A 72,089-nucleotide genomic window follows, 5' to 3' on the forward strand; every position below is an offset into this window, starting at 1 on the left:
TCTGACATTCTCATGGGTTTAACACTGGGACTCAGACAGCTTTGTAGAGAAAGAATTTTTTTTAAAGTACAGTACAGGAGAGGGGACTATACCCAAGAAGTCCAGAAGGGTGGTTTGGACTAGCCACAGAATTCAGCAACAGGGTCTCATAGGTTGTCAGGGGCCAGTCTCTTATCTAATGTAGGTTCATTCATTTATCTGTTCATTTAACAAACATCTGAGAGCTACTATACTCACAACTTCCCGCATGATCTAGCTACCATGGAAAGTACAGAGTCATAAATTTGGACATGTTTCAGAGTGAAAGGGATGCTATTAAGAATTACTCAGGGTATAGGAACAGCTCCAGCCTCCAGCTCCCAGTGTGAGCGACACAGAAGACAGGTGATTTCTGCATTTTCAACTGAGGTACTGGATTCATCTCACTGGGGCGTGTTGGACAGTTGATGCTGGTGTGTGGGTGCAGCCCGACCAGTGAGAGCTGAAGCAGGGTGAGGCACAAGGGGGAAGGGAATTCCTTTTCCTAGCCAAGGGAAATTGAGACACACAACACCTGGAAAATCGGGTAACTCCCACCCTAATACTGTGCTTTACCAAGGGTCTTAGCAAAGGGCACACCAGGAGATTATATCCCACACCTGGCCTGGAGGGTCCCACGCCCATGGAGCCTCCCCCATTGCTAGCACAGCAGTCTGAGATCTAACTGCAAGGTGGCAGCCAGGCTGGGGGAGGGGAGCCCTCCATTGCTGAGGCTTAAGTAGATAAACAAAGCTGCCAGGAAGCTTGAATTGGGTGGAGCCCACCACAGCTCAAGGAGGCCAGCCTGCCTCTGTAGACTCCACCTCTGGGGACAGGGCATAGCTAAACAAAAAGCAGCAGAAACCTCTGCAGATGTAAAAGTCCCTGTCTGACAGCTTTGAAGAGAGCAGTGGTTCTCACAGCACGGAGGTTGAGATCTGAGAATGGACAGACTGCCTGCTCAAGTGGGTCCCTCAAGTGGGAATTGAACAATGAGATCACTTGGACACAGGAAGGGGAACATCACACACCGGGGCCTATTATGGGGAGGGGGAAGGGGGCAGGGATGGCATTGGGAGTTATAACTGATGTAAATGATGAGTTGATGGGTGCTGACGAGTTGACGGGTGTAGCACACCAACATGGCACAAGTATACATATGTAACAAACCTGCACGTTATGCACATGTACCCGAGAACTTAAAGTATAATAATAATAAAATTAAATTAAAAAAAAAAAGAAGTTCACAAAGTAAGAAATGTTAGTAAGCTGATTGGAGCCTACTTGATATTTGAAGCCTCTTCTATTCTTTAAATTTTATGATTCTGAAAAATGAGATAAAAATACATTATCTTAAATATGTAAATATTTTCTTCACTACCTTGTCTCTTGACTGAATTTCAATTATTTTTTCAGTAAATGTTTATTGAAAAAAATAATAATCACAACACTATATCTTCAGCAGCCGAATCTGCAATCACCTTTTTAAGAGACTCCTGTAATGGAGCTATAAAATCTGCTTATGGTTCTTTTGGTCCCTGTTTTACAGCGCTAAAGGAAGGGTATTGTTCTCCAGCTGAAGTGATTTTTTTCCCAAGCTCTAATGCACACTCCACTAAGCTGTTCTATGGCATCATCCTGCATGACCACATATGTATCTAAACCAGCCCAGCTGCCGACCCCCAAAAGTTGGTCTGCAGTGATATTAATTTGAAGTTGCACCTGGGCATTGCAAGCAGCCTGAATGGAAGCTTCATCTGCTCACCAAGTTTTAAATTGTAAGAACTGAGCAGGAGTCAGACAAGCTCCAGTAAAAGCGTCCCAGTGAATAGGAATCATCTGACTGGAAACAGCAACATTCTTTAACAACCCCATTACAAAAGGAGAACCAGGTCCGTATTGATTAATAGCTTGCTTAAATTCTTTGAGTAATTTAAAAGGAAAAGGCTCAAATGCAGTTGTAATCTCTTCCTGTTGTTTTGGTGGGGGGTATTCTAACAGGGAACTGCCAAGCCTCTGTATCAGCCTCTTGTCTAGCTTGCTGAATTCCTGCCTGAATAGAACTGAGAGCAGTCACTCAAGGCGCGATCAAACAGTCACTGGGGCAACTACTTTCCACCCAGTGTCCTCTGGAAAAGAAAGACCTGGAGAGTCAGGCCATTCTTTTTCTTCAAAATGAGGAGGGGATGCAGAAAGGTAGGGATGAACCTCTTCCTCCTTTGCCACCTTAGCTTTAGCTGGTAAACAAACCTGCTCTGTCATCTTTTCTGTTACTTTGTTATACTTTCCTTCCTCCTCATCATTAGTGAGAAAGGTTCCAAGGTGGAATGATCCAGAGCCCACACTTGTCTCATTGTTACCCTGATGCTTCTGAGCTCCCCTTCTTACTCACCACGGGGATGGCTTATGAGTACTTGGGTGTCCACCAGCTTAGTTGCACATTCTCCAACCGTCACTCTGGGGACTCTTTGACCTTGGTTCGAGCCCCACGTAATAGCACCACTTGCTGAGACCAGCTCAGCCATGGAGACCCTAACCCAGTGCCACTAGAAGAATTAAAGAAACATACACAGAAATACAGAGTGTGGAGTGGGAAATCAGAGGACTCACAGCCTTCAGAACTGAGAGCCTCAGAGTTTGATCCACATATTTATTGACAGCAAGCCAGTGATAAGCATTATTTCTATAGACTATAGATCAACTAAAGGTATTCCTTATGGGAAACAAATGGATGGGCCAAAACAAAGGGATGGGCTCTGGCTAGTTATCTGCAGCAGGAACATGTCGTTAAGGCATAGATCGCTCATGCTATTCTTTGTAGCCCAGGAATGCCTTTAAGCAGTTTTTCACCCTGGGTGGGCAAGGTGTTCCTTGTCCTCATTCTGGTAAACCCACAACCTTCAGCATGGGCATCATGGCCATCAGGAACATGTCACAGTGCTGCAGAGATTTTGTTTATGGCTAGTTTTGGGGCCAGTTTATGGCCAGATTTGCTGGCCTGTTCCCAACAGTGTGTGTGTACCACAGTTTCTTTATCCAGCCTATCATTCATGGGCATTTGGTTTGATTTCATGTCCTTGCTATTGAGAATAGTGCTGAAATGAACGTATGCAAGTGCACATCTGTATAATAGAACGATTGGCATTGCTGGGTTGAATGCTATTTCAGACTTCAGGACTTTGGGGAATTGCCACGCTGTCTTCCACAATGGTTGAAATAATTTACACTCCCCCAAGGACAGTGCATAAGCATCCTTTTCTCTCCACAACCTTGCCAGCATCTGTTATTTTTGGACTTCATCATAGTAGCCATTATGACTGAAGTGAGACAGTATCTTATTGTGGTATTGATTTGCATTTCTCTAATATCAGTGATGTTGACCTTTTTTTATTTGCTTGTTGGCCCCAGGTACGTCTTCTTTGAGAAATGTCTGTTCATGTCCTTTGCCCATTTTTAATGGGGTTGTTGGTTTATTTCTTGTAAATGTGGTTAAGTTCCTTAAGCCAGGGGATGTTATGCTAAGTGATGAAATAAGCCAGGCACAGAAAGAAATATACTAAATGTCTTACTTATAGGTAGAATCTTAAAAAACTGAACTCGCTGAACTCATAGAAGTAGAGAGCAGAATGTTGGTTCCCCAGAGGCTGGGACATGGATGGGGAGGGTGGGTGGAAGAAAATGGGGAGTTGCCGATCAGACGGGGACATGTTCTAGATACACAGGGTAAGTATGTTTTGAGATCTATTGCACAGCAGGATGGCTACAGTCAGTAGTAATGGATTGTGTAAATCAGGACAACCAAGAAAGTACAATTCATATTTCTCAGCACAAAAATCATAGGTAAACGAGGGGATGGACATGTTAATCAGCTTGATGTAATCTTTTCACATTGAATACATATTTCAAAATATCACATTGTACCCCATAAATGCATACAGTTAAGATTTGTCCATTAAAAATAGCATTAATTGAAATACAAAAAGACTGAGCATATCAAGTGTTGGCAGAGATGGGGAACAAGTGGAATTCTCATGCATTGATAATGCTCATGGAGAATGGTACAGCCCTTCAGAAAGTATTTGTCAGTTCCTTGGAAATTAAACAGACACTTACCATGTGACTTGACAATCCAATTCCTGCATATTGACTCAAGAGTAATGAAAGCTTATAAAAACAAAACAAGATATCTGCAAATAAAAACAATTCAGTGAGTATAATAACAAGAGACAAACCTTTCTGTCAGACATCCTGCTCTGTTGAAGTTTGGTAAGCGAAACCCTTGTTTATGCAATTTCATTTGAATTCACGCTCATATGGAGACTGAGTAAGGTGAAGCATATCAGTGATGCATTTCCTTACAGTTTGAGGCATTTCCTGTGAGGTACATTAACCTAAAGAAGCATTACTTCTACTAACTGCTGACAGGTGGACATACTCAAAGGCTAATACCATGTTGGATGGATCAGGCACTGGAGTGACATTCGGGAGATCAACGTGGGTGCCGGTGTCAGATATAATCCAATAACTGTGGAACTCTGGGTAAGGAAGGCCCTACCTATGGAAGCAGTAGCAGGCCCACGAGGAGCAGGACCAGCCTGTCACACACATCAGATAGATGCTGCATGGCAGGGACTGGATTGATAACGAGAGTGAAGAGGATTCAGGCTGCTTTTGTGCTCTGCTAATGCCCTATTCAGGTGCCGGCCCATTTGGCTGGTGACCCCAGATGTTTGGCGACAGTCCTTCATAATAAGGGGAAAGAATAAATGCCACTCTTTCAAGCTTCGTCCTCCCCGCCACGGATTTATTCCCCACTTATCCAGGAGTGAGGGCCACAACCAAAGAGGAGAAAGGCTATGATGGGTCAAGAATGAGGACCAACCCCATTGTACCGGCCACTACATTGGGGTGGGATTCTTATCCTGCCACATAAATGTGGTGGGTTTTTTTTTTTTTTGTCAGGCCCATGAGCTTGGATGTGAAAAAAGCATTTTAGTACCTGAACATTCAAGTAGCTTGGGGACAAAATTGGGGGTGGGAAATGAGGGGAAAGCATTTTATTCTCTCTATTTCCATTTGACTCCCTTTGTTCTCTTATTGATGGAGTAGGCAGGAGACATTTCCACTCATACCTATAAATTCATATTTTGCAACCACCAAGGCTGTGACCAAATGATCAGAAAAATAAGCTCCCGACAAGAATGTAAACACAAATTCCCTCCTCAGTCTTCAAGGATGAACACCCAGAATGATGCTTCTTTGGCTGGGTCCCTTACACACGTGGAACCAAGGGCTGTGGCTCAGTGACTGTGTCCCTCCAGTGATTCAGTATAGAGTGGGATTTCAGCTTCTGTCATCAGATGCTCCCAGGGAAGAAACTGTGAAGTGGCATGGGGGGAAGTGTGCCATTTACAAGCCAAGGAAAGATCCCTGGAAGATTCTCAGTGATGTATAGTTGAAAGTCAAAAGTTTTATTTTTATTTTTTGACAAAATATTATAACTTGGTAAAAAGTTGACTCAGATGCATCGGAACGTGTTGGAATAGTATCTTTTGTTACTTGGACATTTGAAGGGGGTATGCTTTATTTAAAAATTTTTGTTCTGGGTATTTCTATAATATGTTTTGGAGAAAGCAGACTAAACCCTAAATACTTTTTTCAGTTTGTCAGTATAGTGGCCAAGTTTCCCCTGGTCCTCTTAAGTTTTACTGAAACCTCAAGTCACAAAAGGCAGATCCATAGGACATAAAGCATACCAAATTATTTAACGTGTACCCCCGGGAGCCTTTAGTGTTAATAGCCGAAGATAGATGGAAGATTATCTATTTTAACGCCTGGACTCTAAGGACTATGGACAGCTGTGTAGAAATATAATGGGACAAAAAGGCTATGATCAAATTCTAATGGATTGAGTGGGGGAAACCTGGCAAGGCCTCTCCGTCTACACTCTGCTTGGCCTTTCTAAGCACACAGTCCTTCCTCCCGCATATGGGGCAGGACCCTCTCTGGAATGGGAGTCTTGTGACTTCCTTTCAAACAAGATAGGTTAGATCATTTCTTCATGGACAGTTTTTAAATGAAAATGTGGAAAATATTACAATACCATTTCTAGGTTTTGTGACTATCTTTAAAAAATATAGCTTTTGGTTTCTAGGACCCACCTTCGTCAAGAGGGATTCTAGTCTCTGTGTTTAGCTCCCAGGGCTGAATGGGACTGAGAGACAGTAGGACCAAGAACATCAGAGAAAATCTTTTTCATCCAAGACTACTACTGAAGTCCTAATTTTGGGGTATTGTGCCTGGAGCTCCAAAACTAGAAATCAGCTGCATGTGCAAGTTCATCACTTACAATTTCTACTTTCCTCAAAGACACTCAGAACACAATATAGCCCAAAACTTTGCCACTGTAAAACTAGGATCGCCTTTCCTCATGCTTCCAATAACCTCTTCCTAGTCTCCATCTGAAAACACACTACAAGCACCTTTATCATACATAGTTCTGACAACATTTTGGTGATCATGATATATGTTTCCTCCAAAGAAAGAATTATTTCTTTACCCTTGTTTCAATGGCATTTCGTGTTCATATTTCCCCCCACCATTTCCTGAAGGCACTCTAGGCTTCTTGTGTGATGCATGTCACAACGCTTCCAGCCTCTATGCATTACCTAGTTCCAAGGCCTCTTCCAATCTTCCCGATATTCCTTATCGCATCATCCCACTGCTTGGCAAGGTATTCTCTAGTAGTTTGCTAGGGCTATTCTGTAAAAGTACCAAAAACCCGGCAGCATAAACAGCAGATATTTATTGTTCACAGTTCGGCACACTGGAAGTCCAAATCAAAGTACCAGCTGGTTTGGTTCCTTCTGAGTAGTAAGAGTGAAGGATCTCTTCCAGGGATCTTTCCTTGGCTTGTAAATGGCACACTTCCCCCCATGCCACTTCACAGTTTCTTCCCTGGACACACGTCTCTGTGTCTGAATTACGCCTTTTGGTATGCACAATGCATGCTAGTCATTTTGATTAGAGCACACCCTAATGAATGTAATTTAACTTGAGTACTACACTAAAGGACCTCTCTTCAAGTAGAAGAGAGCTGAGGGATCAGGAGTCCAATAGATGTATTGGGGACTGAGGGATCTTAGGTTGCACACTCCTTATGGAAATCTCATGCCTGATATCTGTCATTGTCCCCCCATCACCCCCATATGGGACCGTCTAGTTGCAGGAAAACAAGCTCAGGGCTCTGACTGAATCTACATTATGGTGAGTTGTAAAATTATTTCATTACACATTACAGTATAATAATGATAGAAATAAAGTGCACAATAAGTGTAATGCACTTGAGTCATCCCAAAACCATCCTCCCAATGCTGTTCTGTGGAAAAATTGTCTTTCCTGAAACAGGTCACTGGTGCCAGAAAGGTTGGGGACCCCTGGTCTAGCTAGTGCATGCTGGCAAACTGCAATGCCATGAGTCATTTGTTATCTTAGCCTATGTCTGGGAACACGGGCAATCTTTGAAATTACTTCTTCTCTGAAGAGGGTATGGCATCCAGTTGCTATTGAACTTCAGAATACTACTGAAAATTCCAATTGTCAATGGCCAGTAGATTCGTCCTCTAAATTAACCTGCTAAATTATATTAATAGGTCTTTAGGGATTTCTCATTCTAACCGATTGATAAAATGGTTAAATATATAAAAAGACACATCACGGTGTGATAGCTAGCCTTAAAACTTGGCTTGACAAAAGTGAAGAGCAAAAAATCTGACCAAAACAATGATCACCTCCTGTGTCTGCTCAAACTGCCCCATGTATCAGTAACAACAAAAGCCAATCCACCTTGCACCTTCCGAGTTCAAATTATGTGCTTTCGCCTCAATGCCATGGGTTGCATTGCTGTTCAGGAAACCAGGCCCTGTTGGTTGGATATTGGTACGACTTTTGGGGAGTATCTCTTTCTGATTGACCCTTTTCCCTTCCTTGGATTGCTTTTGAATTCCTGTCTTCCTTCACCTGCAATGGGAGCATATGAGGCCCTTTGGCCTTCATGTGGAGATAGCTGACAATCGAAGACCCTAGAAAATTTGGTAGGACAAATATGTGTGTTGTATGGTGTTAAAAGCTAGCAAAACTTTATTTTCTCTTTGAGCTGTCTCTGGTGTTTGGGCCAGTTCTGGTCTTTGTGAAATCTACTTTCCACCTTTTTGGAGACACCTCATGCATCCTTCGTTGTGTCATAATCTTGGTGAAACTTAACTGGAAAGGTACCTTTACTTTACAGAAAGCAAAACAAACAAGAAAAGGTCAAAACTCAGAAATATCAGCTGCTTGTCTTCTGCTGCCGCTTGTGGGCCACAATGGTATCAGTTGGTATAAGCTCCTTGGTGCTCATGTCTTCATCGGAGGTCGTCTCAGAGGAAGGCTCAGTCATCTCGCATGCAACTGCCAGTGGATGTGAGGAACAGACAATGTTGGTTGACCACTGGCGGGTGTCTTTTGTAGGCACCGCATGTCTGATGTCGTGGGCCACCAACTCTGCATCACACTGAATGAAATGCCACACAGGGAGCCTATCAGCAAGCTTCCCGGCCTTGGGGGCGATTCAATGGTCCCCCTGCTTGGCAATCACAGTGGGTGTCTGTTGACCTACTCCCCGACCCTCACCTGCCACAGAGCAAGTGCTCAACCCTTCCCACTTTCAACTAGGGCGAACTCTGCCTTCCACACATTTTTCCACTGCTGTTCTGCGACCACTCCCATTCCAAATCAGCTGGGTTGTACTAGGAATCCTCTCTAAATCATATTCCCCATCTGTTTATCCCTTATTTCTTCCTCCAGGAGTCCACTCTCTCGGGAGAGCTGCGGATCCTAACTCGGTATGGTGTGTCACGTTTGCCAAAGACCTGATGTGTGAGGTTCTTTACCTTTTCATAGGTAGGGGGAACACATAATTTGTTGTCGAATAAATGTGGGGGCAGCTTTCAGAGTGAATGGGGCACTATGAATCATCAGGCTGGGACAATAGGCAAAATCAGGACGTGTGGCCACCCTTCTGGGGAAGGATCTGGGGATAGAATAAGAACATCCCTTGGGGTTTGGAACACAAAGTTTGGTGGGCAATGAGACGGATTTATTTTGGAGATGGATTTACTTTTACTAGCATCTTTTTCATGATTTTTTCTCTTTGAAGTTCTGGTGCTTTTGTTTCCTGGAGACAACTGGTGTGACTAGGTTGCATTAACATGGGAAAGAGACACAACACCGTGAGAGTGTCTGTTTGGGTCTTAGGACTCATGTGAGCTAGTGGGACTGGACTCGACAGCAAGAGCCATTGAGGGCATGGGTTGGGGATCAGAGGAGACATGGGCTCAGGCCACAGCTGTGCCTCTTATTGGCTGTACTGCATTGGGCAAGTGGCTTGACCTCTCTGAGCCTCAGTTTCCTCCTCTATGGAATACAGGTCTAGAAGGTGCTTGTGAAGATCTGGGGTGATGATGCAGATGGGTGCCAGATACATAGTCAACAACCAATGAATGCCGGCTGTATGTGGTTCCAATTCTGAGATTCTTGTCCTTGGGTAGCTGCTGGTGGTGAGGATGGGAACCAGTGCCTGACAGCTGTAAGAAAACGCTCTCCTGGCTACCTGGGCCCCATCTGTTTGCTTCCGGCCGACAGTGAGATAAGGGAGGATGACTTTTCCGTCCTGAGCCACATGTTAGTGCAGTGGTGGAGATAATGCTGCTCTGAGTCCTGATGGAAAGTTGTTGGGAAGCAAATTTAAAGTGCTCCTGGCTTGGGGCACTACCCCCTCGGGGCTTTGTGACAAGCTATTCCCCCTCACGGCCAAGGAACCTGGCTTCCCATACCACCTCCTTGCCCCCACCCACCGTCTCACTATCTGAATTCTATTCACTTTTCAGGTCTTGGCTCAAATCCTGCCTCCCCTATGAAGATGTCCTGACCCTCCCAGCTTAGAGCAACTGCTCCCTCCTTGAGTCTCAGGATCTCCAACTGTGACATGGGCATACTGTTTGCAACATCCCCGTAGACGAATTGTGATGAGAAAGGAAAGAGAGAGTCGATGTAGCATGCTAGGTGCAGTGTCTGGTGCAGGCCTGTGGTGAGTTCCCTGCCTCTTCCTCTTCCTGTCCTCTGAACCCGCAGCATGCAGGCATAGTGGCCTTGATCACATGCTGCCTTCTCTTGATAGTCATTGGGAATCATGTCTGTGCTAGTTGTCCCCTCAGTTGCAATGTCACAGACGGTGGGGGCCACATCTCATCCTTCCTCACCTTCCAGCATCCAGCACTAAAATAAATGCCATCGTAACCATTTTTTATTGGACACCTTTGAGTACCATGTGGCAGGCACTCAGCTATGTATGTAATGCACGTAAGTATAGTCCTCACTCTTTCCCCTCCTAGCTCTCTTCCAGGATGTGCAGGCATTGATTCTCCTTTGAATTATATCAGAGAGTTTGGGTCAACCGCTACCAAGGTTGCATTATGAGTAAGTGGCCTTGTCATGCATCAAGTCCTATGCTAGATTCAGTTTCTAGTGAATGCCTGCAAATGGGTGGATGGCAGGAGGGACAGACGTAGAGTCCAGAATGGGAGTGCCTTCCCCGTGAATTTTACCTGGGAGAAACAGGCCTGCTTGAGAGAAAGCTGTAGGTAATGAAGACATAGGACTCAGTGGGTCCTCGAGCTTAGGTAAGGGAATATAGTTGCTCTAGGACAGGTGGAGAAATGGAGAGGGGATGGGTCTAGCTAAACCCCAAGGCAGCTGTCCCAGGGAATTCCACAGTGGCTCCAAGATCCCCCAGAATAGTAGCAGATGACCCAAGATGTTTGAATCTCTTGGGAGTCCATGGTGGGCATTTCACTCCCACAGATCCTTGGGAGAGAACGAGGCCACAACATCACCCATGGTACCTATGATGCAATAAGGAGACAGGCTCCACTGTGCTTAAGTGTCCCTCACAAGTAGAAGCCAGAGGAGTCTCACTCAGTGCTATTCAGCCAATGCCTAAGGTCACTGGGGAAGGTCCCAGACACCTTGTACCCGCATGCCTGGTGCCTTGGAGGGGCTGGCTGGAGGGCTTTGCTCAGCTGGGCCTCTGCACGTCTCCAAGGCCCCTCAGAGCATATCACTGTGGCATCTGCAGCGGGAGAAGCAGACTTCTTACGTGGCAGCTCAGAGCTTTCAGACAGCCAGGCAGAGGCCACTCTAGTCCTCTGAAAGGTTACCTGTGGGACAGGCTAACGTCCAGCATTCTTCATGCGTCAAAGCCATCACAGGCCTGTCGGGAGCCCTGAGGGAGGGGCAAACAGACATGACCTATGGGCTAATGGGAGGAGCACTCAGGAATGAGTTGCCTTCCTGAGATGCAGCCTATTCAGCACACACTTCTTGAGATGCTGCTGGGTGGCACACACAGAGCATGTGTACAAGAAGATGTCCTTTACTCTCTGGGTCAAAGTGGTAGGCCGTCGAATGGTTTTCCATTGGACCTATCACTAGCAGGGTGACATCTGCCATTTAGTGGATCCTCCTTCTCCTTGCCACAGTGACTGCTCTTAAGTTACATGAAGTTTCTAACCATTATAGACCCTCTTTCTCCCTTCTGGGTCCCTGGCCATACATTAGCAGACACACATTACGACAGTAAGGAGAATATGGGGAGTCAGTACTTGTTAATAGGAGCTTGACTAGAACCTGGTCTCTATATCTGATCCTCCAGATTTAGGTCCCCCTGATTGTTCTGAATTCCCTCATCAGCCTTCTCTTTCAGGGCTCCCCTAAAATCTGACACTCCAATGACAATCCATCCCTCTCTATGGAGCCTACAACAGCACACATCTAAGCATCCTAGAGAGGACAGGTTTCAGGCCACTGGAGGAATTTAGGGAGTGAGAACTACGGGAGTGACCTTATCCATCACTGTTTGAACAAGCACTGTGGGCCAACGGCCATGACTCAGAAGCTGCAGGGCCTTCATGAACCGAGCCAGTGGATGGTGGGGCTTTGGTTCCTCTGACTGGACGTTTCCATCATCCCAAAGATGCGGTAGTTCCATGGCATGAAGGCGGGCATTTCCAGAAAGAAAAAACTACATCCTGGAAAAGACAGACAAAATCAGAAACATTAGAACTAGTTACAGTAATAACTTCAGTTTCTATGGAGCGTGGAGAAGTATTGGTCCTTGAACTTTGTGATGTACTTATGTCATCAAAAACAAATACATTTTTTGGATGGGTGACTGCTAATATATATTTTTATATATTATATATATTTTGATATGTTTTATATATTTTTATAATATATGTATTTATTTTTATTTTTTCTTATTTTTGGGTGTCACTTTGTCACACGGGCTGGAGTGCAGTGGCGCCATCTCAGCTCACTGCAGTCTGGACCTCCTGGGTTCAACCGATTCTCCTACCTTAGCCCCAGAAGAAGCTGAGATTGCAGGCATGTTTCACTGCGCCTGGCTAATTTTGTTTGTGTGTGTGTGTGTTTTTGTATTTTTGGTAGACCAGGAGTTTCCCTGGTGCTTATCCCATCAGGGTCCTGGGTCTCAAGCACAAAACTGGACGGTCATTTGGGCAGCACCGAACTAGCTCCAGGAGTTTTTGTTTTGTTTTTCCATACCCTAGTGGTGCCTGGAATGCCAGCAAGACAGAACCATTCACTCCCCTGGAATTTAGGAAGGAGATGGGGGAAATGGGGTTTGATGCTGAAGATCCAAGGGAAGGTGAGGACATCTGATTGTTCATTTCAGTGGGTGCATGAGGGAAAAGGACACCTAGGGAGCCTTTGTGATCTGATGGTGAGGTTTATGGAAAAGACAATCTAAAAGGAAATGGCTTTACTGCTTCTGTAATAAGGTATAGCCGTCAACCTAGAAAACAGACATATTAGTACGACAAACGTAACCCACCAGGTTGTTTTTTTACAACAGAACCCATATTATGGAAGTCATTTAAATATCTAGGGCCCGGCCCAGTGCCTGTAATCCTACCTCTTTAAGAGTCAGAAGCGGGTGAATCAATTGAGTTCAGGAATTCGAGATCAGCCTGGGCAACATGGAGAAACCCGTCGCTACCAAAAATACAAAAATACACACACACACACACACACACACACACACACACACACACACACACACACAAATTAGTCAGGTGCAGTGACACATGCTTGCAGTCTCAGCTTATTCTGGGGCTGAGGTAGGAGAATTGCTTGAACCCAGGATGTCCGAGCCAAGATGGCACCACTGTACTCCAGCATGGGTGACAAAGGGAGATGCTACCATTATATATATATATATATATATATATATAAGTTTATATATATGTTTATTTATATATATGTTTATTTTTATATGTATATATTATCTTAGCACTCACCCATCCACAAAATGTATTTGTTTTTGATGACATAAGTACATTACAAAGTTCAAGGACCAATACTTCTCCAATCTCCCTAGAAACTGAAGTTATTACTATAACTAGTTCTAATGTTTCTGATTCTGTCTGTTCTTTTCCAGGTTGCAGTCTTTTCTTTCTAGAAACGCCCATCTTCATGACTTAAAACTACCATATCGTTGGGATGATGGAAAAGTCCAATCAGAGGAGTCCAAGACTCACTCTCCACTGGCTCAGTCCATGAAGGCCCTGTGGCTCCTGGGCCATGGCCATTGGCCCACAGGGCTTGTTCAAACTGTATGGGATAAGGTCGCTCCTGCAGTTCTCGCTCCCTAAATTCCTCCGGTGACCTGAAACCTGTCCTCTGTAGGATGCTGAGATGTGTGCTGTCGTAGGCTCCATAGAGAGGGATGGATTGTCATTGGAGTGTCGGATTTTAGGGGAGCCCTGAAAGAGGAGTTTGATGAGGCAATGTGGAACACTCGTGGACCCCAAATCTGGAGGTTCAGATATTGAGACCAGGTTATAGTCAAGCGCCTATTAACAAGTACTGATTCCCCATATTCTCCTTTCTGTCCTTCTGTGTGTCTGTTTATGTATGGCCAGAGCCCCAGAAGGGAGAAAGAACATCTATAATGGTTAGAAACTTCATGCCACTTAAGGGCAATCACTGCGGCATGGAGAAGGAGGATCCACCAAATGGGAGAGGTCACCCTGCTAGTGATAGGTCCAATGGAAAATCATTCGAGAGCCTACCACTTTGACCCAGAGAGTAAAGGACCTCTTCTTAAACACATGCTTTGTGTGTGCCACCCAGCAGCATTTCAAGAAGTGGGATGGAGTCTGAGGCAGGTGTATCACTTGAGTCCCAGAGTTCAAGATCAGCCTGGGCAACGTGGAGAAACCCGATTCTATGAAAAATACAAGAGTACACAAACATAAAAAATAGCCAAGGGCAGTAACACATGCTTGCAGTCCCAGCTTATTGTGGGGCTGAGGTAGGAGAATCGCTTGAACCCAGGAGGTCCAGGCTGCAGTGAGCTAGATGGCGCCACTGCACTTGGGCCGGGTGACAAAGTGAGACCTTACCATAAAAAAAATATATATATATCTTAAAAGAGTGTTGGGCATTTGCTTTGAGGAGGGTAAGTGTCCGGGAGTAGGTCAACAGACACCCAGTGTGATCCCCAAGCAACAGGACCATCGAATTGCCTCCAAGTCTGGGAGGTTTGCTGATAGGCTCCCTGCATGGCAATTCATTCCGTCAGATGTGGAGTTGGTGGCCCGTGATGTCAGCCATGCGGTGACTACAATAGACCCTCCCGCTGGTGGTCAACCGTCATTATCTTTTCCTCACATCCACTGGCAGTTGCCTCCAAGATGTCTGAGCCTTCCTCTGAGACGACCTCTGAAGAAGGCCTGAGGACTAAGGATCCCAAAGCGGCCGACGCCACTATGGCTCACAAGCAGCAGAAGAAAACAAGCAGCTGATATGTCTGGGTTTTGACCTTTTCTTGTTTGTTTTGTTTCCTGTAAAGTAAAGGAACCTATTCAGTTAAGTTTCACCAAGATTATGACACAACCAAGGATGCATGAGGTGTCTCCAATAAGGAGGACAATAGATTTCACAAAGTGGAGTGGCCTTTGTTGTTATTCCCACATGGGGCAGTTTCAGCAGACAAAGGGGGTTATCTTTGTTTTGGCCAGATGTTTTGCTCTTCACTTGTGTCAAGCCAAGTTTTAAGGCTAGCTGCCACACCATGATGTGTCTTTTTATATATTTAACGTTTTTTATCAATCGGTTAGAGTGAGAAATCTCAAAAATCCTTTTAATATAACATAGACGGTTAATTCAATCTATTGGCCATTGACAGTTAGAATTCTCAACAGTGTACTGAAGTTCAATAGTGACTGGATGCCATACCCTCTTCAAAGAAGAAATAATTTCAAATATTGCCCCTTTTCGCAGACATAGGCTAAGATAACAAATGACTCGTGGGCTTGCCGTTTGCCAGCACACGCTAGCTAGACCAGCGGTCCCCGACCTTTCTGGCACCAGTGACTGGTTTCAGGAAAGACAGTTTTTCCACAGAACGGCATTGGGGGGATGGTTTTGGGATGACTCAAGTACATTGCACTTATTGTGCACTTCATTTCTATTATTATTATATTGCAATGTGTAATGAAATAATTTTACAACTCACCATAACTGGGAATCAGTGGGAGCCTGGAGCCTGTTTTCCTGCAACTAGACGGTCCCATATCGGGGTGATGGGAGACAGTGACAGATCATCAGTCATAAGAATTCCATAAAGAGTGTGCAACCTAAGATCCCTCAGTCCCCAATACATTTATTAGACTCCCGACCCCTCATCTCTCTCCTACTTGAAGGTAGGTCCTTTACTTGGATACTCAAGTTCAATTACATTCATTAGGGTGTGCTCTAACCAAAATGACTTGAATGCATTGTGCATACCAAAAGGGGAAATTCAGACACAGAGACATGCATTCAGGGAAGAAAATGTGAAGTGGCATGGGGAGAAGTGGGCTATTTACAAGCCAAGGAAAGATTCCTGGAAGAGTTCCTTCCCTCTTACTACTCAGAAGGAACCAACCCAGCTGGTGCTTTGATTTGGACTTCCAGCCTGCCAAAACGTGTACAATAAATTTCTGCTGTTTCTGCTGCCAGGTTTTTGTTACTTTGTCAGAATAGCCCTAGCAAACTACTTGAGATTCTGTTGCTAAGCAGTGGCATGATGTGATAGGGAACATCCGAAAGATTGGAAGAGGCCTTGGAACTAGGTAATGCATACAGGCTGGAAGCATTTGACATGCATGACACAAGAAGCCTAGAGTACCTTTAGGAAATGGCGCGGGGAAATATGAACACCAAATGCAATTGAAACGAGGGTTAAGAAAGAATTCTTTGCTGTAGAGAAAGGATCTCTGACTTAGAGAATACACATATCATGATCTCCGAAATGTTGCTAGAACTATGTGTATTAAAGGAACTTGTGGTGTGTTTTCAGACGGAGATGAGGAAGAAGTTATTGGAAGCATGAGGAAAGGCGATCCTAGTTTTACAGTGGCAAAGGTTTGGGCTGTATTGTGTTCTGAGTGTCTTTGAGGAAAGTAGAAATTGTAAGTGATGAACTAGCACATGTAGCTGATTTCTAGTGTTGGAGCTCCGGGCAAAATACCCCAAAATGAGGGCTTCAAAAGTAGTTTCAGGTGAAAAAGATTTTCTCTGTCATTCTTGGTCCTCCTATCTCTCAGTCCCATTCTACCCCTGGGGCTAAACATAGAGACCAGAATCCCTCTTCCCGAAGGTTCTGAGAAACCAGAAGCTCTTTTTTCTAACTTTGTATATTTTCACATTTTCATGTAAAAACTGTCCATAAAGATATGATCTAATCTACCTTGTTTGAATGGAAGTCACAAGACCCCCATTCCAGAGAGGATCCTGCCCCATATCTGGGGGGAATGACTGTGCTCAGATAGGTCAAGCAGAGTCTAGAAGGTCAGGCCTTGCAGGTTTCTCCCACTCCGTCTATTAGCATGAGATCATAGCCTTTTTGTCCCATTATATTTCTACACAACTGTCCATACTCCTCTGAGCCCGGGCATAAAAATAGATAATTTCCTATGTATCTTCCACTATTAACATTAAGGCTCCGGGGGATATGCTTCAAATAAGCTCGTTTGCCTTATGTCCTATGGATCTGCCTTTTGTGACTTGATTCAGCGAAACTTAGGAGGACCAGGGGGCGTCTTGGTCAATACACTGACAAACTGAGAAAAGTGTTTAGGATTTAATTTTTAATCTTCTAGATGCGTATAGTAAATAGGAGAAGAGGGAGAAATTAGCCAAGGAAGCACGGAGGAAAAGGGAGTCAGCATTGGATGATTCAGAAGGTACTCAAAGTATGCAGATACCTGGTCCTGGAAACAGGTGCAAGGGTGTGCCTGGAAAACCATTAGCCTGAGAGGAGAGGCATGTGTCTCACGGATCCAATCAACTGTCTCTGCAGAAGTTAAGAATTGAGATATGGGAGATATGGATATTCAAGGAAGATCTGTAGACAACTTCTTGTCTGATGGCCTGCACTCATGTGAATTCCATGGGAAACCAACAATTTTTTGAGTTTTATATCAGAAAAACGTTGCCAGACTGGACTGAATGGGGATAAAGATGGGACGAAATGAAAAGAGGCTGTTAGAGTTCCGTGATTGTACCAGCAAGAAAGGGACTGACTGAGGTACCCAACTGTGACCATGTCTTCATTTTGGAGACAGGGAAGAAGGACTCCAAAGTTGGGTCAGAGGTTGGAGTGGCCGTCACTTCCCCCAAGAACCAGGGGCACGTTCCTAGGGGACTGGGACATCTCTCTCTTGGTCCCAGAAACAGAGGTCACCTCCTGAGTTCCAGGCATTTGTCCCACCTCCTCGGTTTCAGAGGGATGGATGGGCTGCAACAGTCCAGGCTGGAGGGAGAGCCCCCACCCCGCTGCCCAGGACTTAGGGTATGAAGCTGTTACCTCATTGGGCCTGAAAGACAGAGCATTGAGCCCAAGCAGAATCTTTTCCATCCTTAGAAGATAATGGAATTTGTCCCCACTAGGTTTCCACGGTGCGTAGGGTCCATGAACTTCAGTAGTTTTTCGGATTTCTTGCTTTTGGTATGATAAGCCCTATCCAGTACCAGTCCCACAACTGTCTTTCAGAAGCAGATATCTTGTCTAGCTTCACAGATGCAGTGGTGGAGAGAATTCCTACCTCAGCATGAGTCATACCTGGAGACTCACCCATTCCAGATATAGAAGATTATCAAGTGAGATATTGGAGAATTGACATTGGAGTGAGTTAAGTCTTTGGGGGATATTGTGATGAAATGAATGTATTTTCTATGTGAGGACGTTAATTTGTGCTGCTGAGTGGATGCAGAAGATATACTAGTATGGATGGAGTTGTGTCTCCCTAAAATTCACAGGCAGAAGTCCTGGCTCCTAGTATTTTAGAATGTGACCTTATTTGGAGAGAGTCTCTACACAGGTCATCTGGTTACAGTGAAGTTATGAGGGTTGACTCTACCCAACAGGATTGATCTCCTTACAAAAGGGTGACAATTGGTATCCAGAACTGTGAGATAAAAAAAATACATAGTGTTTATGTCAGCCAGTCTCTGGAATATTTTTCAGCGGCCCTAGAAAACTAAAAGATTACACCTCCATCAACAGTATTAAAAGCATACAACCCATCAAAGAACCAAAGAAGTACACCCATCTAATCACAGGTTTCCCCTTCAACTCCCATTGAACATCCCTGGACAACTAACTCATCCTAGTTCAGACGAGGAAACTTGATCACAAATTGGGCTGTGGCTCCTTGGCTACAGGTGCCTCACTGGATGACCAGATCCGAGTGGAGCTTGTGCTGCTCCATCGGACAGCATTCCATCATCCCCGTGATACATAGAGGCCAGTCATGAAGATTTTCTTAAACAGAAGATTCTAGCCTGAAGAAGAGCAGAATCAAATAAATGTAAACAAGTAAGATTTCATTATGAGGGAACCTAGAATAGGCATTGTTCCTTAAACTTTTTGAGGAGTAGTTTTCTCTGTGCCATGTTTGGGTCCTTGCTTATATTTTCAAATGAACTCCAGCTTACAGGGAAGGCTGATCAAATGTTTGACTGGACTATCTTTATCCCATTCATGCTATTTTCCCTACATTGACACCTCTTATTTGTTGTTTGGGCAGTTAAGCTCTTTCCCGCAGTTTGTGTTTCCCTAAGTCAGAGCATGACATCACGATTGCTCACTAGGTTCCCCCTCTGCTCAGTCACCCACAGAAACGCTATATCAATAGGTTAGCTTCCTCTTCCGATCTTCATATCAATCCACCCCTTTCCTCTTCCTATAATTCACCGGTATCAGTCCCCTTGCCCTATCCCTCTTCACTCCCCACAAGCAAGTCAGATTTCATTGTTGACCCTGTTTTACTAATGGCCTTCTTTGATTTCTGAATTTACAAAGGGAAAACACATATTCCATGGTGAAATATCCCAATGGATTTGGTTTCTCAAAGGACTTGTCTAATTACACACATATGCAAGGGTAACTTCAGAAATTTATTCGTAGGTCTTAATTCACAGAAACATTGGCACTTTACAGCAAAACAATTAGCATATTGAGAAATAAGTCACTGAGTGACATGTGGTGTTTTGGATCAGCTACACAGCTCTGTCTCTGCAAAGAAACAGGGTTCTGCCAAGAATCTTTGGTTTGGCAAGTGTTGTTCTGGACTTGTAGGAACATTTGGCGGCACCATCCAGAGGGATTTACTTGCAGCTGATTTTGTGGGGCTTTTCTTGGTCTCCTTGTGCAGTAAGCACAGCTTCAACTATTTTCATAACATTTCTCTTCAACTATTTTCATAACATTTTTCTAACAATCTGGAAAAACAGAAAGTAACAAATCCCAATGAGGGGACTTCTTGGTTCTACATCCTTTCTCTGTGGATCCCAAATGGGGCTCTGGAGGTGACCTTCCCCCATTCCCATCTGCCCCACTCAGGGAAGCTCTGGCTACTATCCTGCCCTGAACCCATTTCCCTCTTGACCAAGGATTCCTCTTTAAATGGTGGAATAATCTATGTGGCTATGTGTTGGGCCCTCTGGGGTGGTTGTTTCCCACTTCGGATGGGTTCAAGAAAATTTTGATTTTTCGCATTTATCCAGCTTTTTTTTCATGGTTTGACTGAGAATGCCATCCTTTACTGGTTTTTACATATGAAGGAGAAGGGGTGTTTATGAGATGTTTCAAAGTTCACAGGAAACATTTAACAAAAATGGCCATAGATTGAGTTTCAAGGCACAACATAATAAATTCCTGTGGGTTGCAGTCCCAGAGTATGTTCTATTGTCCACATCCTCAGGGACTGGAAATCAATTGAAAAGGAAAGCAATGGGAAAGTCAGCACCTGCTCTGAAATTCAGCAACACACTTATAGAAAAAAATGCTAAAAATACCAAGACTTGGGACCCAGAAGAGAGCACAATGAATGGTAGTCTATGTTAATATTAACAAGAATATTAATATGCCAATCTCTTGAGGAAATAAGCATTATCTGACTTCTGCTAATGGCTGCCAATGCCCTGTATGACTTGATGTTAGGGACAAGGAACATAGATTAATCTTAGCTTTGGATTCATAGCCCTAAAAGACCATGATTACAAACACTGCAAACAAAAACATCAGGTAAAGAATCACACTGCCGTTCCTTTAAACACCAGGTTGAATACCACAGTAAGGCTGCTGTGGGTTGAGCTTGGGTCACTCCCCCCAACATTGGGACAATGACTGTTGCTCATAGACTGCAGGTCACTCATTGGCTGCACCACTGTACACTAAGGCATGAGCTGTTTCTGTGGACACTCAGTAATCCTACTGACACATACCTGGAAGTAAGGAAGGTTTCTGTTCAAAAAGAAATGAAAAAATTATTGTCAGAGCAAACAGAGAATGAATTGCAATAGTGATCTCAGAGTCGGGGAAGCTGAAAAACGAATGGATTCCTGAAAATTTTATTTAGCTATATATACACTGTAACTGGGCCTCGCTTGCTTATTTACATGGATTCACGATGAGGGAGGTGCTGAACACGTTTAGCAGGGTTACCTCTCTTCTTATATCAGCGTATTCACTTTCTCTGTTGCCATATCGCACATAATGAAGTTCTGGAAAGTTCCACCATACAGTCGTAGGAGAATGAGAGTGAAAAAAGTAAACATCAGGACCTTGATAATGTCATCATAAAATAACCGAGAAAGATAACTAATAAAAACGGTCATTTAGGAAACCGAGGAAATGAAACCCGATCACGGAAACACCCCCTACTTTTCCTTGGAGCATATTGCACTACAGATGTATTGGAGTTGACAGTGTTCTGCACAGTGAGAAAAATGCTTGATAAACCACAGGACAGCACATGCCCCCCAAGCCGGCAGGGTGCCACCCACCCTAACCTCCGATGGGGTACCCTCCCTTGGTGAGCCACTGGTCTTTAGGGCCACGTGCAGAGGCCCTGAAGAGAGCCTTTGGGTTTCCCGGGTGCTCAGGTGCTCCTGAGACAGCGCACTTGCTTTTGGTGTACCTGAGGGTGGCATTCGTGCCCTGGGCCTCAGCGAGCCTGCCCATCTTCCCCGGCAGCAGTAGGCGCACGGCCACCTGGATGTCCCGGGAGGTGACGGTCACACGCTTGGCATAGCGGGCCAGGCGACCAGCCTCGGTGGCGATGCGGTCCAATATGTCATGGACCATAGAATCCATGACACTCACGGACTCCGGGGAAAGGCTGAGGCCCTGGTCAACCTGCTTCAGCACCTGGGGGAAATAGGCGGCAAAGCTGTCCCCGAAGCTGTCCCTGCGGCGGTTGGCATGGCGCCTGCGGGAGCCTTGGAACCCTCGCCTCTTCTTCTGGATGGTCGTGGAGTTGGCCCCTTTGGGCTCTTGAATGCTCTGGTCTTCCTCAGAGGTCGTCTTAGAGGAAGCCTCAGCCATGGCGGAGGCAGCGGCCACTAGATGGCAAGACCAGACTGTGCCGGTTGTGGACCAGGGAAGCCGGGCACTTTGGTATGGCCGTGTGGCTCTACGTCACAGTCCAACTCGACATCTGATTGGATGAAGTGTCACCCAGGGAGCCTGTCAAAAATCCTCTCTCCATTGAAGGTGATTGGATGATCCTGTTGCTTGGCATCACATCAGCCAATCACAGAGGGCGTCTGCTGGCCTCAGCGGCCCCTGATACCTACCTCAAAGGAACACAGAGTCTTGCTCTGTCACCCAGGCTGGAGTGCAGTGGTGCAATCTCAGCTCACTGCAACCTCTGCCTCCTGGTTTCAAGCGATGCTCCCTCTTCAGCCACCCAAGTGGCTGCGACTAGAGGCTCGTGCCACCACACCTGGATAAGACATATATATACATACTATATATATATACACAGACACACACACCCACACACGCACATACACACGTATAGTGTACAACGTGGTTTCATCATGTTTCCTCAGGCTGGTCTTGAACTCCTGGACTCCAGCGATTCTCCTGCCTTGACCTCCCAAGTTTCCGGGATTACGGGCATGAGCTATTGTGCCTGGCCGAGAAAACTTATTCCAAGAAAATAAAACATGATGTTGATACCCACTGAAGGATGCACCCTAAAACCAAAAAAAAAAAAAAAAAAAAAAAGTCTGAGACCATTTATAAACGTGGTTACAAAACTCATACCTGAAATATTACTTAAATCATATTACACACACACACATACACACAAAGATAAACAGTCTACTGCTATAAATAGCAATTTAGAAGTATCAAACGGGGCAAACGTTACTAATGGAACAAGCAGACCTCATACAATATTTTTTCAACATTACCTCTCTTATACAATTCATTTAAATACATAACAAAAACCCACAGTGCAGAAATAGCTAAATCAGAAATTCAATGAACAGCACCCTTTTCAAGCTTCCAAGAAACTGAAGGACTGTAACTCATTCACGTTTGTCTAATTCTATTATTTCCCAGTGCACAATCTTTTTTAATGCAAAGCTTAATGTCCTGTGAGTACGCATCACTTACGATGGAAGTATCCAATGAGAGGACCGAAACCCCACTCTCCACTGGCTCAGCTAATGAAGTGTCTTCAGCCCTGGGCCTGAACCATTGGCTGAGAATGTGAGCAGGTGACCAGTCCTGAATCAATAAATGCCCTCAAGCTGTTCAGCCTTGTAAATTGAAGAGAAAATTAGTTTGAGGTGTTTGTCTACTTTTTATTTCTTTGTTTGATTTTTCGTTTTCTTTTAATTGTGGTGACTTCAGGATTTGAATCCAAGGCTGTGAGTAAGCATGTCTCCCACCTCTTGCATCGTATTGTGAAGGAAAGCTCTCTGAAAAGGAATTTGGAGGAAAGAGACTATTCCTGTGAACAGCTTGCATACCAGGGAGGTGCAGACTTCAGTGTAAAACAAAGGTGCAGTTCCAGAGAACTAAAAAAGGATACGGCTTTTATAGAGAAAGTTCCCAGAAAGGTTCTCAGTGCAGTCCATTCATGTAAATAAAGGATTCAAACTTAGTTCTGATTGGTTGACTCAGTTGAACTCTGATTGGTCTACACGACTGAGCCCTGATTGGCAGGGCAGGTGAGCTCAGGTTGGTTGGTTCAGGCGACCTCTGAAAGCTGCAGAGTTAGATAGAGGTGTGGGTTTTTGGGGAATTCCTAGTGCATGTGTGGGCTCTAGTCTGCACGTGGCAGCTTGGCTGTAGTTTCAAATTAGGCTCAGTCACTGGGATCCATCTTGAAAGACTGACTCTTTTAGGTTCACATTTGTCCACAAGTTTAAGAAAATGATAGTGAACAAGAAAAAAAACTAGGATGACTCTCCTTTTTTTTTTTTTTTTTCAATTTGATTGTTGTGGTGCTTTTTCCCTTTCAGGCACATGTGTCTCACAAAATTAATGCACTATGATAATTTGAGACAATAAAAACACTTAATTCACTACAATGCTTTCTCCAAAATATGACTGGGCCTGATTCTTAACCCAACGTAATACTCTTCCTCTTTCATTAGACTGTCACTCTGGAATAAGGAGGAACGAGTGTGGAAGTGAGTGACGGCACAGAAGAAGCTGTAAAGGGTGGCTATTTACTCTTTTTTCTTATCCCAGACATTTTACCTAGTATAGTGACCATATGTGCTGATTTCGCCTGTTTTTCCTGAGTAATTCTTTTTTTTTTTTTGTCAACCATGATATTGTTTCTTTTTTTTTTTTTTTTAAATTATACTTTAAGTTCTAGGGTACATGTGCATAACGTGCAGGTTTGTTACATATGTATACTTGTGCCATGTTGGTGTGCTGCACCCATCAACTCGTCAGCACCCATCAATTCATCATTTATATCATGTATAACTCCCCAATGCAATCCCTCCCCCCTCCCCCCTCCCCATGATAGGCCCCAGTGTGTGATGTTCCCCTTCCCGAGTCCAAGTGATCTCATTGTTCAGTTCCCACCTATGAGTGAGAACACGCAGTGTTTGGTTTTCTCTTCTTGTGATAGTTTGCTGAGAATGATGGTTTCCAGCTGCATCCATGTCCCTACAAAGGACGCAAACTCATCCTTTTTTATGGCTGTACAGTATTCCATGGTGTATATGTGCCACATTTTCTTAATCCAGTCTGTCACAGATGGACCTTTGGGTTGATTCCAAGTCTTTGCTATTGTGAATAGTCCCGCAATAAACATAAGTGTGCATGTGTCTTTGTAGTAGAATAATTTATAATCCTTTGGGTATATACCCAGTAGTGGGATGGCTGGGTCATATGGTACATCTAGTTCTAGATCCTTGAGGAATTGCCATACTGTTTTCCATAATAGTTGAACTAGTTTACAATCCCACCAACAGTGTAAAAGTGTTCCTATTTCTCCACATCCTCTCCAACACCTGTTGTTTCCTGATTTTTTAATGATTGCCATTCTAACTGGTGTGAGATGGTATCTCATTGTGGTTTGATTTGCATTTCTCTGATGGCAAGTGATGATGAGCATTTTTTCATGTGTCTGTTGGCTGTATGAATGTCTTTTTTTGAGAAATGTCTGTTCATATCCTTTGCCCACTTTTTGATGGGGTTGTTTGTTTTTTCTTGTATATTTGTTTGAGTTCTTTGTAGATTCTGAATATTAGCCCTTTGTCAGATGAGTAGATTGCAAAAATGTTCCCCCATTCTGTAGGTTGCCTGTTCACTCTGATGGTAGTTTCTTTTGCTGTGCAGAAGCTCTTTAGTTTAATTAGATCCCATTTGTCAGTTTTGGCTTTTGCTGCTGTTGCTTTTGGTGTTTTAGACATGAAGTCCTTGCCCATGCCTATGTCCTGAATGGTACTACCTAGATTTTCTTCTAGGGTTTTTATGGTATTAGGTCTAACATTTAAGTCTCTAATCCGTCTTGAATTAATCTTCGTATAAGGAGTAAGGAAAGGATCCAGTTTCAGCTTTCTACTTATGGCTAGCCAATTTTCCCAGCACCATTTATTAAATAGGGAATCCTTTCCCTATTTCTTGTTTCTCTCAGGTTTGTCAAAGATCAGATGGCTGTAGATGTGTGGTATTATTTCTGAGGACTCTGTTCTGTTCCATTGGTCTATATCTCTGTTTTGGTACCAGTACCATGCTGTTTTGGTTACTGTAGCCTTGTAGTATAGTTTGAAGTCAGGTAGCGTGACGCCTCCAGCTTTGTCCTTTTGACTTAGGATTGTCTTGGCAATGCGGGCTCTTTTTTGGTTCCATATGAACTTTAAAGCCGTTTTTTCCAATTCTGTGAAGAAACTCATTGGTAGCTTGATGGGGATGGCACTGAATCTATAAATAACCTTGGGCAGTATGGCTATTTTCACGCTATTGATTCTTCCTATCCATGAGCATGGTATGTTCTTCCATTTGTTTGTGTCCTCTTTTATTTCACTGAGCAGTGGTTTGTAGTTCTCCTTGAAGAGGTCCTTTACATCCCTTGTAAGCTGGATTCCTAGGTATTTTATTCTCTTTGAAGCAATTGTGAATGGAAGTTCATTCCTGATTTGGCTCTCTGCTTGTCTGTTACTGGTGTATAAGAATGCTTGTGATTTTTGCACATTAATTTTGTATCCTGAGACTTTGCTGAAGTTGCTTATCAGCTTAAGGAGATTTTGGGCTGAGACAATGGGGTTTTCTAAATATACAATCATGTCATCTGCAAACAGGGACAATCTGACTTCTTCTTTTCCTAACTGGATACCCTTGATTTCTTTCTCTTGCCTGATTGCCCTAGCCAGATCTTCCAACACTATGTTGAATAGGAGTGGTGAGAGAGGGCATCCCTGTCTTGTGCCAGTTTTCAAAGGGAATTTTTCCAGTTTTTGCCGATTCAGAATGATATTAGCTGTGGGTTTGTCATAAATAGCTCTTATTATTTTGAGGTACGTTCCATCAATACCGAATTTATTGAGCGTTTTTAGTATGAAGGGCTGTTGAATTTTGTCAAAAGCCTTTTCTGCATCTATTGAGATAATCATGTGGTTCTTGTCTTTGGTTCTGTTTATATGCTGGATTACGTTTATTGATCTGCAAATGTTGAACCAGCCTTGCATCCCAGGGATGAAGCCCACTTGATCATGGTGGATAAGCTTTTGGATGTGCTGCTGAATCCGGTTGCCAGTATTTTATTGAGGATTTTTGCATCGATGTTCATCAGGGATATTGGTCTAAAATTCTCTTTTTTTGTTGTGTCTCTGACAGGCTTTGGTATCAGGTTGATGGTGGCCTCATAAAATGAGTTAGGGAGGATTCCTTCTTTTTCTATTGATTGGAATAGTTTCAGAAGGAATGGTACCAGCTCCTCCTTGTACCTCTGGTAGAATTCAGCTGTGAATCCATCTGGTCCTGGACTTTTTTTTGGTGGGTAGGCTATTAATTGTTGTCTCAATTTCAGAGCCTGCTATTGGTCTATTCAGGGATTCAACTTCTTCCTGGTTTAGTCTTGGGAGAGTGTAAGTGTCCAGGAAATTATCCATTTCTTCTAGATTTTCTAGTTGATTTGCATAGAGGTGTTTATAGTATTCTCTGATGGTAGTTTGTATTTCTGTGGAGTCGGTGGTGATATCCCCCTTATCATTTTTTTTTTTTTTTTTTTTTTTTTTGCGTCTATTTGATTCCTCTGTCTTTTCTTCTTTATTAGCCTTGCTAGCGGTCTGTCAATTTTGTCAATCTTTTCAAAAAACCAACTCCTGGATTCATTGACTTTTTGGAGGGTTTTTTGTGTCTCTATCTCCTTCAGTTCTGCTCTGATCTTAGTTATTTCTTGCCTTCTGCTAGCTTTTGAATGTGTTTGCTCTTGCCTCTCTAGTTCTTTTAATTGTGACGTTAGAGTGTCAATTTTAGATCTTTCCCACTTTCTCTTGTGGGCATTTAGTGCTATAAATTTCCCTCTACACACTGCTTTAAATGTGTCCCAGAGATTCTGGTATGTTGTATCTTTGTTCTCATTGGTTTCAACGAACATCTTTATTTCTGCTTTCATTTCGTTATGTACCCAGTAGTCATTCAGGAGCAGGTTGTTCAGTTTCCATGTAGTTGAGCGGTTTTGATTGAGTTTCTTAGTCCTGAGTTCTAGTTTGATTGCACTGTGGTCTGAGAGACAGTTTGTTATAATTTCTGTTCTTTTACATTTGCTGAGGAGTGCTTTACTTCCAATTATGTGGTCAATTTTGGAATAAGTGCGATGTGGTGCTGAGAAGAATGTATATTCTGTAGATTTGGGGTGGAGAGTTCTATAGATGTCTATTAGGTCCGCTTGGTGCAGAGATGAGTTCAATTCCTGGATATCCTTGTTAACTTTCTGTCTCGTTGATCTGTCTAATGTTGACAGTGGAGTGTTGAAGTCTCCCATTATTATTGTATGGGAGTCTAAGTCTCTTTGTAAGTCTCTAAGGACTTGCTTTATGAATCTGGGTGCTCCTGTATTGGGTGCATATATATTTAGGAGAGTTAGCTCTTCCTGTTGAATTGATCCCTTTACCATTATGTAATGGCCTTCTTTGTCTCTTTTGATCTTTGATGGTTTAAAGTCTGTTTTATCAGAGACTAGGATTGCAACCCCTGCTTTTTTTTGTTCTCCATTTGCTTGGTAGATCTTCCTCCATCCCTTTATTTTGAGCTTATGTATGTCTCTGCATGTGAGATGGGTTTCCTGAATACAGCAGACTGATGGGTCTTGACTCTTTATCCAGTTTGCCAGTCTGTGTCTTTTAATTGGAGCATTTAGTCCATTTACATTTAAGGTTAATATTGTTATGTGTGAACTTGATCCTACCATTATGATATTAACTGGTTATTTTGCTCATTAGTTGATGCAGTTTCTTCCTAGCCTCGATGGTCTTTACATTTTGGCATGTTTTTGCAATGGCTGGTACCGGTTGTTCCCTTCCATGTTTAGGGCTTCCTTCAGGGTCTCTTGTAAGGCAGGCCTGGTGGTGACAAAATCGCTAAGCATTTGCTTATCTGTAAAGGATTTTATTTCTCCTTCACTTATGAAACTTAGTTTGGCTGGATATGAAATTCTGGGTTTAAAATTCTTTTCTTTAAGAACGTTGAATATTGACCCCCACTCTCTTCTGGCTTGTAGAGTTTCTGCCGAGAGATCTGCTGTTAGTCTGATGGGCTTCCCTTTGTGGGTAACCCGACCTTTCTCTCTGGCTGCCCTTAAGATTTTTTCCTTCATTTCAACTTTGGTGAATCTGGCAATTATGTGTCTTGGAGTTGCTCTTCTCGAGGAGTATCTTTGTGGCGTTCTCTGTATTTTCTGAATTTGAATGTTGGCCTGCCCTACTAGGTTGGGGAAATTCTCCCGGATGATATCCTGAAGAGTGTTTTCCAACTTGGTTCCATTTTCCCCCTCACTTTCAGGCACCCCAATCAGACGTAGATTTGGTCTTTTTACATAATCCCACACTTCTTGCAGGCTTTGTTCATTTCTTTTTCTTCTTTTTTCTTTTGGTTTCTCTTCTCGCTTCATTTCATTCATTTGATCCTCAATCGCTGATACTCTTTCTTCCAGTTGATTGAGTCGGTTACTGAAGCTTGTGCATTTGTCACGTATTTCTCGTGTCATGGTTTTCATCTCTGTCATTTCGTTTATGACCTTCTCTGCATTAATTAGTCTAGCTGTCAATTCTTCCACTCTTTTTTCAAGATTTTTAGTTTCTTTGCGCTGGGTATGTAATTCCTCCTTTAGCTCTGAGAAGTTTGATGGACTGAAGCCTTCTTCTCTCATCTCATTGAAGTCATTCTCTGACCAGCTTTGATGCGTTGCTGGTGATGGGCTGCGCTCCTTTGCAGAGGGAGATGCGCTCTTATTTTTTGAATTTCCAGCTTTTCTGCCCTGCTTTTTCTCCATCTTTGTGGTTTTATCTGTCTCTCATCTTTGATGACGGTGACGTACTGATGGGGTTTTTGTATAGGTGTCCTTCCTGTTTGATAGTTTTCCTTCTGACAGTCAGGACCCTCAGCTGTAGGTCTGCTGGAGATTGCTTGAGGTCCACTCCAGACCCTGTTTGCCTGGGTATCAGCAGCAGAGGTTGCAGAAGATAGACTATTGCTGAACAGCGAGTGTACCTGTCGGATTCTTACTTTGGAAGCTTCCTCTCAGGGGTGTGATCCACCCTGTGAGGTGTGGTGTGTCAGACTGCCCCTAGTGGGGGATGTCTCCCAGTTAGGCTACTCAGGGGTGAGGGACCCACTTGAGCAGGCAGTCTGTCCGTTCTCAGATCTCAACCACCGTGTTGGAAGATCCACTGCTCTCTTCAAAGCTGTTAGACAGAGTCGTTCGCGTCTGCACAGGCCTCTGCTGCTTCCCCTGTTGTTTTTTAGCTGTGCCCTGTCCCCAGAGGTGGAATCTACAGAGACAGGTAGGTTTCCTTGAGCTGCTGTGAGCTTCACCCAGTTCGAGCTTCCCAGCAGCTTTGTTACCTACTTAAGCCTCAGCAATGGCGGGCGCCCCTCTCCCAGCCTCGCTGCTGCCTTGCTTTTAGATGGCCTCAGACTGCTGTGTTAGCAATGAGGGAGGCTCCGTGTGCGTGGGACCCTCCTGGCCAGATGTGGGATATATTCTCCTGGTGTGCCCGTTTGCTTAAAGCGCAGTATTGGGGTGGGAGTTACCCGATTTTCCAGGTGTTGTGTGTCTCAGTTCCCCTGGCTAGGAAAAGGGATTCCCTTCCCCCTTGTGCTTCCCAGGTGAGGCGATGCCTCGCCCTGCTTCAGCTCTCGCTGGTCAGGCTGCAGCAGCTGACCAGCACCAATTGTCCGGCACTCCCTAGTGAGATGATCCCAGTACCTCAGTTGAAAATGCAGAAATCACCGGTCTTCTGTGTCGCTCGCACTGGGAGTTGGAGACTGGAGCTGTTCCTATTCAGCCATCTTGCTCCGCCCCCAAGCAGTCATACATTTCTGAGGATTGAAATCACAGAGTATCTTCTTTCCCTTTTGAGCTGGAAAAGGCCAAATATATATATACACACACATATATATACACACACACACATACACACACACACACATATAAATGAATATGTATGATATATGTATATATATGCATATATGCGATATATATAATGAAATTACTGAACATTCAAGTAGACTTTAATAAACATGGGTAGGGTTCACCTTATTTCTTTCCATCAGTCATCAGTGCTTTCCTGACATACTGGAAGAGGTTGGAGATATTCACATCTACGACTCAGGATTCCTATGCCTTATGGGTTCAGTTGTGTGTCCCGATGCCCCTGCCCCACCAAATACATGAAATGGACTCCTAACCTCTCATCTCTATTCTACTTAAAGATGGTTTCTTTACTGGGGTACTCAAGTTAAATTACATTCATTAGGGGGTATCACCACTGATTTCACATAAATACAAACTACATCAGAAAATACTATAAACACTGCTATGCACGTAAATTGGAAAATCTAGAAGAAATGGATAAATTCCTGGACACATACACCCTCCCAAGTCTAAACCAAGAAGAACTCGAATATCTGAGTGAACCAATATCAAGTTCTGAAACTGAGGCAGTAAATAATAGCCTACCAACTTAAAAAAGACCAGGATCAGGCAGATTCACAGCCAAATTCTACCAGAGGTACAAAGAGGAGCTTGTACCATTGCTTCTGAAACTATTCCAAACAATAGAAAAAGAGGGACTCCTCCCTAACCAGTTTTTTGAGGCCAGTATCATCCTGATACTAATACCTGGCAGAGACACAACAACAAAAAAAATAGAAAATTTCAGACCAATATCCCTGATGAACATGGATGCGAAAATCCTCAATAAAATACTGACAAACCAAATCCAGCAGCATATCAGAAAGCTTATTTACCACAGTGAAGTGAGCTTCATACCTGGGATGCAAGGCTAGTTTAACATACGCAAATCAATAAAAGTAATCCATCACATAAACAGAATCAATGACAAAAAACACATGATTGGGCAAAAGATATGAACAGACACTTCTCAAAGAAAGACATTCATACAGCCAACAGACACATGAAAAAATGCTCATCATCACTCGCCATCAGAGAAATGCAAATCAAAACCACAATGAGATACCATCTCACACCAGTTAGAATGGCAATCATTAAAAAAATCAGGAAACAACAGGTGTTGGAGAGGATGTGGAGAAATAGGAACACTTTTACACTGTTGATGGGACTGTAAACTAGTTCAACCATTGTGGAAAACAGTGTGGCGATTCCTCAAGGATCTAGAACTAGAAATACCATTTGACCCAGCCATCCCATTACTGGGGATATACCTGAAGGATTATAAGTCATGATGCCATAAAGACACATGCACCCGTATGTTTATTGTGGCACTATTCACAATAGCAAAGACTTGGAATCAGCCCAAATGTCCATCAGTGACAGATTGGATTAAGAAAATGTGGCACATATACACCATGGAATACTATGCAGCCATAAGAGACAATGAGTTCGCATCCTTTGTAGGGACATGGATGCAGCTGGAAACCATCATTCTCAGCAAACTATCGCAAGAACAGAAAACCAAGTACTGCGTGTTCTCACTCATAGGTGGGAATTGAACAATGAGATCACTTGGACATAAGAAGGGGAACATCACACACCAAATCCTATTGTGGGGAGGGGAGAGGGGGGAGGGATAGCATTAGGAGATACACCTAATGTAAATGATGAGTTAATGGGTGCAGCACACCAACATGGCACATGTATACATATGTAACAAACCTGCACGTTGTGCACATGTACCCTAGAAATTAAAGTATTAATAATAATAATAATAATAAACACATCATTATCTCAATAGATTCAGAAAAGGCCTTCGACAAAATTCAACACCCCATCATGCTAAAAACTCTCAGTAAACTAGGTATTGATGGAACCTATCTCAATATAATAAGAGCTAGTTATGTCAATATCATATCAAAGGGACAGAAACTGGAAGCATTCCCTTTGAAAACCGGCACAATGCAAGGATGCCCTCGCCACCACTCCTATTGAACATAGCAATGGAAGTTCTGGCCAGGGCAATCAAGCAAGAGAAGGAAATGTATTCAATTAGGAAGAGAGGAAGTCAAATTGTCTCTGTTTACAGATGACATAATGGTATATTTAGAAAACCCCATCGTCTCAGCCCAAAATCTTCTTAATCTAATAAGCAACCTCAGCAAAGTCTCAGGATACAAAATCAATGTGCAAAAATCAGAAGCATTCCTATACACAAATAACGGACAGAGAGCCAAATCATGAGTGAACTCCCATTCACAATTGCAACTAAGGGAATAAAATACCTAGGAATCCAACTTACAAGGGATGTGAAAGACCTCTTCAAGGAGAACTACAAACCACTGCTCAAGGAAATAAGAGAAGACACAAACAAATGGAAAAACACTCCATGCTCGTGGATAGGAAGAATCATGAAAATCATGAATGGCCATATACTGCCCAAAGTAATTTATAGATTCAATGCTGTCCACATCAAGCTACCATTGACTTGCTTCACAGAACTGGAAAAAACTACTTTAATGTTCATATGGAACCAAAAAAGAGGCTGCATAGCCAAGACAATTCTAAGCAAAAAGAACAAAGCTGGAGGCATCATGCTATCTGACTTTAAACTATACTACAAGGCTATGGTAACCAAAGCAGCATGGTACTGGTGCCAAAACAGATACATAGACCAATGAAACAGAACAGAGGCCTCAGAAATAACACCACACATCTACAACCATCTGATCTTTGACAAACTTGACACAAACAAGCAATGGGGAAAAGATTCCCTATTTAACAAATGGTGTTGGGAAAACTGGCTAGTCATATGCAGAACACTGAAACTGGACCCCTTACTTACACCTTATACAAAAAGAGCTTCTGCACAACAAAAGAAACTACCACCAGAGTTAACAGGAAACCTACAGAATGGCAGAAAACGTTTGCAATCTTTCCATGTGACGAAGAGCTAATATCCAGCATCTACAAAGACCTTAAACAAATTTACAAGAAAAAAATGAAACAACCCCATCAAAAAGTGGGCACAGGATATGAACAGACACTTCTCAAAAGAAGGCATTTATGCAGCCAACAAACATGAAAAAATGCTCATCATCACTTGTCATTAAAGAAATGCATATCAAATCCACGATGAGATACCATCTCATGCCAGTTAGAATGGCGATCAGTAAAATGTCAGGAAACCACAGATACTGGAGAGGATGTGGAGAAATAGGAATGCTTTTACACTATTGGTGGGAGTGTAAATTAGTTCAACCATTGTGGAAGACACTGCGACAATTTTTCAACCATCTAGAACTAGAAATACCATTTGATGCAACAATCCCATTACTGGGTATATACCCAAAGAATTATATATCATTCTACTATAAAGACACATGCACATGTATGTTTATAGTGGCATTATTCACAATAGCAAAGACTTGGAACCAACCCAAATGTCCATCAATGATAGACTGGATAAAGAAAATGTGGCACATATACACCATGGAATACTATGCAGCCATAAAAAGGATGTGTTCATTTCCCTTGTAGGGCCATGGACGAAGCTGGAAACCATCATTCTCCACAAACTAACACAGGAAGAGAAAACCAAAGACTGCGTGTTCTCACTCATAAGTGGGAATTGAGCAATGAGAACACATGGACACAGGGAGGGGAACATCACACACCAGGGCCTGTTAGGGGTTGGGGGGCTAGGGGAGAGACAGCATTAGGAGAAATATCTAATGTAGGTGACGGGTTGAGGGGTGCAGCAAACCACCATGGCACATGTGTACCTATGTAACAAAACTGCAAGTTCTGCACAACTACCCCAGAACTTGAAGTGTGAAAAATAAAAGATACACACAATCACACACATACACACACACAGAGAGAGAGAGAGAGAGAGAGAGAGAGAGAGAGAGAGAGACAGAGAGAGACAGACAGAGAAAGAGTTTTAAAGCCTCTGTTCTCTGTGAAAAATTCTCAGCCAATTAAATTCCTCTCTTCCAGCAACCCTGCTAAGGATATGTGCTCCCTTTGTCTAGTTCTCCATTTACTTCTGTCTGTCCCTCCTTTCTCTTGCCAACCCCGATGCCACGTGAGAGGACCAAAAACCTTTTTTTTTCCTTTGCAACAGCCTGAGATCCCGTAAGGAACACAGATAAGGCTCCACACACTCCTTTTGGGGGGTAAAACTTTGGTGTTTCCTCACTGAACCCCAAAAGCAGCAAGTGGACAGATTCCTTTCAAGTCTAAAGCTCTACTCTCTTTTAGATGATACCCTTGACCTCTTTGGCTTTTAGATACACACATGTGTGCATGTCAATTTTATATATTATGCCTACATATATGTATATGTCTATGCATATGTCTATATATTGGCTACCCATGGTACCAAGTGAACTTAAACATTAATGAGTACTCATAAATTAAATAACCAGGCCAAATACTTTTCAATTTCAGGAGACCTCAATAAACTATGGTAAATTCAAATACTTGAAAAGTATTGTTAAATCAAATGAAAAATGTCTGTGAAACTTAAATTACACAGTTTGAGTCTACTGGTCAGATACTGTCTCTATCAGATGGTTTAAGGTCATTAAACAGTTGCTTCTGTAATACTTTTCATACGTGCTTGTCTGGGAACTTATGTCTTTAAATTTAAACCTTTAGGCCGGGCGCGGTGGCTCAAGCCTGTAATCCCAGCACTTTGGGAGGCCGAGACGGGCGGATCACGAGGTCAGGAGATTGAGACCATCCTGGCTAACATGGTGAAACCCCGTCTCTACTAAAAAATACAGAAAAAAACTAGCCGGGCGTGGTGGCCGGCGCCTGTAGACCCAGCTACTCAGGAGGCTGAGGCAGGAGAATGGCGTGAACCTGGGAGGCGGAGCTTGCAGTGAGCTGAGATCCGGCCACTGCACTCCAGCCTGGGTGACAGCGAGACTCCATCTCAAAATAAATAAATAAATAAATAAATAAATAAATAAATAAATAAATAAATAAATTTAAACCTTTAGAGGTTCATGGGGAGGCCTGATTCCAGGCATTGCCCTTTGTCCTGGGCTCTACATCTGATACATATGTAAAATTACTTACCCGCTGGGTTATTCAATAATAATCAGGGCTACTGAGAGTTAACATTATAGTAAACATGTACAACTAAAACTTCTGGATACAAGAGAAACGATATGTACAAGGCATATTTAAAAAGCAACATGAGTTTCTGTAATTTACAAAAGGTCATGAAAAGAAATGGGAATGTAGGTTTTGTGAAGAAATGTACCATTGCCTAGTTTAAAAGCCATTAAGAACTGTTTTAAATTTAAAAATAAAACGAAATAACTAAGAAAAAGTGAAAAAAGAGAATAAAAACTTATAAAGCTTTATTAAAAATCTTACCTTGTGGTCAAACGAACTAAAATTGAATGTATTTATTAAAAAGATTTTAGGAAAATTAGCTTTGGTGTTAAGAATACACCAATGTCCAGGTTAAATTTAGGAATAGATAGTAAAAGACTTTTGTTTACCTTTGGCATAAACACATAGATACAGAGGAGGGGGAGAGAGAGAGAGACGGATTCAGTTGACCTCAGTTGACCTCGTGCCGTGCTTATCAGTTCTCATGGTTGTTTGGGAAACCAAGCCTCGTCTCCATCAAAGAGTAAAGGTTTTTGCTTTTTAAAATCTTTAATTCATCACTTTGCATAAATAAATGACCGTTATTTTACAGTGTCCTGGGTTCCTGTTGTGAGCAAGAGTTTGAAACCTTGGAAATTAGAAAAACTTCCCAAATCCATTCAAATTTGGAATTTGCTCTTTTGACCTCACACCAGCTTTTTGCATATTATGGGCCCTGGAAGTCTGAGAGAGACATATTAGGCTTATTTGGTTTGTTATCATCATACAGGTAACACTGAAAAATATGAAATTGTGCTTAAACTTCTTTGTGTTATACCTGTTTAAGAGTGTTATGAATACAAGTCCCAAAATTGTATGAGATTCCTAAAATTCTAACCTGTCTTGGGATATGTTATTCATAATAATTATGATTATTATGTTAAATTGTTGTATGCCACAGAAATGACCATATCTCGTTGTCAATTGTGCCTTTCACCATGGCTATTCAAACACGTTTGTCATGAACTGATAATTCTTTTACTTTGATTTTTCTCAAAATGTAGTTTACAAGAAGCAATGGTACAAAATTTTCTTCTTTAAAAAATTCATGGTAAGGATTCTGGCAAGCACTTTTTTTTTTTTCTTTTTTGAGACGGAGTCTCACTCTGTTGCCCAGGCTGCAGTGCAGTGTGTGATCTCGGCTCACTGCAACCTCCACATCCCGGGTTCAAGCAATTCTCCTGCCTCAGCCTCCCGAGTAGCTCGGATTGCAGGCAGATGCCATCACTCTCGGCTAATTTTTGTATTTTTAGTAGAGACGGGGTTTCACCATGATGGTCAGACTGGTCTCGAACTCCTGACTTGGTGATGCGCCTGCCTTGGCCTCTCAAAGTGCTGGGTTTACAAGCGTGAGCCACCACGCCCAGCCACAAGCACTCTTAAATAAAAATTTTTCATAACCTTAGTGATCATACTATTAGAGTAGGAAAAACCATTTCAGAGCTCCAATTGAAAAACAAATGCGGGCATGAGGGTTACTAACCCAATATCAAGCAGAACAACAGTTGATTACATGGGATTGAACAGACAGCAAACTAAAGATTTTTTCATGACCTTTTTTTGTTTGTTTTGAAACATTACTGATTCCTTTTATGATTTGCATTCCAGAGTCAAGACAGCATTTCTTTGTTTCATTTTGAGCTATATATAGCTGACAAAACATTGGATAAAGCATACTTCTGTAAGTCAAATCTGAAGCATTTCTATTTCTCTCTGCCTCATTCCTCCAAAATTGAGAAACTATTTGTGGGTATTCCTAACTCATGGCAATACAGTTATCTCCATAAGTTTGGTAAGAATGTGTTCTCTTTTGTAACAGGACATAATTTGAAACACTTCTGATTTTACCAAGGCTTTGCTAGAAAGGCATATATTCAGATATGACCAGACTGCTTTGCAAAATTTAGGTTGACTTCATAGAGTTGATAAAAAGTCCCTTAAGAAGACCGGACTGGTACTTTGGCTAGCAGTTCCTTTACAACATTCCTTTCCTGTGATAAGTAAAGAATGTCACTCTCCGACAGGCCCAGGAACCTCAGGTAATTTGGGGACTTTGAGAAGAGAGAAATTCTCACAATTCATACAGATATCTACATGCACAGATAAATCCTCAGATTGCCCTTATAAACTTGCGAGGCTTCTAAAAGGCCAATCTAAAGTTTCTTATAAAAAATATTTCCACAAAGCCCACTGAAAGAGCCTATACAACCAATCACTATTCTTGCTACAGTTTATGCCAATAATCAGGCAAAGAAGAATGAGTGAAACTTGTTTTGCAAACAATTTGGCCCTACTGTGATTCATCCTTAATAAAAATGGGAAACTGGAGAGAAGAAATTCATGTTTCAAAAAACATCTACAAAATACCTGTTACTATATTCCAGCTATGTGCACTGTTTCTCAGTTCAGATTCTTTCCCTACCATTTGGAATGAATCCTGAATTCTTTTCTGGCTACGAGTCTCCAAGCGAATGATTCCAACTTTTCCCCCATTTTTACTGACTTCAGCATCCCTAAAACTAAAAGTGCTCTTCTCCCAAGGCCCTGCAAGCTGAAACCAGAAAATTTGATATACACTTTGAGAGAAATGACTATAGCAAGCACGATATGAACAGCTTTCAGGCTTGTTGAGGTACAGACTCGTGAAAAGGTTCACTGGAACACCTGAGGCAAACTCCACACCAAGAAGAACCTGTCCAGTTGTGACTATCTCCTCTCACTTTAGCTGAAGATGCTTCAAGCAGAGCATCTAAAAATCTCAACTGACCGCCCTCTGTACTCGAAAGCTGAGTTTATACTCTGTTCTAACCATTAACTTGTGTTTGTCATTGTTCTCATAGAAATGCCTCCTACTAAATATCTGATTGCATGAATCATACATCGGACTAACTCTGGTAGAAGCCCCTCTAAAAATTTACTGTCTAAAATGAGTAACAACTGTTAACTGTCTAACTGGACTGGCCTATTTTCAATCCAGGGAGACTGGTTCAAGGCTTGTATAAGACAATCCAACAACCCAGTTTCTGCACTGTGAAACTACTCCTTGGGGAAGATTCATACTGAGACATTTGGTTGAAGCTCAGAAAACAGTAGCCCAAAACGCAGGCCTCAGAAGTAGCCTCAGAAGCACAAGTTTCTCTCTGAGCTTCTCCTGCCCTTCTGCCTCTCAGTCCCATTCTCCCCTGAGGCTAGCCATAGAAAGCAGAATCCCTCATCCCCAAGGCAAGTCTTCAAAACCAGAGACCCTGTCCCACACAGCCAGTTCATAAAAACTGAAAACATTCATCTGATTCTCCAACTCGCAAGTCTTTCTGTGTAAAACCCTGGTGGTAAAGAAATTATCTGACCTAGCTCATTTGACTGTCGGTCAAGAGATCCCCATTCCAGAGAGGGTCCTGTCCCATACCCAGGAAGAAGGACTGTGCTCAGAGAGGCCAAGCAGAGTCTAAACAGACAGGCCTTGCTGGGTTTCTCCCACTCAGTCTGTTATCATTTGATCGTAGACTTTTTCCCCCATCATGATTATACACAGCTGTCCATGCTCTTTTGATCCCAGGCATAAAAATAGATATTTTCCCATGTGTCTTCGGCTATTAACACTAAAGGTTCCCAGGGATACACGTTAAATAATTAGGTATGCCTTATGTCCTAATCATCTGCCTTTTGTGAGCTGAGTTTTCAATGAAATTAAGAAGGCCAGGGGGACCCTTGGCCACTACACTGGCAAATTGAGGAAAGTACTTAGGATTTGATCTGATGTTTCCTAGATACTCACAGTAAAGTGGAGAGAAAAGAGACAAATTAGCCAAGGAAACACTGAGGAAAAGAAAGCCAGCACTGCATCATTCCGAAGGTACTCAAAGGATGCACATACCTTGCTCTGGAAACAGGAGCAAGGGTGTGCCTAGAAAACCATTAGCTAAAGAGGTGAGGGGCATGGGGCTCATGGATCAAATCAACCATCTCTGCAGAAGTTAGGAACTGAGATATGGGAGATATGGGTATTCAAGAACCATCTGTAGACAACTTCTTGTCTGATGGCCCGGACCCGTGTGCATTCCAGGGCAAGCCAACAAGTAGTTGAGAATTTTATACCAGAAAAAATGTTGCCCGACTGGACTGAACAGGACACAGATGGAACGAAATGAAAGGAAGCTTTTATTAGAGTTCCCGAACTGTACAGACAAGAGTGTGACTGACTGAGGTACCCAGCTGTGACCATTTCTTTGTTTTTAAGAAAGGGAAGGACTCCAAAGTTGGGTCTGAGGTTGGCATGGCTGTCACTGCCCCCATGAACTGGGGGCACATACTAGGGGACTGGGCCATCTCTCTCTTCCTCGCAGAAACGGAGGTCACCTCCTGAGTTCCAGGCATCTGTCCCACACCCTTGGTTTCAGAGGGATGGGCTGCAGCAGCCCAGGCTGCGGGGAGAGCTCCCACCCCTCTGCCCAAGCCTTAGGGTGTGAAGCTGTTACCCCATTGGGCCTGAGGACAGGGCATTGAGCCCAAGTAGAATCTTTTCCACCCATAGAATTTAATGGAATTTGCCCCACTAGGTTTCAAAGGTGCTTAGGACCCATGAACTCCAGGAGTTTTTCGGATTTCTTGCTTTTGGTATGATAAACCCTATCCTGTACCAGTCCCACAACTGTCTTTCAGGAGCAGGTAACGTCTAGTTTCACTGGTGCAGCGGTGGAGAGAATTTCTGCCTCAGCATGAGTCATACCTGGAGACTCACCCATTCCAGATACAGAAGACTTTCAGATGAGATGTTGGAGAGTTGATTTCACAGTGGTTTAAGACTCTGGGAATGTTGTGATGAAATGAATGTATTTTCTATGTGAGGATATTAATTTGGGCAGGGGAGTGGATGCAGAAGATGTACTATTATGAATGGAGTTGTGTCTCCATACAATGCACATGTAGAAGTGTGTACTGGCCCCCAGTGTTTTAGAATGTGACCTTATTTGGAGAGAGTCTCTACACAGGTCATCTGGTTAAAGTGAAGGTTGTGAGGGTTGACCCTACCCAACACGATTGGTCTCCTTATAAAAAGGTGACAATTCACATCCAAAACTATGAGATAAAAAATAAATAGTGCTTAAGTCAGCCAGTCTGTGGAATACTTTTGCAGAGATGCCCTGCCCAGAGAGTAGAAATCTGACAGTCTGGCCACAGCGGCTTGCTGAGCTGCAGTGGGCTATGCCCAGTTCAAACTTCCCGGCAGCTTTGTTTACACTGTGAGGGTGAAACTGCCTACTCAAGCCTCAGCAATAGCGGACACCACTCCACCCACCAAGCTTGAGCATCCCAGGTCGATATCAGGGTGCGGCTGTGCTGACAGTGAGAATTTCAAGCCAGTGGATCTTAGTTTGCTGGACTTTGTGGGAGTAGAAGCCACTGAGCCGGAGCACTTGGCTCCCTGGCTTCAGTACCCCTTTCCAGGGGAGCGAATTGTTCTGTCTCGCTGCCAGTCCGGGCGCCACTGAGGTATGGAAAACAAACAAACAAACAAACAAAAACAAAAAACGAAACAAAACAAAAAAACTCCTGCAGCTAGTTCGGTGTCTGCCCAAATGGCCGCCCAGTTTTGTGTTTGAAACCCAGGGCCCTGGTGGGGTAGGCACCAGGGAAAACTCCTGGTGTGTGGGTTGCGAAAACCGTGGGAAAAGCACGGTATCTGGGCCAGAGTACACGGTTCTTCAGGCTCAGTCCCTCACGGTTTCCCCTGCGTAGGGGAGAAAATTCCCAAACCCCTTGCACTTCCCGGGTGAGTCGATGCCCCACCCTGCTTCGACTTGTCCTCCTTGGGCTGCACCCACTGTCCAACCAGTCACAATGACATGAACAGGGCACCTCAGTTGCAAATGCAGAAATCATGGCCTTCTGGGTCGGTCTTCCTGGGAGCTGCAGACTGCAGCTGTTCCTGTTCAGTCATCACGCCAGCAAATCAACACGTGAGTGTATCTTAAGTATTAACATGTCTTGAGTTGACTTCTTACTATCGAGCTCTTTAAAAATCCTTTGAAATTTCTTCTCATTAGACTTTACCCAGGGCAAACAACTGATATTTCTGGCTTTTGAGCTTTTGTCGTTTGCTGTGTTACCTGTAAAATAAAGTTACCTTTTCAGTTATGTTTATCCAAGATTGTGACTTAAGCAATGATGCAGGAGGTGTCTCCAAAGAGGGGGAAAGTAGTTTCACAAGATCCAGAACTGACCCAAACCACAGAGACAGCTCAAAGAGAAAAGGAAGTTTTGCTAGGCATTAACAGGATACAGCCCACATGTTTGTCTCATCAAATTTTCTAGGGTCTTAGATTCTCAGCTGTCTACACACAATAACCACATAGGCTCATGTGCCCTTGTCACAGATGGAAAAAGACAGGAAATCAAAAGCAATCCAAGGAAGGGAATGAGATCAACATGAAATAGGTACTTCCCCAAAGTCTCACAAATGCTAAACCGAGAGGGGCTGGTTTCCTGTCCAGGAATGCAAACCATGGCATCGAGATGAAAGCACAGAATTTGAATTCAAAGGCCGCAAGGTGGAGTGGCCTTTGTTGTTATTCTCACAGGGGCAGTTTGAGCAGATACAGGCGTTTAACTTTCTTTAGGTTGGACTTTTCACTCTCTTTTTGTCAAGCAAAGTTTTAAGGATAGTGGTCATACCATTACGTGTCTTTTTATATACTTTACCTTTCTGTCAACTGGTTAGAATAAGAAATCTCTAAAATCCCTTTAATAAAATTGAGGCTAATTTAAAGGATCAATCTTTTGGCCATTGACAAATAGGATTCTTAATAGCATACTTAATTTCAATAGTGACTGGATGCAGTAGCCTCTTAAGAGAAGAAGTAATCCCGAAGATTCCCCATTTTCAGGGATAGCCTATGATAGCAAATGACTCCTGAGATGGCGGTTTGCCAGGACTCGCTAGCTAGACCAGCAGTCCCCAACCTTTCTGGCACCAGGGATCGGTTTCATGGAAGATGATTTTTCCATGGACTTTGGGACATTTGGGGGATGGTTTTGGGATGATTCAAGGGCATCACATTTATTGTGCACTTTATTACTGTTATTATTACATGGTAATATATAATGAAATAATTACACAACTCATCATAATGTAGAATCTGTGGGAGGCCTCAGCTTGTTTTACTACAACTAGATGTTCTCACCTGGGGGTGATGGGGGAGGGTGACATATCATCAGGCATTAGATTCCCATAAGGAGTGTGCAACCCAACCTAAGATCCCTCGTATGTGCAGTTCGCCATAGGCTTCACGCTTCTATGAGACTCTAACGCTGGTGATCTGACAGAAGGTAGAACTCAGGCGGTAATTCCAGCAGTGGGGAGTGGCTGTAAATACAGATGAAGCTTCCCTTGCTCGCTCGTGCTCACCTCCTGCTGTGTGGTCCGGTTCCTAACAGACCAAGGCCCTGTACCATTCCCAGGATTATGGATTGGTGATCCCTGCCCTAGGCAATAAAGTTTGAGATGACAAAGCCCCTTCTGGATGGAACTTCTTGTGACAAACCCTGCTGAGAGCTTGGCACATTCGGAACAAAACAAAGTATCTCCGCTTCCCAGAGAAGAGATTTCTTACACCAGACGCCTGCTGTGACTCAAAAATCACTTCCCCTGCATGGTGGAGAGCAAGAGAGAGTGTTTCCTCTTGCTCACAAATCAAGCTCTCAAGAACACAGATCAAGATGAGAGGGAAGTTTCTCCCTGTAACCCTCTCTATGAACAACACAGAAAGACAAAGACAAAGGAATACACCATTTCTGGCAGGAAAGAGATCAAACAATATGAATGTTCATATCACAAAGTGGTGTAAAAGTATACCAGGCTCAGTATATCCAAGCTTGTCATACAAAGATATTTTTCTCCCAGGCATGAAACCTTGCAGAGAAGAGAAGCAGAGGGATTTGTTTTCTACCATCTGCACGACTGGGTTGCACCAAGAAAGAACCTGGGAGTCCGACTGGCAAGAAATTCTCACCCTTTGTGAGCTTGTCAGGTTCCTGCATTCCCTTAACTGCGGGTTCCAGAAAAGCGGACTGGCTTTGGTGACCCTGATTGCTACGCCAAACTGTCTGAAGGTTTGCTGAGAAATCCACTGGTGAAAGGCAGATTCACAGGAGAAAAGGAATACAAATGTAATGTTTATACACGGCAGCCTTTGGAATAAGGGCAGAAAGATACAGAGGAAATTGCCGATTTGTATGCTCAGGTTCAACAAAGTATGGGCAGCCCTGTGGAAATACGATGGGACAAAAAGGCTATGATCTAATGCCAACAGGCTAAGTGGGGAAACCTGGCAGGGCCTGTCTGTCTAGACTGCACTTGGCCTCTCTGAGCACATGTTTCTTTCTCCTGGGTGTAGGGCAGGACCGTCTCTGTAATGGCCGCCTTATGACCTACAGTCAAACAAGGTAGGTCAGTTCATCTCCATATGGCCAGTTTTACACAAAAAAAAAGGTGGAAAAAAATTTGAACACCACTTTTAGGTTTTGTGACTATCTTTAGAAAAGGGGCCTCTGGTTTCTAGGAGACGCCTTGAGGAAGAGGGTTTCTGGTCTGTAAAGTATGCTCCAGGGACAGAATGGGACTGAGAGACAGGAGGGCTGAGAAGGTCACAGAAAATCTGTTACATCTGAGACTACTTCTGAGGCCTTCATTTTGGGGTATTGTGCTCTGAGCTCCAACACTACAAATTGGCGGCATGTGCAAGGTCATCACTTACAGTTTCTACTTTCCTCAAAAACACTAAGAACACAATACAGGCCAATTCTTGGCCACTGTAAATCCAGGATCACCTTTCCTTAAGCTTCCAATAACATCTTCTGAGTTTCTGTCTGATAACTCACCACAAGCACCTTTAACACTCATAATTCTAGCAATATATTGGTGATCATCATATATGTGTTCTCTAAGTCAGAGATCCTTTCTCTACAGCAAATAATTCTTTCTAAACCCTCATTTGAATTGCATTTGGCCTCCATATTTCCCCAGGCTGTCTCCTTATGACACTCTAGGCTTATTGTGTAACGCATGTCAAAACGTTTCCAGCCTCAATCCTTAACCTAGTTCCAAAACCGCTTCCACTCTTTCAGACGTGGGTTATTGAATAGCCCCACTGCGTGGCAATGGAGTCCCTATTAGTTTTGTCTGTTATCCTGTCAATGTACTGCACACCTGGTGGCTTAAACAGCAGGAATTTATTGTTCACAGTCAGGGAAGATGGAAGTCCACATGAAAGTGTCATCTGGGTTGGTTCCTTTTGAGTAGAAAGAGGGAAAGATCTCTTCCAGAGATCTCTTCTTAGCTTGTAGATGGCCCACTTCTCCCTATGGCACTTCACATTTTCTTGCCCATACACATATCTCCGTGTCTGAATTTCCCCTTTTCATAGGCACAATGCATGCTAGACATTTTGGGGTAGAGCCCACCCTAATGAATGTAGTTTAACTTGAGTGCCCCAGTAAAGAAACAATCTTTAAGTAGAATAGAGGTGAGAGGTTAGGAGTCCAATTCATGTATTTGGTGGGGCAGGGGCAACAGGGGACACACAGAACCCATAGGACACAAGAATCCTGAATTGTAGGTGTGAATATTTCCTGTCTCTTCCTGTTTGTTAAGAGAACACTGGTGACTGATGAAGGGAAATAAGGTGATCCCTCCCCACTTTCTTTCAAGTCTACTTGAATGTTGAGTAATTTTATTATATATATTGTATTTTTGCATATATAATGAGTGTGAAGATTTAGCATAAAGAGCCACCTCAGAAGAATCACTACTTATTTTTATTCTGGGGAATTAAACAAGCATCATGAAAAGACTTGGAAAAACATTTTTTTTTTCCTAAGCTGATCAGGAGAAACTACCAGAATTCAACTGCAATTCAATCCCGCTCAGTGGTGCCTTGAGTTTGTCTAAAACTTTTGGAAGCCAAAGGATCTCTGCGGACATATGCACACTTTCCAAAGCAGATCTCTGCACATCAGAGCGAGAAAAAAAAACATAATTTCTCTACAAATGACTTAATTTCTATCATGCTCATTGCTGTTGCTTCAAAATGTCAGTGTTTGTCCATACAACATTAAAAAATGCATCAGAAGTGGGCTGTAGACTTGAAGCCTGAAAGCTTAAGGCTGACTGACACTAATGAAATTTAGGAAGGAGATGGGGGAAATGGGATTTGATGCTGAAGATCCAAGGGGAAGTGAGGACATCTGATTTTCACTTCAGTGGGTGCAGGAGGAAAAAGGACACCTAGGGAGCCTTCATGATCTGATGGTGAGGTTTACGGAAAAGACAACCTATAAGGAAACGGCTTTACTGCTTCTGACAACAGTCAACCTAGAAAACAGACATATTAATACAACAAATGTAACCCACCAGGTTGTTTTTCACAACAGGACCCATATTACGGAAGTCATTTAAATATCTAGGGCCCGGCATAGTGCCTGTAATGCTACCACTTTAGGAGTCCAAGGAGAGTGAATAAATTGAGTTTAGGAGTTCAAGATCAGCCCGGGCAAAATAGAGAAACCCGTCTCTACCAAAATTAAAAGTACACACACACATTCACACACACACACACACACACACATTAGCCAGGTGCAGTGACACATGAGTGTAGTCTCAGCTTCTTATGGGGCTGAGGTAGGAGAATCACTTGAACCCAGGATGTCGAGGCTACAGTGAGGCGAGATGACGCCATTGCACTCCAGCCCCGGTGACAAAGTAAGACCCTATCATAAGAAGAAAAAAATAAAAAATATATAAATACATATATTATAAAAGCATATATATAACACACACATATATATGACATATACAAAGAATAAATAAATATCTTACTATCACCCATCCACAAAATGTATTTGTTTTTGATGACATAAGTAAATCACACAGTTCAAGAACCAACACCTCTCCAAGCTCCCTAGAAACTGAAGTTATTACTCCAACTATTTCTAATGTATTTGATTCTGTCTGTTCTTTTCCAGGTTATATTGTTTTATTTCTGGAAATGCCCACCTTCAAGACTTGGAACTAACGCATCGTTGGGAGGATGGAAATGTCCAATCAGAGGAGTCCAAGCCCCACTCTCCACTGGCTCAGTCCATGAAGGCCCTGTGGCTCTTGGGCCATGGCCATTGGCCCACAGGGCTTGTTCAAACAGCTTGGGATAAGGTCGCTCCTACAGTTCTCACTCCCTAAATTCCTCCGGTGGCCTGAAACCTGTCCTCTCTAGGACGCTGAGATGTGTGCTGTCGTAGGCTCCCTAGAGACGGATGGATTGTCATTGGAGTGTCAGATTCTGGAGAGTCCTGAAAGAAGAGGTTGATGAGGGAATTCGGAACACTTGGGCCCCAAATCTGGAGGATCAGATATTGAGACCAGGTTCTAGTCAAGTGCCTATTAAGAAGTACTGACTCTGGCTGGGCGCGGTGGTTCAAGCCTGTAATCCCAGCACTTTGGGAGGCTGAGACGGGCGGATCACGAGGTCAGGAGATCGAGACCATCCTGGCTAACCCGGTGAAACACCGTCTCTACTAAAAAATTCAAAAAAACTAGCCAGGCGAGGTGGCGTGCGCCTATAGTCCCAGCTACTGGGGAGGCTGAGGCAGGAGAATGGCGTAAACCTGGGAGGCGGAGCTTGTAGTGAGCCAAGATCCGGCCACTGCACTCCAGCCTGGGCGACAGAGCCAGACTCCGTCTCAAAAAAAAAAAAAAAAAAAAAAAAAAAAAAAGAAGTACTGACTCCCCATATTCTCCTTACTGTTACTCTGTGTGTCTGTTTATGTTTGGCCAGGGCTCCAGAAGGGAGAAAGTGTGTCTATAATGGTTAGAAACTTCAAGTCACTTAAGGGCAATCACTACAGCACGGAGAAGGAGGATCCACCAAATGGGAGATGTCACCCTGATAGTGATAGGTCCAATGTAAAACCATTCGACAGCCTACCACTTTGACCCAGAGAGTAAAGGACCTCATCTCATGCACATGCCTTGTGTGTGCCACCCAGAAGCATCTCAAGAAGTGTGTCCTGAATAGGCTGCATCTCAGAAAGGCTGCTCATTCCTGAATGCTCCTCCTATTGGCCCATTGGTCACATCTGTTTGCCCCTCCCTCTGGGCTCCTGACAGGCCCTTGATGGCTTTGACACATGGAGAATGATGGACGTTAGCCTGTCCCACAGGTAACCTTTCAGAGGACTAGTGCCTCGCCTGGCTGTCTGAGAGCTCTGAGCTGCTAACTAAGAAGTCGTCCTTTCCTGCTGGAGACGCCACAGTGATATGCTCTGAGGGGCCTTGGAGAGGTGCAGAGGCCCAGCTGAGCTCAGCCCACCAGTCAGCCCCTCCAAGGTACCAGGCATGCCGGTACAAGGTGTCTGGGACCTTCCCTAATGACCTTAGGTGTCGGGTGAATAAATAGCACTGACTGAGGCTCTTCTGGCTTCTACTTGTTAGGGCCACTTAAGCACAGTGGAGCCTGTCTCCTCATTGCATCATAGGTCCCATGGGTGATCCTGTGGCCTGGATCTCTCTCGAGGATCTGTGGCAGTGAAATGCCCACCGCGGAATCCCAAGGGATTCAACATCCTCTATGCGAACAAAGCTTTTCCAAGGAGGCTTGCTTGACCCGGGCTTGTTCTACAGTTCACCTTGAGGATGGCCAGTGGGTGGGTCATCTGCTACTATTTTGGGGGATCCTGGAGCCACTGTGGAATTCCCTGGGACAACTGCCTTGAGGTTTAGCTTGAACCATCCCCTCTCCACTTCTCCCCCTGTCCTGGAGCGACTATATCCCCATACCTGAGCTGCAGAACCCACTGAGTCCTATGTGTTTGTTGCCTACAGCTTTCTGTCAAGCAGGCCTACCTCTGCCGGGTAAAAGTCACGGGGCAGGCACTCCTATTCTGGGCTCTACGACTGTCCCTCCTGCCAACCAACCATTCACAGACATTCACTAGAAACTTAACCTAGCACAGGACTTGATGCCTGTCAGGGCCACTTCCTCATTATGCGACCTTGGTAGCAGTTGACCCAATCTGTCTGATATAATTCAAAGAAGAATCAATGCCTGTGCATCCTGAAAGACAGCTAGAAGGAAAAAGAGTGAGGACTACACTTATGTGCATCACATGCATAGCCAAGTGCCTGCCACATGGTACCCTAAGGTGCCCAATGAAAAATGGTTGCGATGGCGTTTATTGTAGTGCTGGATGCTGGAAGGTGAGGAAGGATAAGATGTGGCCCCCATCGTCTGTGACATTCCAACTGAGGGGCAACTAGCACAGGCATGTTCCCCAATGACTATCAAGAGAAGACAGCATGTGATCAAGGCCACCATGCCTGCATGCTGCGGGTTCCGAGGGCAGGAAGAGGAAGAGGCAGGGAACTCACCACAGGCCTGCACCAGACACTGCAATTAGCATGCTACATGGACTCTCTCTTTCCTTCCTCATCACAATCCATGTGTGAGGGTGTTGCAAACAGTATGCCCATGGCACAGCTGGAGATCCTGAGACTCAAGGAGGGAGCAGTCACTCTAGGCTGGGAGGGTCAGGACATCTTCATAGGGGAGGCAGCATTTGAGCCAAGACCTGAAAAGTGAATAGGATTCAGATAGGGAGACAGTGGGCAGAGGGGAGGAGATGGTATTGGAAGCCAGGTTCCGTGGCAGGCAGGGGGAATAGTTTGCCACAAAGCCCCAAGTGGGTAGTGTACCAAGCCAGGAGCACTTTAAAGATGCTCCCCAGCAACTTTCCGTCAGGACTCACAGCAGCATTATCTCTACCTCTTCACTAACATGTGGCTCGAGGGGGAAAAAATCATCCTCCCTTATCTCACTGTCAGTCCTAAGCAAACAGATGAGGCCCAGGTAGCCAGGAGAGCGTGTTCATAGATCTGTCCGGCACTGGATCCCACCCCCACCACCTGCGATTTCCCGTAGGGCGTGAATCTCGGAATTGGGACCAGGTACAGCCGACATTCATTGGTTGCTGACTATGTATCTGGCACCCCATCTGCATCATCACCCTGGATCTTCACAAGCACCTTCTAGACCCATATTCCACAGAGGAGGAAACTGAGGCTCAGAGAGGTCAAGACACTTGCCCAAGGCAGTAGAGCCAGTAAGAGGCACAACTGGGGTCTGAGCTCAGGTCTCCTCTGACCCCCAATCCCATGCCCTCAATGACTCTTGCTATCGAGTCAAGTCCCACTAGCTCACATGATTCCTGAGACCCAAAAAGATGCTGTAATGGTGTTGTGTCTCTTTCCCATGTTAATGCAGCCTAGCCACACCTGTTGTCTCCAGGAAACAAAAGCACAGGAACGTCAAAGGAAGAAATCACGAAAAATATGCTATTGAAAGAAAATCACTTTCACAGCCCACCAATCTTTGTGTTCCAAACCCCAAGGAATGTTTTTATTCTATCCCCAGAAGAGTGGCCACACATACAGGTTTTTGCCTATCGTCCCAACCCAGTGATTCCTAATGTCCCATTCACTCCAAATGCTGCCCCCACATTTATTAGACAAGAAATTATGTGCTCACCTTACCTATGAAAAGGCAAAGAAACCTCACACATCAGGTCTTTGGCAACCCTGACACACAATGCTGAGTGAGGATCCACAGCTCTCCCAAGAGAGAGCGGGCTCCTGGAGGAAGAAATAAGAAATAAAGAGATGAGGAATATGATTTAGAGAGGATTCCTGGTACAACCCAGCTTGTTTGGAACTGGAGCGGTTGCAGAACAGGAGTGGAAGAATGCGTGGAACGCAGAGCTCGCCCTACTTGAGAGTGAGCAGGGTTGAGCACTTGCTCTGCCTCATACCAAAAGGGGAAAATCAGACACAGACACATGCATCCAGGGAAGAAAATGTGAAGTGGCATGGGGAGAAGTGGGCCATTTACAAGCCAAGGAAAGATCCCTGGGAGAGATTCTTCCCTCTTACTACTAAGAAGGAACCAACCCAGCTGGCGCGTTGATTTGGACTTCCAGCCTGTCTAAATGTAAACCATAAACTTCTGCTGTTTATTCTGCCATGTTTATGGTACTTTGTCAGAATATCCCTATCAGACTACTAGAGATTCTGTGGCCAAGCAGTGGGGTGATGTGATAAGGAACATCTGGAAGACTGGAAGAGGTTTTGGAACTAGGTAACGCATACAGGCTGGAAGCGTTTTGACACGCATGACACAAGAAGCCTAGAGTGTCTTTAGGAAACGGCAGGGGGAAATATGAACACCAAATGCAGTTGAAACGAGGGTTAAGAAAGAATTCTTTGCTGTAGAGAAAGGATCTCTGACTCAGAGAATACATATATCATGATCACAGAAATGTTGCTAGCACTATGTGTATTAAAGGTGCTTGTGGTGTGTTTTCAGACGGAGACTAGGAAGAGGTTACTGGAAGCATGAGGAAAGGCAATCCTAGTTTTTACAGTGGCAAAGTTTGGGCTGTATTGTGTTCTGAGGGTCTCTGAGTAAAGTAGAAATTCTAAGTGATGAACTTGCCCATGTAGCTGATTTCTAGCGTTGGAGCTCAGGGCCCAATATCCCAAAATGAGGGCTTCAGAAGTAGTTTCAGGTGAAGAAGATTTTCTCTGACATTCTTGGTCCTCCTGTCTCTCAGTCTCATTCAGCCCCGGGGGCTAAACACAGAGACCAGAAACCCTCTTCCCAAAGGTGGGTCCTTGAAACCAGAAGCTCTTTTTTCTAAAGATAGTCACAAAACCTAGAGACGGTATTGTAATGTTTTCCACATTTTCATGTAAAAACTGTCCATGAAGAAATGATCTAACCTATCGTGTTTGAATGGAAGTCACAAGACCCCCATTCCAGAGGGTGTCCTGCCCCATATCCGGGAGGAAGGACTGTGCGCTCAGATAGACCAAGCAGAGTCTAGATGGACAGGCCTTGCCGGGTTTCCCCGACTCCGTCTATTAGCATGAGATCATAGCCTTTTTGTCCCATCATATTTCTACACAGCTGTCCGTACTCCTTTGAGTCGACGCATAAAAATAGATTGTTTCCCATGTATCTTCGGCTATTAACACTAAAGGCTCCTGAGGATACACTTCGAGTAAGCTGGTACGCCTTATGTCCTATGGATCTGCCTTTTGTGACTTGAGTTTTCAGTGACACTTAGGAGGACCAGGGGGAGTCTTGGCCAACACACTGACACACTGAGAAAAGTATTTAGGATTTAATCTGGTTACTCCTAGATGCGTATAGTAAATGGGAGAGAAGAGAGAGAAATTAGCCAACGAAGCACTGAGGAGAAGGAAACCAGCACTGGATGATTCAGAAGGTACTCAAAGTATGCCAATACCTGGTCCTGGAAACAGGTGCGAGGGTGTGCCTGGAAAACCATTAGCCTGAGAGGAGAGGCATGTGTCTCACGGATCCAATCAACCATCTCTGCAGAAGTTAGGAATTCAGATAGGGGAGATATGAATTATCAAGGAAGATCTGTAGACAACTTCTTGTCTGATGGCCTGGACTCATGTGAATTCCATGGGAAGCCAACAATTTTTTGAGAATTTTATACCAGAAAAGTGTTGCCAGACTGGACTGAACGGGGACAAGGATGGCATGAAATGAAAGGAGGCTGTTAGTGTTCCTGGATTGTACCAGCAAGAAAGGAACTGACTGGGGTACCCAGCTGTGACCATTTCTTCATTTTCCAGAGAGGGAAGAAGGACTCCAAAGCTGGAAGAGAGGGTGGCATGGCCGTCACTGCCCCCAATAACCAGGGGCACGTTACTAGGGGACTGGGACGTCTCTCTCTTGGTCCCAGAAACAGAGGTCACCTCCTGAGTTCCAGGCATTGGTCTCACCTCCTCGGTTTCAGAGGGATGGATGGGCTGAAGCAGCCCAGGCTGGGGGAAGAGCTCCCACCCCGCTGCCCAGGGCATAGGGTGTGAAGCTGTTAGCCCACTGGACCTGAAGGACAGACCATTGAGCCCAAGCAGAATCTTTTCCATCCTTAGAATGTAATGGAATTTGCTCCCACTAGGTTTCAGAGTGCTTAGGGCCCACGTACTCCAGTAGTTTTTCAGATTTCCTGCTGTTCGTTTGACAAGCCCTATTTGGTTCCAGTCCCACAGCTGTCTTTCAGAAGCAGATAACTTGTCTAGCTTCACAGGTGCAGTGGTGGAGAAACTTCCCATCTCAGCACGAGTCATACCTGGAGACTCACCCATTCCAGATACAGAAGATTATCAGGTGAGATATTGGAGAACTGATGTTGGAGTGAGTTAAGACTTTGGGGATGTCGTGATGAAATGAATGTATTTTCTATGTGAGGATGTTAATTTGTGCCGTGCAGTGGATGCAGAAGATGTACTGTTATGGATGGAGTTGTGTTTCCCTATAATTCATAGGAAGAAGTCCCGGTCCCCAGTGTTTTAGAATGTGACCTTATTTGGAGAGAGTCTCTAGTCAGGTCATGTGGTTAAAGGGAAGTTATGAGGGTTGACCCTGCCCAACAGGGTTGCTCTCCTTACAAAAAGGTGACAATAGGTATCCAGAACTGTGAGATGAAAAACACACAGTGTTTAAGTCAGACAGTCTCTGGAATATTTTTGCAGCGGCCCTAGAAAACTAATAAAATACACCTCCATCAACAGCATTAAAAGCATACAACCCATCGTAGAACCAAAGAAACACACCCATCTAATCACAGGTTTCCCCTTCATCTCCCATTGAACATCCCTGGACAACTAACTCTTCCGAGTTCAGACTGGGAAACCTGATCACACATTGGGCTGTAGCTCCTCGGCTGCAGGTGACTCACTGGCTGACACAGATCCGAATGGAGCTTGTGCTGCTCCATCGGACAGCATTCCATCATCCCCAGGATGCATAGAGGCCAGGCATGAAGGTCTCCAAAAACAAAAGATTCTAGTCTGAAAAAGAGAAGAATCAGACAAATCTAAGCAAGTGGGATTCTATTTCTAGGGAACCGAGAATAGGCAATGTTCCTTAAAATTTTTCATCTCGTTTTCTCTGTACTGTCTTTGGGTCCCTGCTCATGTTTACAAAAGAACTCCATGGTACAGGGAGTGCTGATGAAAATATTGATTGGACTATGTTTGTCCTATTCATCCTATTTTCCGTACATTGATACTTCTTATTTGTTGTTTAAGCCATAAAGCTCTTTCCCTTACTTTGCGCTTTCAGTAAGCTACAGCTTGACATCACGATTGCTCACTAGGTTCCCCTTCTCAATCATCCCCTGAAATGCTGTAGCAGATGTGTGAGCTTCCTCTGCCAATCTTCACACCAAAGCAGCCTTTTTCTCTTTCTTCCTATAACTCACAGGCATCAGTCCCCTTGAACTCTCACGCTTCACTCCCCACAGCCCAATCAGAGTTCATTGTCAACACTGTTTTACTAATTCTCCTCGTTCATATCTGAATTTACAAATGGGAAACACACGCTCCAGGGTAAAATATCCCAAAAGATATGGTTTCAGAAAAGACACGTCAAATTACCCAGTAGACATGCAAGGATAACTTAGAAATTTATTTGTACATCCCATTTGACAGAAAGATTGGCGCTTTAGAGCAAAACAATTAGCATATGAGAAATAAGTCACTCAGTGAGATGTGGTGCTTTGGACCAGGTACACAGCTCTGTTTCTGGATAGGAACAGGGTTCTGCCAAGTGTCTTTGGTTTTCAAAGTATTGCTCCAGACATGTAGGATCACCTGGCGGCACCGTCCAGAGCGATTTAGTTGTTGCTGTCTTCATGGGGCTTTTTCTTGGTCTCCTTGTGCAGTGAGCATTTCTCTTCAACTACTTTCATAACACTTTTCTAATATTCTGAAAAAAACAAAGTAGGAAATCCCGATGAGGGGACTTCTTGGCTCTCCATCCTTTCTCTATGGATCCCAAGTGGAGCTCTGGAGGTGACCTGACCACATTGCCCAACTGCACTATTCAGGGAAGCTCTGGCTACTATCCTGCCACGCCCCCATTTCACTCTTGACCAAACTGTCCTCTGACAAAGGTAGAATAATCTGTGTGGCTACGGGTTGGGCCCTCTGGGGTGTGTCTTTCCCACTTCTGATGGGCTCAAGAAAATTTTGATTTCTGTCATTTATCCAGCTTTCATTTCACGATTTGACTGAGAGTGCCACCCTTTACTGGTTTCTACATATAAAGGAGAAGGGTTGTTTATGTGATGTTTCAAAATTCACGAGAAACATTTGACAAAAATGGCCACATGTCGAGCTTCAAGGCACAACATAATAAATTCCTGTGAGTTACAATTCCAGAGTATGTTCTCTTGTTGAAATCCTCGGCAGCTATAAATCAATTGAAAAACAAAAGCAATGGGAAAGTCAGCAGCTACCTTGAATTCAGCAATACACTTCTAGGAAAAAGTGCTAAAAGTACAAAGACTTGGGACCCAGAAGAAAACACAATGAAAGGTAACCTATATGAACATTAACATGAATATTAATATGCAAATCTCTTGAGGAAATAAGCATTATCTGACTTCTCATAAAGGCTGAGCAAGCTCTGCAAACTTGATGCTAGGGGCAAGAAACATATCCTACTCCTGCCTTTGGATGCATATCCTTAAATGACCATGGTTAGAAACACTGAAAACAAAAACATCAGGTAAAGAATCACAACCCTGTCCCTCCAATAACCAGGCTGCATATCAGTGCAAGGCTGTTGTGGGTTCAGCCTGGGTCACTCCCCCTGCATTGTGACAGTGACTGTTTGCTCTTGTACTGCGAGTCACTCATTGGCTGCACCACTAAACACTAGGGCATGAGCCGTTTCCGTGGACACACCCTAGGCCTACTGACACAAACCTGGAAGTAACAAAGGTTTCTGTTTAAAAAGAAATGAAAAGATTATCCTCAGGGCAAAAAAAGAACAAACTGCAGTAGTGATTTCAGAATCGAGGAAGCTGGAAAATGAATGGACTCTTGAAAATTTTATTTAGTTGAGGCCGGGCGCGGTGGCTCAAGCCTGTAATCTCAGCACTTTGGGAGGGCGAGACGGGCGGATCACGAGGTCAGGAGATCGAGACCATCCTGGCTAACACGGTGAAACCCCGTCTCTACTAACAAATACAAACAACTAGCCGGGCGAGGTGGGCGGGCACCTGTAGTCCCAGCTACTCGGGAGGCTGAGGCAGGAGAAATGGCGTAAACCCGGGAGGCGGAGCTTGCAGTGAGCCGAGATCCCGCGACTGCACTCCAGCCTGGGCGACACAGCGAGACTCTGTCTCAAAAAAAAAAAAAAAAAAGAAAAAAAAAAAAAAGAAAATTTTATTTAGCTGTATGTACACTTCAACTGGGCCTCATTTCCTTATTACATGGATTCGTGACAGGAGAGGTGTTGAAAACGTTTAGGAGGGTTACCTTGCTTCTTGCATCAGTGTATTCACTTTCTCTGCTGCTGTATGGCATATAGTGAAGTTCTGGAAAATTCCACCATCCAGTCACAGGAGAATGAGAGAGAAAAAGGTAAAGATCAGTGCAATAATAATATCACCATAAAGATAACCTAGAAACATAACTAATAAAAATAACGGTTTTGGAAACTGAGGAAATGAATGAAACACGATCACGAAACACCCACTATTTTTCCTTGAAGCAAATTGCACTATAGTTATATTAGAGTTGGCAATGTTTAGTACTGAGGGAAAAATGCTCGAAAAATTGCAGGATGCCACATGCCACATGCCCCCCAAGTCAGAAGGGCACCACCCACCCCAACCTCCTCTGGAGTCCCCTCCTTGGCGAGCCACTGGTCTTTTGGGCCACGTTCGGTGGCTCTACCAAGTCCCTTTGGGTTTCCACGGTGCTCGGGCACTCCTGAGGGAGCACACTTGCTCCTGGTGTACCTGAGGACAGCCTTCGTGCCTTTGGACTCGGCGAGCTTGCCCATCTTCCCCGGCAGCAGCAAGCGCACAGCGGTCCGGATCTCCCAGTCGGTGATGGTCTGGCGCTTGGTGGAGCGGGCCAGGCGACCAGCCTCGGTGGCGATGCGGTCCAGTATGTCATGGACCAAAGAATCCATGACACTCACGGCCTCCCGGGAAAGGCTGAGGCCCTGGTGAACCTGCTTCAGCACCCGGCGGAAATAGGTGGCGAAGCTGTCCCCGCGGCAGTTGGCGTGGCACCTGCGGGGCCCACGTCGCCCTCGCTTCCTCTGCTTGCTCTGCTTCTGGGCCGTCGTGGAGTGGGCCTCTTTGGGCTCCTGGGTGATCAGCTGTTCCTCAGAGGTCATCTCAGAGGAAGGTCCAGCCATGACGGAGACAGCGGCCATTAGATGACACGAGCAGACAATGGCGGTTGTGGAACGGGGAAGCGGGGACCCTTGGGTATGCAGCATGGCTCCACATCATGGGCCAGTTTCACGTCTGATTGGATGAAACCTACCTGCGTTGAAGGTGACTGGATGGTCCCGTTTGCTTCGCATCTCATCAACCAATCACAGTGGGCGTCTGCGGGCTAAGCGCCCCTTGTGGCCTAACTCGGAGAAAGCTACACAGACAGATGCCCCACAGGGCAAAAGCACATCCGCCCTTCTCAGCTAATCCGTGTCACACCGTGAGCACTTTGAAGGGTGTCACTGAAAACTCCCAAAGTTTAGCAATTTCAGCTCATGATCCTTGAAGAGAGACACACCTCCTGAGCCCATGTCCATTATACTAGAGGAATGACTGTGGCCACGCGTGGAACAATACTCACCATCTCAGAATCTACTGTTATCCTGGGCCTAAACACCATGGCTTGAGCAGGAAACTCCCTGACATGGCCGCCGAGGGCTCCTGGGCATCCAAGGAACTGGCAGTCTGGCTCCTGGCTTCAGTTCTGATCAACATCTTCCGTGAATCAGGAGAACAAGAAATGGCCATAACACAGCCTCCAAGCAGACAATAGAAACAGAAAGGCACTTTTATTAAAAACATATGACAACACTCAACATTGACCAGGTTTTAAAAAAAATAAAGAAAAGGAAAACAAAACAACCACCACAAATCACAACTCAGAAGCTGGAAATGGCTAATAAGTTCAAGAGATACTGGGTTAAAAAATATCACCTTAATCTCCTAGGAAACCCCTGAGGGAGAGAAAGGGATTCAAAAATGAAAATTATGTGCAAGTTAGATAGATAGCTTTCAAAGTCTCTGATAATATATGTAAAGACATCCTTAAATGCATTTAAGTAACATTAAGTTGCAGGAATGGAACAAAAAAGATTCTTAAAAAATATGAAGAAATAAAGGTCATCAATGAACTGTCATTTCAAAGGTCAGGCTTTCAAGTGTATTTCCTGTCAATCTTTAACAAACAACTTTATTCTACTCCAAACAAATCGGTTCACGATTAAGAAGGACAAAAGCCTCATTTTTGTTATTAGATAACATCATATATGGTAAACTCCTTGACTGAAGTCTAGTCAACTATTCTAAACAGTCCCCTTTCCAAACGGTGATTTTATAAATCTACTTAAACGTTTAGCAAGCCAATCCTTCTTTTAGTTTGGTACAAGGCACGAGAGACCTGTCCACAACAGTCCTCTGTATTCATATCAGTAAGTCAACATGTTATTTTTCTTTAAAAAAAAAAAAAAAAAAAAGAGCAAACAAACAACAGAGAAAGAGACACATCATTTTTCTTCACAATCTGCAAGGTTAACATCCCAGGGACGCTCTCACTGGTTCGTTTCTGGGTCACCTTCCCACAATTTCAGCCATGGCTGGTGTTGGCGCAAGGGCTGGAAAGCCTTTATTGGCTGAGCCAGGGGTGGCTGTGGCATAGCTGCTCTCACAGATGCTCCCATTCATCCACGTGATACAAAAGTATCATATGTAGTTCTTATTTGTTTCTTTAATTCTTTATTTTTATTTTTGAGACAGAGTCTCACTCTGTCTCCCAGGCTGGAGTGCATTGGTGCTATCTCAGCTCACTGCCACCTCCGCCTCCCAGGTTCAAGAGATTCTCCTGCCTCAGGCTCCCCAGTAGCTAAGACTACTGGGATGTGCCACCACAGCTGGCTAATTTTTGCACTTTTATTGGAGACAGGGTTTTATCATATTGGCCACGCTGGCCTTGAACTCCCTGGCCTAAAGTGATCCATCTACCTTGGCCTCCCAAATTGCTGGATTACAGGCATCAGCCACGGCGTCCTGCCTGTTCCTTAATTTTAATATAGTCGTAATCTTTATTGCATCAGGCTGTTTTCTTTTTATTTTAAGTTCAGTTGGTACATGTCCAGAATGTACAGGTTTTTTTGACAGGTAAACGTTTGTCGTGGGGCTTTGCTGTGGCGGTTATTTCATCACCCAGGCATTAAGTCTAGTAACCATTAGTTATTTTTTCCTGATCCTCTCCCTCCTCCCACTCTCCACCCCTCCGATAGGCCCCCAGTGTGTGTTGTTCCCCTCTATATGTCCATGTGTTCTCATCATTCAGCTCCCACTTATAAGTGGGAACATGCGCTATTTGGTCTTTTGCTTGTATTAGTCTGTTCTCACGCTGGCTATGAAGAAAGAGCCGAGGCTGGGTTATTTATAATGAAAGAGTTTGAATTGACTCACAGTTCACAGGGGCTGGGGTCCTCACAAAACTTACAATTATGGTGGAAGGAAATGCAAACACTTCCTTCTTCTTGTGTGGGCCGGAAGAAGCAGTGCAGAGCGAAGGGGGGAAGCCCCTTCTAAAACCATCACATCCTGTGAGAACCTCACTCACTATCGTGAGAACAGCATGGGGGAAAGCACCCCCACGATTCAATCACCTCCATCCGGTCCCACCCTTGACATGGGGGGAGTATGGGAATTAACAATCAAGTGGAGATTTTGGGTGGGGGACACAGAGCCAAAACAGTGTCACTGTTCTTGCATTAGTTTGCTAAGGATAATGGCCTCCAGCTCCAGCCAAGTCCTTGCAAAGGACAAGATGTGTTCTGTTTTATGGAGGCATGGTATCCCACAGTGTGTATGTACTACAGTTTCTTTATCCAGCTATCATTGACGGGCATTTGGGTTGATTTCACGTCCTTGCTGTTGTGAATAGTGCTGCAATGAGTATACACATGGCACGCGTCTGTATAATAGAACGAACTTACTATTCCTTTGTGTATATGCCCAGTAATGGCATTGCTCGGTGAAATGGTATTTCAGACTTCAGGTCTTTCGGGAATTGCCACACCGTCTTCCACACAAAGGTTGAACTAATTTACACTCCCCCAAAGTCAGTGCGTAAGCATCCCTTTCTCTCCACAACACTTGCCAGCATCTGTTATGTTTGCCAGCATCATAATAGCCATTCTGACTGATGTGAGACGATATCTCATTGTGGTTTTGATTTGCATTTCTCTAATATCAGTGATGTTGACCTTTTTTTTTATTTTGCTTGTTGGCACTATGTAGGTCTTCTTTTGAGAAGTGTCTGTTCATGTCCTTTGCTGATTTTTTAATGGGATTCTTTATTTCTTGTAAATGTGGTTAAGTTCCTTACAGATGCTGGATATTACACTTTGTCAGATGAATCGTTTTGCAAAAATGTTCTCCCATTCAGTAGGTTGTGTGTTTTACTGTGTTGAGAGTTTCTTTGCAGTGCAGAAGCTCTTTAGTTTAATTAGATACCGTTTGTCAATTTTTGCTTTTGTTGGAATTTCTTTTGGCATCTTAGTCATGAAATCTTTGCCTGGTACTGGTGCCCATGTCCTGAATGGTGTAGCCTAGGTTGCCTTCCAGGGTTTTTATAGTTTTGGGTTTTACTTTTAAGTCTTTAATTCATCTCATGTTAATTTTTGTATATGGTGCAAGGAAGGGGGTCCAGGTTCAATCTTCAACCTATGGCTAGCCAGCACATTCCAGCACCATTTTTTGCATAGGGAATCCTCTCCACATTGCTTGTTTTTGTGAGGTTTGTCGAAGATCATATAGTGTAGGTGTGCAGTCTTTATTTCCGGGTTTGTCATAAAATAATAATAATTTCTGCTTTCTCTATTATGTTATATTGGTCTGTCTGTCCGTTTTTGTACTGGTACTGTAACCCTTGAGTATAGTTTGAAGTCAGGTAGCATGATGCCTCCAGCTTCCTTCCTTTTGCTCAAGATTGCTTTGGGCTATTTGGGCTCTTTTGCTGATTTTGGGTGAACTTTAGAATATTTTTTCCAGTTTTATGGAGAATGTCACGGTAGTTTAATGGAATAGCATTGAATCTGTAAATGCTTTGGGCAGTATGGTCATTTTAATGAACTGATTCTCATATGCATGAGCATGGAATGTTTTTCCATTGTTTTGTGTCACCTCTGATTTCTTTGAGCTGTTGTTTGCAGTTTTCCTTGTAGAGATCTTTCACTTTCCTGGCTAGCTGTCTTCCTAGGCATTATTCTTTTTTGTGGCAAATGTGAATGGGAGTTCCTTCGTGATTGTCTCCGGCTTCATTGTTGTGGATGTACAAGAGTGCTAGTGATTTTTGCACATTGATTTGTATCCTGAGATTTGCTGAAGTTGTTTATTAGCTTGATGAAACATTGTGGCTGAGACGATGGGGCTTTTATAGATATAGGATCGTGTTGTCTGAAAAGAGGGACATGATTTTGACTCTCCTCTCTTCCTATTTGAATGCTCTTATTCTTTTCTCTTGCCTGATTGTGCAGGCCGGAGCTTCCAAGACTATGTTGAATCGGAGTGGTGAGAGAGGGCGTCCTTGTTCTTGGGCCAGGTTTCCAAGGGGAGTGCTTCCAGCTTTTGCCCATCAGTATGATGTTGGCTGTGGGTTTGTCATAAATAGCTCTTATTATTTTGAGGTGTGTTCCTTCAGTATATAGTTTATCGAGAGTTTTTAACTCGAAGGGGAGAGTTGAATTTACCAAAAGCCTTTTTCTGCATCTATTGAGATAAACATGTGGTTTTTCTCTTTAGTGTGTTATGTGATGAATCACAAACTGTTGCTTTGCATATTGTTGAACTGACCTTGCATCACGGGCGTCCTGGGAATGAAGCTCACGTGATCGTGGTGGATACGCTTTTTTGATGTGCTGCTGGATTCGATTTGACAGTTATTTTGTATGAGGATGTTTGCATCAGTGTTTATCGAGGATATCAGCCTGAAGAGTTTTCTTTTTCTGTGTATTTCTCTTTCATCAGTTTTATACAATCATTGTTTATTCATCTTGTTAGTGTATTCTATTACCCTTCCTTCTTGGCACCTCCAGTCATCTTCTTGTGATCATTTTAAACCTCTTTAAATGACATTCTTGAGAAACTTCCTTAACAAACATTTGTTGGTTTGTCTACACTAAGAGTTTTCCATTTCTCTCAAATCTCATCATTTCTGACTTAGGTCCTGGAAGAAATGGACTCTGAAATAAAGTTTAGTGCGTGGAAACTTATTCATGGTCAATAGCTGAGGAAGGGTCAGGAGGCAGGGCAGGACTGGGAACAGAGAGACGTGCACCTCAAGTGCAAGGCCACTGGAATCCTATTCTGTTCCCAGGGTGAGATCTGAAGATAAAGGGGCCCCTCAGGGTATTCGCCATTGTGCCAAAATACCAGACCGTTCCACTTCTACCTGGATCGGGCAGTTGGTGTATGGACAAGGCAGCTAAGAGTAGCTACAGTAATAACCGGAAAGGACCTAATGGCTCAGGACTGGCACCTGCTTACATTCCCAAAACCCGAAACAAGCAAATCCATCCTTAAAGGGGACCTGGCTCGTCCATGTTACCACAAGCCTCATTCTTCAAATAATACTTTAGCTAGCAATGACATTCTGTGTTGACACACATGTCCTCTGCTTTTGGGTTTTATTTATTGATATAAGGAGGTTGACTGTCAAACTATTTGTTATTCCTTTATAGGCCTTGCAGTTGTCTTTTTTTCTTTTCTTAGCTGTTGTGATTTCTGCTTTCACTTTTCTTAAGCTTTAGAAGGATGGGAACAGGTGTGCTGGTGTGCTCCCTGAAGGTAGTTTATCATGTCTTCCTTCAATTCTGTAAAATTACCAGCGATTTTCCCTTTGATAAGAATTCTTTCCAACTTGCCCAGTATTACTTATGAGATATACTTTGTGCCTTTTAGTCAGATCCTTAAGGTTTACCAGTTCTCCTCACTCCTTTCTCACGAGTTATGTCCCTATGAAATTTTCACAATGACTTTACATCTGTCTTCTCATTCTCCAATTCTCAGTCCAACTGTGTCTATTCTGCTATTTAAAATTTCTTTAATTTTGTGATATAGCCATTCAACTTTCATATTTTGACAAAGCTCCGTGACATAGGCCTGGGCAATGATTTTTTGGATATGACCCTGAAAGCCCAGACATCAAAAGCAAAAGGTAGACAAATGCGATGGTGTCAAATTAAAGACGTTTTTACAGAAAAAGAATAAATAAGAGAGTGAGGAGGCAACGTGTTGCCCAATGTAATGCCTACAGGACCTAGTTAAATTTCTACCCCGCCTTAACTCTGCTTGTCCTTAGGAAGCAGGATACCTGACATCAGAATTTCCCCATCGTGACTAAACCGGCCGAGACTGATGGGATGCAACATGGCAGCTCAATTGATCTTTAAAGAAACTGGAACTTCATTATAATCTAATTCCCATACGAACTGACACACCCACCAGCGCCACGACAGTTGACAATCACCGTGACAACGACTGAAAGAAACCTTGAATGGGCAATAAGGTAGGTGGCATTCTGTTTTCGAGAAGTCCTGCACCTATTCACAGAAAAGAAATGAATATTCCTCCCCTTGCTTCTAATGCCCAATCCCTTCGTTGAAAACCCCTATATTTGTGATGTTCTCCCTCTCCCAAGCTGAGAAGTTGATTTGTGAGCCAGCCTCCTGCTTGTGAAGTCCATGGCCATGGAATAAAGCCTGCACTGCCTGACACTCACTTGCAGTTTATCATACTGGCTTCACAACACCAAACAGGGAAAGATACCACCTTTCAGGGGACCCCTTTCATAGGTAACAAGCCCACAGAATGCGAGAAATACTACCAAATGTACATCTGATAAGAGGTTAATATTCAAAATATAGAAGGAATGTGGACAACGCAATAGCAAGAAAACAAATAATTCAATTTTTAAATCAGCAAACGACCTCAATAGACATTACTGAAAAGAAGCAGCACAAACGGCCAGTGGGTACATTAAAAATGCTCAGCATCGTTAATCACTAGGGCAATGCAAGTTCTTTTTTTTCTTTTGTTTTCTTTGCTTTTCTTTTTCTTTCTTTCTTTTTTTTTTTTTTTTTTTTTTGAGACTGAGTCTCTCTCTGTTGCCCAGGCTGGACTGCAGCGGCACGATCTCGGCTCACTGCAACCTCTGCCTCCCAGCTTACAGCGATTCTCCTGCCTCGGCCTCCTGAGTAGCTGGGATTACAGGCGCCTGCCACCACGTCTGTTTAATCCTTGTATTCTCAGTAGAGACGGGGTTTCACCATATTGGCCAGGGTGCTCTTGAACTTCTGACCTCATGATCCACCCGAACTGGCCTCCCAAGTGCTGGGATTACAGGCATGAGCCACTGTGCCTGGCCTGGCAATGCAAATTTAATCCACAGTGAGATGTCACCTCACACATCTGTTTGAATAGCTTTTACCAGAAAAGATGAACGTCATAATAGTGTTGTCAAGAATGCAGAAAAGGGCACTCTTGTACACGCTTGGTGGAAATGTGAAGTAGCAGACCATTACAGAAAACAGTGTGGAAATTCCTCAAAAAACGGAATGATAGAAATACCATATGGTCCGGAAATCCTACATACCCACTCTGGGTCTATAGTCAAAGGGAATGAAATCAGTACGATGAAAAGACATCTGCACTCCCATGATCATGGCAGCATTATACACCACAGTGAAGATGCGGAATCTAACTAAGAGTTCATCACTGGGTACATGGGTAATGGAAACGTGGTATGTAGATATGACAGAATGCTCCTCAACCTTGACAAAAGTAACGTATGTCATTTGCAACACTGTGGACGAAGCCGGGGGACGTTCTGCTGTTATGAAATAAGCCAGGCACAGAAAGACAAATACCAAATGTCTTACTTACAGGTAGAATCTTTAAAGGCTGAACTCATAGAAGTGGAGAGTAGAATGACGGCTCCCCAGGGGCTGGGACATGGGTGGGGAGGGGTTGGAGGAAGAAAATGGGGAGTTGCCGGTCAAAGGGGCCCACTTTCTAGATACACAGGATGAGTACGTTTTGAGATCTATTGCACAGCAGGATGGCTACAGTCAGTAGTAATGGATTGTGTAAATCAGGACAACCAAGAAAGTAATTTCATATCTCTCAGCATAAAAATGATAGGTAAACGAGGGGATGGACATGTTAGTTAGCTGTATGCAATATTTCCACATTGAATACATATTTCAAAATATCACATTGTACCCCATAATTGCATACAGTTAAGATTTGTCCATTAAAAATAACATTAACAGAAATACAAAAAGACTGAACATATCAAGTGTTGGCAGAGATGTGCAACAACTGGAATTCTCATGCATTGATAGTGCTCATAGAGAATGCAACAGCCCCTCCGAAACTACTTGTCAGCTCCTTGGAAATTAAACGGACAATTACCATGTGACCTTGCAATCCTAGTCCTGCATATTGACTCAAGAGTAATGAAAGCATATAAAAAGAAAACAAGACATTTGCAAATAATAACAATTCAGTGAGTGTAAAAACAAGAGGTAACCCTTTCTGTCAGACATCCCACTCCATTGAAGTTTGGTTAGGTGGAACACTTGTTTATGCAATTTCATTTGAATTCAGGCTCAAATGGAGACTGAGTAAGGTGAAGCAAATCAATGATGCATTTCCTTACAGTTTGAGGTATTTTCTGTAAGGTACATTAACCTCAAGATCATTACTACTAAACTCTGACAGGCTGACAAACTCAAAGGCTAATATCATGTCGGGTGGACCAGGCACTGGAGTGACATTTGGGAGATCAACCTGTGTGCTGATGTCAGATCTAACCCAGTAGCTGTGGACCTCTGGGTAAGGAAGGTCCTTCTTGTATTTGTGAAGGGATACTAAGTTCCTGGAAAGGACCGAATTCACTCTACCAGTCCAAGGATTATAGCAAGCACAGTAACTATGTACCTTATCCTCCTTAACACAAAATTCCCTCCGGTGCATGACAAAGTACCTCAACAAGCATCCGGGCCACCAGATAGTCCTTGCCTAATGTCAGTCCCCCAAAGCATGTGTTGTTCACCAGTGCCTCTGTGGAGATTTTGGGAGCAGAGTTAGTTAAATGATGGACATATTTCAGGATTTCAGAAGAATCATGGAAGCAGTAGCAGGCCCATGAGGTGTAGGACCGGCCTGTCACACATCAGAGAGATGCTGCATGGCACGGACTGGATTGATGACACGAGTGAGGAGGAGTCAAGAGGCTTCTGTGCTCCACTAATGCCCTATTCAGGTGCCGGCCCATTTGGCCTGTGACTCCAGATGTTTGACGGCGGTCCTTCATAATAAGGGGAAAGAATAAATGCCACTCTTTCAAGCTTCGTCCTCCCACATGCATTTGTTCTCTGCTTATCCAGGAGTCAGGGCCACAATCAAAGAGGAGAAAGGCTGTAATGGGTCAAGAATGAGGATCAACCCCATAGTACCGGCCACTGCACTGGGGTGGGATTCTTATCCTGCCACATAAATGTGGTGGGTTTTGTTTGTCAGGCCCATGTGCTTGGAGGTGAAAAAACATTTTATTGCCTGAACATTCAAGTAGCTTGGGGACAAAATTGGGAATGGCAAAAGAGAGAACCATTTTTATCTCTCAATTTTCTTTTGACTCCCTTTCTTCTCTTATTGATGGAGTAGGCAGGAGACATTTCTACTCGTACCTATAAATTCATATCTTTCAACCACCAAGACTGTGACCAAATGATTAGAAAAAGAAGCTCCCAATAAGAATGTAAACACAAATTTCCTCCTCAGTCTTCAAGGACAAACACCCAGACAGACACTTTTTTTGTCTGGGTCCCTTAGCAAACGTGCAACCAATGGCTGTGGCTCAGTGGCTGCGTCCCTCCAGTGATTCAGTGTAGAGTGGGATTTCAGCTCCTCTCGTCGCACACTCCCATCTTCTCAGTGATGTACAGTTGAAGGTCATGAAGTGTTATTTTTATTTCTTAACAAAAGATTATAACTGGAAAAAGAGTAGACACAGATGAATCCGAATGAGTTGCAATAGTATCTTTAGCTACTGGAACATTTGGAAGGGTTATATTGTATTTAAAAATTTTTTTGATCTCGGTATTTCTATAATATGTTTGAATCCTCAGTCATGTATTTCAATGGGAATTCCCTGATACGGGTCATATTGACAAAATTTAATGAGGGTATCCTTGATCTACTACCACTATTTTCCTCGGTATGATGCTTATAATTGGTTATTTACATGATGCACGCCAATTCCTTTAGTTCTTTCTTTCAGCAAAACACACCATTAAATCACCGATGCTCACTTATTGACCTTTACCCACCTTCAGCCACAGAGATGAATAATCCGATGTATTCATTTCCCGTTCCAGTCTTCAACATCAAAACCCATTTCTCCTCTCCCTTGCCTATAATTGGTCTATGTCACTCACCCTTACTCTCCCAGTCAGCATTCCACTGCTGGATTATGGTGTATTTTTAACATTATTTCACAGACGCTCCCATGTGCTTCCTGGATTTACAAATGCAAAACACAACAAGAAAGTCCTAATCATTCAATGTTTACGTAAATGACTATTCACGATACTAAGAGCTTAAGAGCAGTATGCAAGAATTAACATTCTCTGTTGGAACATGTTCATGTCCTATGGAAAACTTTTGGCAAGTTCATGCAGCACCAATGAGCCTGACAGAAATAAAGTGAGTGAGGAGAATGCAGTGTTTTTCAAACAACTCCACCGATTTTTTCTCCCTGCAAAGGCACACAGCTCTGAAAAGAGACTTTAACTTCCACGATATTGTTAGGGATGTGTAAGATCATCTCAAAGCACCACACAGGACATTTATTACAGTTATATTTTGTGACAGATTTTCACAGCCACTTTTGGAAACAAACTTGTTTATTCTTTTTGAAACACTTTTACAAGATTTTCCTAAAATTCCAAAGTAAGTACTAATCCTGATAAGGTGGATCAGTGGCGCTAAATCCTTAGTTTATCTTTTTGAAGGAGAGCTCTGGAGGTATAAAGGGCCAGCACAGTTAATCAGCATTGGACTTATAATGAAAAATAGACTTCTCCATGGCATCCTTGATCAGCCATCGGCCCCCTCTTTCCACCTGCACGATTCAGGGAAGCGTTCTGGAGCATCCTGCCTTGCCCACATTCTTTATCTTGAGCACTTGCGGCTCTGCCACAGGTGAAATCCTCTGTGGTTGGTCTCTCCTGCAAGGGTATTTTCACGTTATTACAGGCTACAAAAGGATTTTGTTTTGTAGATTATCCAGGGTTCATTTTATAATTTGCTTGAATTGACATCTTAATCAGGTGTCGGCCTCCTACTCCAAAGGGGAATTTACAACTTATTTGAAAGTACTAACAGCAACAATACAATAAATGGCTCAGTCCATGAAGGCCCTGTGGCTCTTGGGCCATGGCCATTGGCCCACAGGGCTTGTTCAAACAGCTTGGGATAAGGTCGCTCCTACAGTTCTCACTCCCTAAATTCCTCCGGTGGCCTGAAACCTGTCCTCTCTAGGACGCTGAGATGTGTGCTGTCGTAGGCTCCCTAGAGACGGATGGATTGTCATTGGAGTGTCAGATTCTGGAGAGTCCTGAAAGAAGAGTTTGATGAGGGAATTCGGAACACTTGGGCCCCAAATCTGGAGGATCAGATATTGAGACCAGGTTCTAGTCGAGTGCCTATTAAGAAGTACTGACTCTGGCTGGGCGCGGTGGCTCAAGCCTGTAATCCCAGCACTTTGGGAGGCTGAGACGGGCGGATCACGAGGTCAGGAGATCGAGACCATCCTGGCTAACCCGGTGAAACACCGTCTCTACCAAAAAATTCAAAAAAACTAGCCAGGCGAGGTGGCGTGCGCCTATAGTCCCAGCTACTGGGGAGGCTGAGGCAGGAGAATGGCGTAAACCCGGGAGGCGGAGCTTGTAGTGAGCCAGGATCCGGCCACTGCACTCCAGCCTGGGCGACAGAGCCAGACTCCGTCTCAAAAAAAAAAAAAAAAAAAAGAAGTACTGACTCCCCATATTCTCCTTACTGTTACTCTGTGTGTCTATGTTTGGCCAGGGCTCCAGAAGGGAGAAAGTGTGTCTATAATGGTTAGAAACTTCATGTCACTTAAGGGCAATCACTACAGCACGGAGAAGGAGGATCCACCAAATGGGAGATGTCACCCTGATAGTGATAGGTCCAATGTAAAACCATTCGACAGCCTACCACTTTGACCCAGAGAGTAAAGGACCTCATCTCATGCACATGCCTTGTGTGTGCCACCCAGAAGCATCTCAAGAAGTGTGTCCTGAATAGGCTGCATCTCAGAAAGGCTGCTCATTCCTGAATGCTCCTCCTATTGGCCCATTGGTCACATCTGTTTGCCCCTCCCTCTGGGCTCCTGACAGGCCCTTGATGGCTTTGACACATGGAGAATGATGGACGTTAGCCTGTCCCACAGGTAACCTTTCAGAGGACTAGTGCCTCGCCTGGCTGTCTGAGAGCTCTGAGCTGCTAACTAAGAAGTCGTCCTTTCCTGCTGGAGACGCCACAGTGATATGCTCTGAGGGGCCTTGGAGAGGTGCAGAGGCCCAGCTGAGCTCAGCCCACCAGTCAGCCCCTCCAAGGTACCAGGCATGCCCGGTACAAGGTGTCTGGGACCTTCCCTAATGACCTTAGGTGTCGGGTGAATAAATAGCACTGACTGAGGCTCTTCTGGCTTCTACTTGTTAGGGCCACTTAAGCACAGTGGAGCCTGTCTCCTCATTGCATCATAGGTCCCATGGGTGATCCTGTGGCCTGGATCTCTCTCGAGGATCTGTGGCAGTGAAATGCCCACCGCGGAATCCCAAGGGATTCAACATCCTCTATGCGAACAAAGCTTTTCCAAGGAGGCTTGCTTGACCCGGGCTTGTTCTACAGTTCACCTTGAGGATGGCCAGTGGGTGGGTCATCTGCTACTATTTTGGGGGATCCTGGAGCCACTGTGGAATTCCCTGGGACAACTGCCTTGAGGTTTAGCTTGAACCATCCCCTCTCCACTTCTCCCCCTGTCCTGGAGCGACTATATCCCCATACCTGAGCTGCAGAACCCACTGAGTCCTATGTGTTTGTTGCCTACAGCTTTCTGTCAAGCGCCTACCTCTGCCGGGTAAAAGTCACGGGGCAGGCACTCCTATTCTGGGCTCTACGACTGTCCCTCCTGCCAACCAACCATTCACAGACATTCACTAGAAACTTAACCTAGCACAGGACTTGATGCCTGTCAGGGCCACTTCCTCATTATGCGACCTTGGTAGCAGTTGACCCAATCTGTCTGATAATTCAAAGAAGAATCAATGCCTGCGCATCCTGAAAGACAGCTAGAAGGAAAAAGAGTGAGGACTACACTTATGTGCATCACATGCATAGCCAAGTGCCTGCCACATGGTACCCTAAGGTGCCCAATGAAAAATGGTTGCGATGGCGTTTATTGTAGTGCTGGATGCTGGAAGGTGAGGAAGGATAAGATGTGGCCCCCATCATCTGTGACATTCCAACTGAGGGGCAACTAGCACAGGCATGTTCCCCAATGACTATCAAGAGAAGACATGTGATCAAGGCCACCATGCCTGCATGCTGCGGGTTCCGAGGGCAGGAAGAGGAAGAGGCAGGGAACTCACCACAGGCCTACACCAGACACTGCAATTAGCATGCTACATGGACTCTCTCTTTCCTTCCTCATCACAATCCATGTGTGAGGGTGTTGCAAACAGTATGCCCATGGCACAGCTGGAGATCCTGAGACTCAAGGAGGGAGCAGTCACTCTAGGCTGGGAGGGTCAGGACATCTTCATAGGGAGGCAGCATTTGAGCCAAGACCTGAAAAGTGAATAGGATTCAGATAGGGAGACAGTGGGCAGAGGGGAGGAGATGGTATTGGAAGCCAGGTTCCGTGGCGGCAGGGGGAATAGTTTGCCACAAAGCCCCAAGTGGGTAGTGTACCAGCCAGGAGCACTTTAAAGATGCTCCCCAGAACTTTCCGTCAGGACTCACAGCAGCATTATCTCTACCTCTTCACTAACATGTGGCTCGAGGGGGAAAAAATCATCCTCCCTTATCTCACTGTCAGTCCTAAGCAAACAGATGAGGCCCAGGTAGCCAGGAGAGCGTGTTCATAGATCTGTCCGGCACTGGATCCCACCCCCACCACCTGCGATTTCCCGTAGGGCGTGAATCTCGGAATTGGGACCAGGTACAGCCGACATTCATTGGTTGCTGACTATGTATCTGGCACCCCATCTGCATCATCACCCTGGATCTTCACAAGCACCTTCTAGACCCATATTCCACAGAGGAGGAAACTGAGGCTCAGAGAGGTCAAGACACTTGCCCAAGGCAGTAGAGCCAGTAAGAGGCACAACTGGGGTCTGAGCTCAGGTCTCCTCTGACCCCCAATCCCATGCCCTCAATGACTCTTGCTATCGAGTCAAGTCCCACTAGCTCACATGATTCCTGAGACCCAAAAAGATGCTGTAATGGTGTTGTGTCTCTTTCCCATGTTAATGCAGCCTAGCCACACCTGTTGTCTCCAGGAAACAAAAGCACAGGAACGTCAAAGGAAGAAATCACGAAAAATATGCTATTGAAAGAAAATCACTTTCACAGCCCACCAATCTTTGTGTTCCAAACCCCAAGGAATGTTTTTATTCTATCCCCAGAAGAGTGGCCACACATACAGGTTTTGCCTATCGTCCCAACCCAGTGATTCCTAATGTCCCATTCACTCCAAATGCTGCCCCCACATTTATTAGACAAGAAATTATGTGCTCACCTTACCTATGAAAAGGCAAAGAAACCTCACACATCAGGTCTTTGGCAACCCTGACACACAATGCTGAGTGAGGATCCACAGCTCTCCCAAGAGAGAGCGGGCTCCTGGAGGAAGAAATAAGAAATAAAGAGATGAGGAATATGATTTAGAGAGGATTCCTGGTACAACCCAGCTTGTTTGGAACTGGAGCGGTTGCAGAACAGGAGTGGAAGAATGTGTGGAACGCAGAGCTCGCCCTACTTGAGAGTGAGCAGGGTTGAGCACTTGCTCTGCCTCATACCAAAAGGGGAAAATCAGACACAGACACATGCATC

General features: G+C 44.0%; 1 protein-coding gene and 1 pseudogene across 2 annotated transcripts; both read right to left on the reverse strand.

Moving 5' to 3' along the window:
• Positions 1-19,560: 19,560 nt before the first annotated feature.
• LOC104671836 lies at positions 19,561-46,221 on the reverse strand (annotated as a pseudogene). Its single transcript, XR_004058303.1, has 4 exons — positions 46,159-46,221; positions 21,606-22,100; positions 21,131-21,189; positions 19,561-19,905 (listed from the first exon to the last, which is right to left on the reverse strand). The product of XR_004058303.1 is annotated as a histone H2B type F-M-like (transcript).
• A 9,964-nt stretch (positions 46,222-56,185) lies between these two features.
• LOC115898599 (histone H2B type W-T-like) lies at positions 56,186-57,139 on the reverse strand. The gene is made up of 2 exons (XM_030933560.1): positions 56,649-57,139; positions 56,186-56,222 (listed from the first exon to the last, which is right to left on the reverse strand). The coding sequence occupies exons 1-2, from the start codon at positions 57,137-57,139 to the stop codon at positions 56,186-56,188; spliced, it is 528 nt and encodes a 175-aa protein (XP_030789420.1).
• Between the last annotated feature and the right edge of the window lie 14,950 nt (positions 57,140-72,089).

This window comes from Rhinopithecus roxellana, chromosome 7 (assembly GCF_007565055.1).
Source record: "Rhinopithecus roxellana isolate Shanxi Qingling chromosome 7, ASM756505v1, whole genome shotgun sequence".
Taxonomy (NCBI): Eukaryota; Metazoa; Chordata; class Mammalia; order Primates; family Cercopithecidae; genus Rhinopithecus; species Rhinopithecus roxellana.

Coding starts and splice junctions, on each gene's coding strand:
- LOC115898599 (XM_030933560.1), bottom strand. CDS start 57,139: ATGCTGCATACCCAAGGGTCCCCGCTTCCCCGTTCCACAACCGCCATT. Junction 56,223..56,648: donor GGCACGAAGGCTGTCCTCAG/GTACACCAGGAG, acceptor GGAATTTTCCAG/AACTTCACTATATGCCATAC.